The following is a 72,089-nucleotide window of genomic DNA, read 5'->3' on the forward strand; positions in this document are numbered from 1 at the left end:
TAGCTTATGCAAAAAACAGAGATTTCGCATTTTTAGGAAATTATAGATATCGCATCCAAGAATCTGCATTGCATAAGAAGATATGTGATCAAATTTCTTTTTAGAAAAAACAAACCGGGCAACATTGTTAAAGGCCAGCTGCAATTTGTTGAGTGACATTGAGTCCAGGTTACCGTATATTAGTTCACCATAAGAGACTTGAGGTATTATTAAAGCTTTGACCAGTTTCATCTTAGCGTCTCGTGGTAACAAATAGGCAGTTCTGTATAAATTACGCAAGGTATTATATATCTTCCTCACCACAAGGTTGATATGGTCAACACAAGTCAGTTTAGAGTTGATTTTATAACCTAAATTAGTTACCACATTATGAAAAATAATTTTATCTCCATTGAGAATAATATCAGGAAAGTTGTTTACATCATTTGATGTATTTGCTAACGTAATCGCCTTAGATTTAGCTGCATTGAGAGATAGTTTATTTAGGTTAGCCCAGTTTGCTATTCGTCTTAAGTCTTCATTCAGTCTAGCAAATAAGTCTTCGGAAAGACCGATAGGTCGAGACATGTATAATTGGGTATCGTCTGCATATAAATGTATGGAGGCATTGTGGCAACAAGTAACTATGTCATTGATGAAGAGTGTAAACAATAATGGTCCTAGGATCGATCCCTGTGGAACACCAGACTAGAGACTTGGTTATCGCATTGAACCTGTTGAAATCGCTCGAGGAGATAACTTCGCATTAACTTGATTGCAAAAGGGCTGAAATTATAGCTGGCTTCGAGCTTGAAAAGAAGTATTTTGAAATCAACCGTATCAAACGCTTTGGAGAAATCCAGTAGTACTAACACAGTAAGTTCATTATTGTCATAGGCTGGACGTATATCTTCAAGAATCTTTAACACGAATGACGCACAGCTGTGCCCTCTTCTGAATCCCGACTGGACGTCCGATAGCAAGTTATTCGTAGTTATATGTTCAGTTATTTGCATTGCCAATAACTTCTCATATACCTTCGATAAAGAAGGCAACAGACTTATCGGTCTAAACTCATTGCAGGAGCTCGGAGACTTAGTTTTGGGGACCGGGACAACATTGGCTATTTTCCATTGACTAGGAAAACTACTGCTAGTTACAGAAAAATTGAAAATGTGAGTAAGCGGAGAGATAACAACAGGAAGGATCAGTTTGATAAATCGTATGCTAATTCCATCGATTCCTACAGCATTCGACTTAATAGCAAATATAGCGTTTAACACTTCAGCCTCTGTAACCACTGAGAAATCGAAGCGATTGATATTTGGTGTACTGCCTACACTGAAAGACATATTATCGATACTATCATTAGTATTACCATCAGAACTACTGCCCAAAAAATGTTGGTTCATTTCATTTGGATCAAAATTACATTGAATTTTACTGTTATTAGATATTCCCAACGAGCGAAGATTTTGCCAAAGCCTTTTAGGGGGCATATTATTATTAAATTTTGTGTTTAGGTATGCTATCTTGGCATTTCGAATGCACAGGGTAGCTTGGTTACGCAAAAGGCGGTAAACTTCCCAGTGGTTTTTACTCTGAGATATCTTCCATTCCCTGTATGCTCTATCCCGTTTTTTTATAAGATTTAAAAATTCTCTTGTAAACCATGGTTTCCTATTACTTCGAACTCTAATGGTTTTAAGAGGTACAAATCTACTGAAGAGGTAGTGGACACAATTATTAAAATATTTCAACTTTTCATCTAACTGAGAAAATGAAAAACATCCACTCCAGTCTAGACGAGAGGCCTCTTCATTTAATGTTTCTATCACTATGCCATTGAAATCCCTGTACGTCAATTCTATGTCGTGCTCTATTGCATTAAATTTTAAACCATAGGATAGGAAAATCATTTCATGGTCAGAGATACCCTCCATAGGAATTTGGTCAACATGGTTTACAAACTTAGTATTGTTAACGCATATAAGATCTAGCATGCTAGGTTTACTATTTGGCGCAAAGCGTGTCGCGAACTGGTTAACAATGTTCAAGTCATAAGCCTGAAAATTACCAAGAATGCTTCTACTACGGGAATCGTTAATAAGAAGATCAACATTAAGATCTCCGCAGATGACAACATGTTGGTATTTAACTGTAAATTCAGAAATTTTCTTAAATAAATTTTCCAAATCGTTAGTCCTACTCGGGTTATAAATACACGCTACGAAGCAGTTTGTTCGTGAGTCACCTATTTCAAAGAAAATATATTCAACCACACTTGCGTCATCTGAACAATAAACTATCTTTGGGTTTAAAACCTCTCTGCAATAAATTGCAACTCCACCACCACGAATATTGCCTTTTCTGTCATTTCGCAGTAATGCATAGTCATTAATCGCGTATGACCGATCATCAACACTGCATCTAAACCAAGTCTCAGTGATGCAAATTAAATCAATATTTTGCTCAGCAAATACATAAGAAAGATAATCTAATTTTTCAACCGTAAGACTACGTGTATTTAGGTGACATTGAAATTTGACTCAGTATGAATCTTACATGCCCACTGTCAGCACAATCATTGGTCAATTTATCCATAATCAAAATAAACAAGCTGGATGATTTTAAGTAAGCTGTAAAAATCAATTAGAAATATTGAGAACATAAAGAGTAAAATTAGGGAAATAAACACCATAAAAAAGAAGTAATAAAGATTGAGAATAAACAAAAAATCAATAATGAGTAAGTCATGTTTATCATATGTTTATGGTTGAGTACTTTTCTATGTGCTGACTGCTGCAATTTTATCAGCGCTCTCTCTGTCATTAATTTTCTGCGCTTCGCTTTGTCGACTAGCGCGGACATACACACATCCACAAATTGAGAAAACAGCAGTGATTCGCTTCTGTTTTTTCAGTTGCAATGCATACTGTAATATCTCGCGGTTATTCTTCGTTAGGCACTCATGGACAAATATTTTGCCATTTCCACTATGCCCAATATCACTGAGTGTCAATGGCCTTTTGTTTGTTTTACAAAAATTCGCAATTGCTCTTAAAAGCAAAGAGCGTTCGGTAGGCGAATTGAGCTTTATTATTATGGGTGAGTTGCCATTTTTGCTCGTTTTAATTCGAAAAACATCACGTATTGTTGGCGCGCTTATTTGAACCGTGCGACATATGCTCTGAAATACTCCAGACAAATCCTCATTTGGCGTTTGGGGGACCCCACTTAACAATAAATCAGACAGCACCGCATTATTTTGGCATTCACTGAGCTGGCTTTTTAAAGAAATTACATCTGATCTAAGCTGTCTACATTCACTTTCAGCCAACTCAACCCTTTTTTCCATTTTGCTATAATTGATTTTTAAATTTGCTATCTCCGCTACCAACTCACCAACTCTCTGCAAAACTCGCTCCTCTGACTCTTTTAGATGTTCCACGATGCTCTCTTTCCACAGAATCATTTTTGCCTCTAGGCGCGAAATCTCACTCGAAATTGGCGGTGGACTCTCAATTGTTGAAGATTTAGCAAACGTTGGAGTGAGAAGTGGGGAAGATGCCGCCGCTGTTTGCCGAGTAGTTTTAGTCTTTGGTCTTTGAGCCATATTGTGAATTTATATTAAATTTATTTACGTATTTCAAAAGCAAGCAAAATATGACAAAAACGGATTCCACAAACTGGTTGCAAATGGTTTAACTAAGAACTTCCGCGTAATTTAAATAATTAAAATGACGTATATCTGTTTCTAAACGTATTTTATTGCAGCGAAGTAAGAACACGTCTACTCTCTTAGCATTTGTTATTTTTCCTTTCCTTTATCATAAACAAAAAATGAATATAAGCAGAAAGTTAGCTAATGAGTAGTGAGCGTCGCTCAAGTGATATCAGCTGCAGCCTGCAGGTGAACTCTTTGGTAAACAGTGGGATATGCTCTTATCTATTATTGTTGTTGTTGTTGATCAGCTGCCTAAAGGCAGAGGCAATACCAATTGTATCCGATTTGAAGTTTATGCGTTTGTCGCTGGGTGTATTTTGGATGTGTAGCATCTCTAATATATAGCGTTTGTTGTAATTCCTCTCTTGCTGTAGAATTTCTACATTTTCTAAATCGGGAGAGTGTCCAGTTTCTCTGCAATGATGTGTTAGCGCCGTTTTGACATCATTAGGGTTGTTGCGATTTTTAATATTCGTTTTATGCCCGGAAATCCTCGTTTTTAGTTTCGATTTCGTAGTCCACACATATACTTTGTCGCATACGTGGGCCCCGTCACCATTACATAGAATTTTATATATCAAGTCCGATTTCTCGTATTTATCTATTCTACTCTTGGTATTACTGAAAATTTGTCGCAACGTATTATTGTAGGTAAAGGCTAAATTACATTTCTCTTTGTCATAAATATTTGAATATTTTATTCTGTTAGACAAGCCTGACACATATGTAGTCGATTTATATATTTTATTGTTTTCGACATTTTTCCTCGTAGTGGGTTTCTTATAATAATCTCTTATAGTTTTTTATTTTCCGTGTTGGAAATTCATTATTTTCTAGAATATTTATTATTATTTTAATGTTTTCCTTATGATAAACTTCATCGCTGATCGAGAGAACTCTGTTGATAAAATTTCTGGCCGTATTGACTATTGTAGATTTGTCATGTTTAGAATTAAAGTTAACTAATCTACCTGACGCGGTAGGTTTTTTATACCAATCAAAAGATAATTGGTTATTCTTTTTTATAATAAGAGTATCGAGAACGGTAGTTTTCCACCCTTCTCCACCTCAAATGTAAATTTAATACTCCTGTTATATCCATTTAGAAAATTTAGCAATTCTTCCACCGTATCAGTTTTCACAATTGCGAAAAGGTTATCGACGTATTTGGTAAGCAAACGTGGCTTATAAGGGGAGTATTCTTCAAATTTCTCCAGTAATTCTTCCATTACAATGTCTGCTATGACGGGGAATGCTGGGGAACCCATGGGCATACCGCAAATTTGCTCATAAATTTTATTGTTTAATTTAAAATATCTATTATCTCTAATGCAAACGAACTACTTCTAGAAAAAGTTCTTTTGTGAGTGTGGTGTGGTTCTTTATCTGGTTCCACTTGGATGCTATAATTTCTAAGGCATGATCTACGGGAATACTGGGAAAAAGTGAGATGACATCAAATGACACGAGACTCTCATCATCATATATGTATGTATCGTTTATTTTGTTTTTAAATTCAATCGAGTCTTTTACGTTATATTTGGACGATTTGGTTATGTTTGTGAGAATATTAACCACATACTTGCATAAATTGTACGAAGGGGAGTTGACAGACGAACAAATAGGTCTCAATGGGATATTTGCTTTATGAATTTTGGGCAGGCCATATAATCTAGGCGCATTTGACGTTTGGCTTATTAGTTTGTATTTCTCTTTTAAATCTATAACTTTGTTTTTAAACAATTTTTCTACAATCTCTTTCTTTTTGTCTTGTATTTATTAGTGGACTCTCTTTTCAATACCGGGTATGCCGAAATGTCATTTACCAAAAGTTGTAACTTCTTTTCATAGTCCGACTTATCCACGGTAACATTACCCTTAAATGCATTCAGAACCAATAAGTCTTTGTTGTTTTTTAGAAAAGTTTTGGCCGAGTGTAGGGTATCTAATAGAAATTTGTCGCGCGCGCAATTTTTGGTTTTCTTAAGATGATCCCGTATTAGTATTGTTAGATTGTTCCTTTCAATCTCTTGCTGCTCTTTATCTTTGATAGTTTGAATGCAGTCTTCTCCGTCTGCTATCACCTTGAATAATGGGAACCCACTATTTGTTATTGGCAAAGATTATTTTGGACCTAAAGAGAGGAGCCACTGAATATCTGTAGGGATCTCGGTTTTCGTAGTATTATGAAACCAATGGGGTATATTTTTAATGTTAAGAGATTGCCTATGTATGGTTTTGAGTTTCTCAAATTTTTGTGTGTGTGTTTTCATAACTGTTGTTGTAAGGTTGTTAATTAGGAGTTTCTCACATTTAAAAAGCGCGGTAGAATCGTCTGCATCAAGAGTTTGGTTTATTTTGTTAGTTAATGTGCTTCCTCTCTTTTTGTTTCTTATGTTCATATTTAATTTTTATGATGAGGTTTAAGAGTTTACATTCCACCGTTTCTATAAATTTTGTGAGAGCCTTATTGATGTTGTTCGGCAAATGCTTGTTGTTGGTGTTACAGTTTAGTACGTACGAAATATTTTTGGTGGCGTTGTTTATGAATTTGGGTGTTATGCCACTTTTTCTGCAACTTACCAGAAACTTAATCATATTTTTTTGTACTACCGACTGTTTTCTTTATTTATTGTCATTTTATTTATTTATTGTCATTAGGCCCTGAAGAAGACCAAAATAAAAGGTCGAAACGTTGGCGAGAAAATAAAAAAGCCGTTTTTCTGATTTATTGGACTGTAAACCCGAAACCAAAAAACAAATTTACAGAAACTTAATCGACTGTGTCAACTTAGCCAGCTGTTTTGTGCTTTGTTGGTCCTTCTTGATCCCCATACCATACTTGCTTTTCATATGTCTGTAGGTGTTTTTGTTGGTGCGGTTTGCTCACCGTTCCATAATTATTTTTGTCGTTTACGGTCTTTGGATTATAATTTTTTAAATATAAACGAGCTCTAGGCCAAATATTTGTATATTCTTAATAAAACATAATACGTGAATTTTTAATATACAATTATATTATTTAATTTGTCGATATTTCGACTTCAGTCTGAAGTCATCATCAGGACTAGGTACGAAAAGAACAAACATACATATTAAAATCATAAAAATACACATTTGCACAAATACAGAACTTACAGAACTGCCGATTTAGAAAATGTAGAAATTCTACAGCAAGAGAGGAATTACAACAAACGCTATATATTAGAGATGCTACACATCCAAAATACACCCAGCGACAAACGCATAAACTTCAAATCGGATACAATTGGTATTGCCTCTGCCTTTAGGCAGCTGATCAACAACAATAATAGATAAGAGCATCTCCCACTGTTTACCAAAGAGTTCACCTGCAGGCTGCAGCTGATATCACTTGAGCGGCGCTCACTACTCATTAGCTAACTTTCTGCTTATATTCATTTTTTGTTATGTCGCACAGTCCAGGTAAATCCGCCATCTATTCGCACTGCCTTTCGTATTCGAAAAAGCAATAACGGTAGCTCACCTTTAATAATCAAATTAAATTCACCCAATGACCGCTCTTTGCTTTTAAGAGCAATAGCTAACTTCTGCAAAAACAACAGAAGATCATTAGCTCTTAGCGATATTGAATGCAATGGAAATGGAAAAATATTTGTGCATGAGTGCCTTACAAAGCGTAACCGTGAAGTATTGCAGCATGCTCTACAATTAAAAAAACAGAAACGGCTCACTTCTGTTTTCTCACTGCGTGGAGATGTGTATGTACGTACTCGTCAACACAGTGATGCTGTAAAAATTAGTGATAAAGAGAGCGCTGAACGAATTGCAGGAAACAACGTACCGACAAATGAAGCGAACAATACACAAACACCCTAGCATAATGCTTTGCTTAGTTTTAATGCTTAATATATTATTTTATACTGGCACTATTGTTTCTCTTCCCATTTCACACTCTATACTCTTTTTCACTTCCACGTTTAAAACTTTCATCTGCTGCTCTGTTGATATCGTCTTGCTTGTTTATTTTGATTATGTATGAAGTGAATAACGATTGTACTGACAGTGGGCAGGTAAGGTGTATCTTGAGTCAAATATGTAAAAGACATCCAACATTCAATGTGTGTCATTTAAATACTCGCAGTCTTACGGTTCATAAATTAGACTACCTTTCATATGTATTTGCTGATCTAAACATTGACTTAATTTGTATTACCGAAACGTGGTTCAAATCTGGCGTTGAAGACCATTCTTATTCATTAGATAAATATGTATTGCTGAGAAATGACAGGAAAAATAACATCCGTGGTGGTGGAGTTGCTATATACTGCAAACAATTTTTGAATCCAAAAGTAATTTATCGCTCAGACCATACCAGTGAGGTAGAAAGTATATTTATTGAAATAGGCGATGCTCGGACTAAGTGTTTTGTGGCTTGTGTATTCAACCCCAATAGGTTAAATGACTTAACATGCTTATTTATTAAACTCTCGGAATATGCAATAAATTATGAACATGTCATCATCTGCGGTGACTTTAATATTGATATCCTTAATAATGATTCCCGCAGTAAAAACATTTTAAGTAACTTTCAGGCAAATGATCTGTGCATTGTGAACACATTCGCGACCCGTTTTTCTCCAAATAGCAAGGCAAGTTTACTCGATTTAATATGTGTTAACGATGCCAATAACATAAATCATATTGACCAATTCCCCATGGATGTTATTTCTGACTACGAAATGTTATTTTTATCGTATGATCTGAAATTCAACGTAAAAGAGCCCGACTTTGAATTGACCTATAGGAACTATAATGCTGTAAACCTAGATAAGCTAAGTAATGAGGCTGCTTTTCTTGACTGGAATGAATGCTTTTCCTTCTCTAAGTTAGACGAAAAGTTGGAATATTTTAATAGCCTTGTCAATCACCTTTTTAATAGATATGTTCCTCTAAAACCCGTTAAAATCCAAGGTCATAAAAAACCATGGTTCTCAAATGAAATTCTGAAGCTTTTAAGAAAACGTGAGAAAGCTTACAGAGAATGGAAGCAATTTCCATATGAAAACAAATGGGAAAAGCCTATCGTCTTTTGCGCAATCAAGCTACCTTATGTATCCGGAATGCTAAGGTGGCATATTTGAATAATAAATTTAATGCAAATTTGCCTCCAAAAATGCTATGGAAGAATCTTCGTACTGTTGGAGTAGCCAAAAAAGATAATATTCAATGCAAATTTGACCCTAATGTCATGAACTCACACTTCCTGAATGGTAATATAAGCGATAACAGTGTAAATTATAATGATGATCATAACACCAGTTATGAACACAGTAAGATGGGTAGTATAGGCAGAAGAACAAATATTGATGTTGATGTTTTTGACTTCTCAGTTGTAACCGAAAGTGATGTCTTGGATGCTATATTTGGCGTTAAGTCTAACGCCGTTGGAGTTGATGGCATCAGTATACGATTTAAACTTATACTTCCATTTGTTATAGCTTCACTAACACATATTTTTAACTTTTCAATTATGTCCGGTGGGTTTCCAAGTCAATGGAAAATAGCTAATGTTATCCCTATTCCTAAAGTTAAGTCTCCATGTTCTTCCAAAGAATTTAGACCAATTAGCCTGTTGCCAGCCTTGCCTAAGGTTTATGAGAAGCTATTAGCTAAGCAGATAATTGATTATATATATAAGAATGACTTACTATCTGAGGACCAGGCGGGATTCAGGAGAGGACATGGTTGCGCTACTGCCATGCTTAAGATTCTTAAAGACATACGCCCTGCCTATGACCGTAATGAGCTTACAGTACTTGTATTTTAGATTTCTCACGAGCTTTTGACACAGTTGACTTCAGAATACTTCTTCATAAGCTGGAAATAAACTATAACTTCAGCTCTTATGCTATAAAGCTAATCCAAAACTACCTCACAGCTCGATTTCAGCAAGTTCAATGCGGTGATAATGTCTCAAACTTAAAGCTTATAACATCTGGTGTCCCACAAAGATCTATTTTGGGTCCAATATTGTTTACACTTTTTATTAACGACATAGTTCCTTGTTGCCAAAATGCCAAAATACATCTCTACGCGGACGACACACAAATATACTTATCACGCCCTATTGGGCTTACCGAAGACTTGTTCGTCAGGCTGAATGAAGACTTATCACGCATAGGAAATTGGGCTCACAGAAATAAGTTATGTATGACTGCAACGAAATCTAAGGCGTTAGCAATATCAAGCGCAACATGTGACTTGAACAGCCTTCCTGAAGTTATACTTAATGAAGACAAAATATTATTCCATGACGTGGTCACCAATTTAGGCTTCAGAATTAACTCTAAATTAACTTGTGTGGACCATGTTAACCTTATGGTCGGTAAAATATATAATACCCTTCGAAATTTGTACAGAACTGCCTATTTACTACGTGAAACAAAAATGAAGCTGGTAAAATCTCTTATAATTCCTCAAATTTCTTATGGGGAACTTATATACGGTAATCTTGATTCGCAGCTTGCTTTAAACAATGCTGCCCGTTTCGTTTTTTCTAAAAAGAAATTTGATCATATCTCTTCATATGCCGTACAAATTCTCGGAAGTAATGTTAATAACTTCTTAAAACTTAGAAATCTATGCTTCTTGCATAAGCTACTTCATTCCAAAAATCCCTCTTACTTATTTGAAAAACTAAATTTGTGTCAGTCCACTCGGACCCTAATTCTATTGGTCCCTAAGTTTAAATTTACAACATCCTCAAAACTGTTCTTTGTCAGTACAATCTGTCTATGGAACTCACTTCCCTCCAAAACAAAAACTATTAAAAAATCAGGATGTTTCAAACTAGCAGCATTTTCTTTTCTTAACTCTTAAGTTACTCTAAATCTTTAAAGTTTTAAGTGAATGTTTGATAATATATACTATTGAAAATTTGTATGTATTTAACTTTTCTGTTTTTATATATGCTTTGTTATATCTTTAGATGAACAAGTAAATTTCTTTTTGTAACATTTAGGTATGTATAATTACTTAATCGGATTGATGTACTGCCTAAAAGACGTAAGTCTTCCTGGTACAAACACTTAATAAATAAATAAATAAATAAAATAAATAAATAAATAACGGCTTTGTATTATTAACATTTTATTTTTATTTGCTTTGCACTGTTCGTAAACTTATATTTTTGTTACACTAGTCGACATATTGCATTCAACAATGTAAGTTCTGTACTTGTGCAAATGTGTACTTTTATGAATTTAATATGTATGTTTGTTCTTTTCGTACCTAGTCCTGATGATGACTTCAGACTGAAGTCGAAATATCGACAAATTAAATAATATAATTGTATATTAAAAATTCACGTATTGTGTTTTATTAATAATATACAAATATTTGGCCTAGAGCTTGTCTATATTTAAAACATTTTGTTTTTTGAATATTATGACTCTGGAATTCGTATGTCTGATTTCTTCCAATCGGAATTAAAACACATTTTATTGGGTTTAATTCATTTGAAGCAAAATCCACCGCATAAAACTTTTTAGAATCAAACATAATGTTTTAAATTAAATATGGCAGTCCGGTTATTTATAACTATTTTGACAACTTCAAACCAATCACAGATAAGTTAACAATCAAAAGTACGAAAGTATCAACCCTGAAAACGAAAATTTGAATGCAACTGAATGAAAAGGTGATTGCAGTCAACAAATTTTGCAATCACTCATCAGTGGGAGTGCTCTCGATGCACTCACAATCAAGCTGAATGCTCTTCTTACAGTCATGCAATCACTAACGGAATTTTTGAATGGAAAACATGAAATCGCATTCAAACTTGGGGCACGATCACAGAACGTGCTCGATCGTTTCCTCATCCAACCCGCACTTCCTATATCTTCTATCACTGACCAAGCCTAATTTAAAGGCATGTGACGCCAGAAGGCAGTGTCCAGTCAGAATACCCGTCATGAGTCTACAGTCCTCTCTTTTTAATGATAGAAGCAACATTGTTAGTCTAAGGTTGTAAGACCTACACATAATCTTCGACACTTTACAGCCCCGCGCTTGAACCCACGCATTTTCCGCTTGTTCAATCATCTGCACCTCTCGCCTTCGCTTAATTTCGCCCAGTCTAATTGGGACGTCTACAGAGCAAGCTTCAAGGGATGCGCCCTTTTTAGCTAGTTCGTCCGCTTTATCATTCCCATCTATTCCCTTATGCCCTGAGACCCAATATAGATGTATGCTTCTCCCTGTCCCAATTATCTCCAGAGACTGCTTACACTCTAACACGCATTTAGATGCTGTGCTATGTGAGATTATTGCCTTAATTGCTGCTTGACTGTCAATATAAAATTTAACACGGTTGCAGCTTAAGCGTTTCTCTTCCAGGGTTTCTACTGCTTTGGTTACGGCTAATATTTGCGCTTGGAAAACGCTACAGTAATCCGGCAGCCTGTAGGATCTGCTTATTTCCGGATCAGCACAGTATACCGCAGACCCTATTCCTTCCACTACTTTGGAACCATCTGTGTACACATGTATCGCCTCTTCCTCCATTTGCGCACCCTTGCGCCAACTGTCCACCTCTATTGTGGCCTTAAGATCTCCCTCGAAACGCAGATAGGGAATCAGGTAGTCTGTTCGTCTTGTGATTGATGACGCTATACTACTATGGCCATATGGTCGGCGCTCAAGCTGCCCGAGGCACCAAGCCTGGTTGCAGTTGTTAATGCTATGTTCTTTGCTACCAGGTCTACAGGTGGAATGTGCAGAATGGCATACAGTGCAGCCGTCGGGGTTGTTTTCAGGGCTCCCGTAATGTTAAGCATCGATAGTTTGTATACCCCCTTGTTTTTTGTGTGGTTTCCTCCAAACAAGAACTCCATAGTATAGAATACGGCTTACAATCGCTGTAAAAACCCAATGTGAAAGAGAGGGCGATAAGCCCCACATACACCCCAGCTTTCTTTTACATGCATAGAGTGCCGTTGAGACCTTCTTGACCCCCTCCTCCGCGTTGAGCTTCCATGACAGCCTACTGCCTAGGATGATTCCTAGATATTTTGTACAAGGTTTCTCCTGTAAGGCCACCCCTCCTAACGTAGGCCTGGTCCAATTTGGGACCTTATACTCTTTGTGAACAAGACCATATCCGTCTTCTCTGCATTGACTTTCAACCCGACATTAGATGCCCAGGTATGAATATCTTTGCCAGAGTGATTGAAAAAACAAGTAAGGAAGGTTAAGTTCGGGTGTAACCGAACATTACATACTCAGTTGAGAGCTATGGTGACAACACAAGGGAAAATAACCATGTAGGAAAATGAAACGAGGGAAACCCTGGAATGTGTATCAAATGAAAGGCATTAAAGAGTATTTTATGAGGGAGTGGGCCATAGTTCTATAGGTGGACGCCATTTAGGGATATAGCCATAAAGGTGGATCAGGGTTGACTCTAGAATGCATTTGTACGATATGGGTATCAAATGAAAGGTGTTAATGAGTATTTTAAAAGGGAGTAATCCTTAGTTCCATAGGTGGACGCCGTTTCGAGATATCGCCACAAAGGTGGACCAGGGGTGACCCTAGAATTTGTTTGTACAATATGGGCATCAAACGTATGGTGTTAATGAGTATTTTAAAAGGGAGTGAGCCTTAGTTCTATAGGTGGATGCCTTTTCGAGATATCGCCATAAAGGTTGACCAGGGGTGACTCTAGAACGCGTTTGTACGATATGGGTATCAAATGAAAGGTGTTAATGAGTATTTTAAAAGGGAGTAATCGTTAGTTCCATAGGTGGACGCCGTTTCGAGATATCGCCATAAAGGTGGACCAGGGGTGACCCTAGAATTTGTTTGTACAATATGGGTATCAAAAGAAAGCTGTTAATGAGTATTTTAAAAGGGAGTAATCCTTAGTTCCATAGGTGGACGCCGTTTCGAGATATCGCCATAAAGGTGGACCAGGGGTGACCCTAGAATTTGTTTGTACAATATGGGCATCAAACGAAAGGTGATAATGAGTATTTTAAAAGGGAGTGGGCCTTAGTTCTATAGGTGGACGGCGTTTCGAAATATCGCCATAAAGGTTGACCAGGGGTGACTCTAGAACGAGTTTGTACGATATGGGTATCAAATGAAAGGTGTTAATGAGTATTTTAAAAGGGAGTAATTCTTAGTTCCATAGGTGGACGCCGTTTCGAGATATCGCCATAAAGGTGGACCAGGGGTGACCCTAGAATTTGTTTGTACAATATGGGTATCAAATGAAAGGTGTTAAGGAGTATCAAAAGAAAGGTGTTAATGAGTATTTTAAAAGGGAGTAATCCTTAGTTCCATAGGTGGACGCATTTTCGAGATATCGCCATAAAGGTGGACCAGGGGTGACCCTAGAATTTGTTTGTACAATATGGGTATCAAAAGAAAGGTGTTAATGAGTATTTTAAAAGGGAGTAATCCTTAGTTCCATAGGTGGACACCGTTTCGAGATATCGCCATAAAGGTGGGCCAGGTGTGACTCTAGAATTCGTTTGTGCAATATGGGTATCAAACCAAAGGAGTTAATGAGTATTTTAAAAGGGAGTGGGCCTTAGTTCTATAGGTGGACGACTTTTCGAGGTATCGCAATAAAGATGGACCAGGGGTGACTCTAGACTTTGTTTGTACGATATGGGTATCAAATGAAAGGTGTTAATGAGTCATTTGAAAACGGAGTGGGCCTTCGTTTTATAGAGTTCGCCTTTTCGAGATATCGCCATAAAGGTGGACCAGGGGTGATTTTAGAATATGTTTGTACGATATGGGTATCAAATGAAAGGCGTTATTGAGTATTTTAAAAGGGCGTGGGGCTTAGTCTTATTGGTGGACGCCTTTTCGAGATGTCGCCATAAAGGTGGACCAGGGGTGACTCTAGAATGAGTTTGTACGATATTGGTATCAAATTAAAGGTATTAATGAGAGTTTTAAAAGGGAGTGGTGTGAAGGCGTTTTCCAGATATCGACCAAAATGTGGACCAGGGTGACCCAGAACATCATCTGTTGGATACCGCTAATTTATTTATATATGTAATACCTGCTAAGATTTTAAGGGTTTTTTATTTCGCCCTGCAGAACTTTTTCATTTTCTTCTACTTAATATGGTAAGTGTCACTACCATTTTATAAAGTTTTTTCTAAAGTTATATTTCGCGTCAATAAAACAATCCAATTACCTTACCATGTTTCATCCCTTTTTTCGTATTTGGTATAGAATTATGGCATTTTTTCTTTTTTCGTAATTTTCGATATCGAAAAAGTGGGCGTGGTCATAATCGGTTTCGTTCATTTTTCATACCAAGATAAAGTGAGTTCAAGTAAGCACGTGAACTGAGTTCATTAAAGATATGTCGATTTTTGCTCAAGTTATCGTGTTAACGGCCATGCGGAAGGACAGACGGACGACTGTGTATAAAAACTGGGCGTGGCATCAACCGATAAGGATTGGTTAATTTTTGTTCGACTTATGGCGTTAAAAGTATCCTAGACAAATTAAATGAAAAAGGGCGGAGTCACGCCCATTTTGAAATTTTCTTTTATTTTTGTATTTTGTTGCACCATATCATTACTGGAGTTGAATGTTGACATAATTTACTTATATACTGTAAAGATATTATCATCAATCAGATCAAAACTGTTCTTTGTCAGTACAATCTGTCTATGGAACTCACTTCCCTCCAAAACAAAAACTATTAAAAAATCAGGATGTTTCAAACTAGCAGCATTTTCTTTTCTTAACTCTTAAGTTACTCTAAATCTTTAAAGTTTTAAGTGAATGTTTGATAATATATACTATTGAAAATTTGTATGTATTTAACTTTTCTGTTTTTATATATGCTTTGTTATATCTTTAGATGAACAAGTAAATTTCTTTTTGTAACATTTAGGTATGTATAATTACTTAATCGGATTGATGTACTGCCTAAAATACGTAAGTCTTCGTGGTACAAACACTTAATAAATAAATAAATAAATAAAATAAATAAATAAATAACGGCTTTGTATTATTAACATTTTATTGTTATTTGCTTTGCACTGTTCGTAAACTTATATTTTTGTTACACTAGTCGACATATTGCATTCAACAATGTAAGTTCTGTACTTGTGCAAATGTGTACTTTTATGATTTTAATATGTATGTTTGTTCTTTTCGTACCTAGTCCTGATGATGACTTCAGACTGAAGTCGAAATATCGACAAATTAAATAATATAATTGTATATTAAAAATTCACGTATTGTGTTTTATTAATAATATACAAATATTTGGCCTAGAGCTTGTCTATATTTAAAACATTTTGTTTTTTGAATATTATGACTCTGGAATTCTTGTCTCTGATTTCTTCCAATCGGAATTAAAACACATTTTATTGGGTTTAATTTATTTGAAGCAAAATCCACCGCATAAAACTTTTTAGAATCAAACATAATGTTTTAAATTAAATATGGCAGTCCGGTTATTTATAACTATTTTGACAACTTCAAACCAATCACAGATAAGTTAACAATCAAAAGTACGAAAGTATCAACCCTGAAAACGAAAATTTGAATGCAACTGAATGAAAAGGTGATTGCAGTCAACAAATTTTGCAATCACTCATCAGTGGGAGTGCTCTCGATGCACTCACAATCAAGCTGAATGCTCTTCTTACAGTCATGCAATCACTAACGGAATTTTTGAATGGAAAACATGAAATCGCATTCAAACTTGGGGCACGATCACAGAACGTGCTCGATCGTTTCCTCATCCAACCCGCACTTCCTATATCTTCTATCACTGACCAAGCCTAATTTAAAGGCATGTGACGCCAGAAGGCAGTGTCCAGTCAGAATACCCGTCATGAGTCTACAGTCCTCTCTTTTTAATGATAGAAGCAACATTGTTAGTCTAAGGTTGTAAGACCTACACATAATCTTCGACACTTTACAGCCCCGCGCTTGAACCCACGCATTTTCCGCTTGTTCAATCATCTGCACCTCTCGCCTTCGCTTAATCTCGCCCAGTCTAATTGGGACGTCTACAGAGCAAGCTTCAAGGGATGCGCCCTTTTTAGCTAGTTCGTCCGCTTTATCATTCCCATCTATTCCCTTATGCCCTGAGACCCAATATAGATGTATGCTTCTCCCTGTCCCAATTATCTCCAGAGACTGCTTACACTCTAACACGCATTTAGATGCTGTGCTATGTGAGATTATTGCCTTAATTGCTGCTTGACTGTCAATATAAAATTTAACACGGTTGCAGCTTAAGCGTTTCTCTTCCAGGGTTTCTACTGCTTTGGTTACGGCTAATATTTGCGCTTGGAAAACGCTACAGTAATCCGGCAGCCTGTAGGATCTGCTTATTTCCGGATCAGCACAGTATACCGCAGACCCTATTCCTTCCACTACTTTGGAACCATCTGTGTACACATGTATCGCCTCGTCCTCCATTTGCGCACCCTTGCGCCAACTGTCCACCTCTATTGTGGCCTTAAGATCTCCCTCGAAACGCAGATAGGGAATCAGGTAGTCTGTTCGTCTTGTGATTGATGACGCTATACTACTATGGCCATATGGTCGGCGCTCAAGCTGCCCGAGGCACCAAGCCTGGTTGCAGTTGTTAATGCTATGTTCTTTGCTACCAGGTCTACAGGTGGAATGTGCAGAATGGCATACAGTGCAGCCGTCGGGGTTGTTTTCAGGGCTCCCGTAATGTTAAGCATCGATAGTTTGTATACCCCCTTGTTTTTTGTGTGGTTTCCTCCAAACAAGAACTCCATAGTATAGAATACGGCTTACAATCGCTGTAAAAACCCAATGTGAAAGAGAGGGCGATAAGCCCCACATACACCCCAGCTTTCTTTTACATGCATAGAGTGCCGTTGAGACCTTCTTGACCCCCTCCTCCGCGTTGAGCTTCCATGACAGCCTACTGCCTAGGATGATTCCTAGATATTTTGTACAAGGTTTCTCCTGTAAGGCCACCCCTCCTAACGTAGGCCTGGTCCAATTTGGGACCTTATACTCTTTGTGAACAAGACCATATCCGTCTTCTCTGCATTGACTTTCAACCCGACATTAGATGCCCAGGTATGAATATCTTTGCCAGAGTGATTGAAAAAACAAGTAAGGAAGGTTAAGTTCGGGTGTAACCGAACATTACATACTCAGTTGAGAGCTATGGTGACAACACAAGGGAAAATAACCATGTAGGAAAATGAAACGAGGGAAACCCTGGAATGTGTATCAAATGAAAGGCATTAAAGAGTATTTTATGAGGGAGTGGGCCATAGTTCTATAGGTGGACGCCATTTAGGGATATAGCCATAAAGGTGGATCAGGGTTGACTCTAGAATGCATTTGTACGATATGGGTATCAAATGAAAGGTGTTAATGAGTATTTTAAAAGGGAGTAATCCTTAGTTCCATAGGTGGACGCCGTTTCGAGATATCGCCACAAAGGTGGACCAGGGGTGACCCTAGAATTTGTTTGTACAATATGGGCATCAAAGGTATGGTGTTAATGAGTATTTTAAAAGGGAGTGAGCCTTAGTTCTATAGGTGGATGCCTTTTCGAGATATCGCCATAAAGGTTGACCAGGGGTGACTCTAGAACGCGTTTGTACGATATGGGTATCAAATGAAAGGTGTTAATGAGTATTTTAAAAGGGAGTAATCGTTAGTTCCATAGGTGGACGCCGTTTCGAGATATCGCCATAAAGGTGGACCAGGGGTGACCCTAGAATTTGTTTGTACAATATGGGTATCAAAAGAAAGCTGTTAATGAGTATTTTAAAAGGGAGTAATCCTTAGTTCCATAGGTGGACGCCGTTTCGAGATATCGCCATAAAGGTGGACCAGGGGTGACCCTAGAATTTGTTTGTACAATATGGGCATCAAACGAAAGGTGATAATGAGTATTTTAAAAGGGAGTGGGCCTTAGTTCTATAGGTGGACGGCGTTTCGAAATATCGCCATAAAGGTTGACCAGGGGTGACTCTAGAACGAGTTTGTACGATATGGGTATCAAATGAAAGGTGTTAATGAGTATTTTAAAAGGGAGTAATTCTTAGTTCCATAGGTGGACGCCGTTTCGAGCTATCACCATAAAGGTGGACCAGGGGTAACCCTAGAATTTGTTTGTACAATATGGGTATCAAATGAAAGGTGTTAAGGAGTATCAAAAGAAAGGTGTTAATGAGTATTTTAAAAGGGAGTAATCCTTAGTTCCATAGGTGGACGCATTTTCGAGATATCGCCATAAAGGTGGACCAGGGGTGACCCTAGAATTTGTTTGTACAATATGGGTATCAAAAGAAAGGTGTTAATGAGTATTTTAAAAGGGAGTAATCCTTAGTTCCATAGGTGGACACCGTTTCGAGATATCGCCATAAAGGTGGGCCAGGTGTGACTCTAGAATTCGTTTGTGCAATATGGGTATCAAACCAAAGGAGTTAATGAGTATTTTAAAAGGGAGTGGGCCTTAGTTCTATAGGTGGACGACTTTTCGAGGTATCGCAATAAAGATGGACCAGGGGTGACTCTAGACTTTGTTTGTACGATATGGGTATCAAATGAAAGGTGTTAATGAGTCATTTGAAAACGGAGTGGGCCTTCGTTTTATAGAGTTCGCCTTTTCGAGATATCGCCATAAAGGTGGACCAGGGGTGATTTTAGAATATGTTTGTACGATATGGGTATCAAATGAAAGGCGTTATTGAGTATTTTAAAAGGGCGTGGGGCTTAGTCTTATTGGTGGACGCCTTTTCGAAATGTCGCCATAAAGGTGGACCAGGGGTGACTCTAGAATGAGTTTGTACGATATTGGTATCAAATTATACCGCTAATTTATTTATATATGTAATACCTGCTAAGATTTTAAGGGTTTTTTATTTCGCCCTGCAGAACTTTTTCATTTTCTTCTACTTAATATGGTAAGTGTCACTACCATTTTATAAAGTTTTTTCTAAAGTTATATTTCGCGTCAATAAAACAATCCAATTACCTTACCATGTTTCATCCCTTTTTTCGTATTTGGTATAGAATTATGGCATTTTTTCTTTTTTCGTAATTTTCGATATCGAAAAAGTGGGCGTGGTCATAGTCGGTTTCGTTCATTTTTCATACCAAGATAAAGTGAGTTCAAGTAAGCACGTGAACTGAGTTCATTAAAGATATGTCGATTTTTGCTCAAGTTATCGTGTTAACGGCCATGCGGAAGGACAGACGGACGACTGTGTATAAAAACTGGGCGTGGCATCAACCGATAAGGATTGGTTAATTTTTGTTCGACTTATGGCGTTAAAAGTATCCTAGACAAATTAAATGAAAAAGGGCGGAGTCACGCCCATTTTGAAATTTTCTTTTATTTTTGTATTTTGTTGCACCATATCATTACTGGAGTTGAATGTTGACATAATTTACTTGTATACTGTAAAGATATTAAATTTTTTGTTAAAATTTTACTTAAAAAAAATTTTTTTTTTAAAAGTGGGCGTGGTCCTTCTCCGATTTTGCTAATTTTTATTAAGCGTACATATAGTAATAGAAGTAACGTTTCTGCCAAATTTCATCATGATATCTTCAACGACTTCCAAATTACAGCTTGCAAAAGTTTTAAATTACCTTCTTTTAAAAGTGGGCGGTGCCACGCCCATTGTCCAAAATTTTACTAATTTTCTATTCTGCGTCATAAGTTCAACTCATCTACCAAGTTTCGTCGCTTTAGCTGTCTTTTGTAATGAATTATCGCACTTTTTCGGTTTTTCGAAATTTTCGATATCGAAAAAGTGGGGTGGTTATAGTCCGATATCGTTCATTTTAAATAGCGATCTGAGATGAGTGCTCAGGAACCTACATACCAAATTTCATCAAGATACATCAAAATTTACTCAAGTTATCGTGTTAACGGACGGACGGACATGGCTCAATCAAATTTTTTTTCGATCCTGATTATTTTGATATATGGAAGTCTATATCTATCTCGATTCCTTTATATATGTACAACCAACCGTTATCCAATCAAACTTAATATACTCTGTGAGCTCTGCTCAACTGAGTATAATTATATTATCTAATATAATTATTATTGCTCCATTGCGGGCAAGAAGCATTTCAAACAGATGACCCGCCTCAATGTTTTCCTTCCCTACCTCCGCAACCATTTCATTTACTACATCTATTATATTATTGATCTGTTCCTGAACGTTTTTTGTATTTGATATTTATTCGCGTCAATTAGTTCTTCTAATTTTACCGATGTCTTTTGAAAATCATCAAACTCCGGTGTTACCGCTATTACCTTTAGTGTCGTTCCCAGAAAATTTAAGCTATGCTTTTGTTGGTGTTGAATGCCTATTGTATTGCATTCAGCAATTGATGAATTTGGTTAAGGTCGGCCTCTAGTAGCTTTGGGGACGCTGGAAAAACTTGTAAAAATGTGCGTGATACCTCCACCAATTCCGAGTACCTTGTTAAGTTTATGACGTGTTTTAAGTGACCATAGACCTCCCACAGTATGACCTCGCCATCAGATGAGCCGTTTATTTTGAAAGTGGCATAAGTCATTTCCAACTCATGGTCTTAAATGCATTCTTATTTTTGAACGAATGCATATATTCATTCATTCATTCATTCATTTATTTAATGCACATATAAGACATGGTCTTTTACAGTGTCATATTTGAAATGTTTACTTAATACTAGTTCAAATTTATTACTTATTTATATATTTAATATTAGTTACTGACAGAGCAAGATTCAAAAAGTGAGATCAATTCAAAAAGTGAGATGAAGTAAGACAAAATCATAGATATTTTTCATAAGTTCATTAACAAAGGATCTGGTGTACAGCTAATTTGAAGCGCTTAGGATTTAGTTCTGACTTTACTTTATTAGGCAACGCATTCCACAATTGCACAGCTCTAACGAAAAACATTCTGGATGTCACCGAGTACTTAAAGTGCGGTATAATAAGGTTGCAAGTACGAGTTGACCACGCAAACAAAAGCTTCGAAAACAGACATTCTGGGGAACGCGAGTAAATAATTTTATGTATAAAAAATAGTAGACGGCGATCAAAGAACGAAGATAAACTACATTCAAGAATCGTTCTTGAGAAGCTGGAAATATGATCGTATTTCCTTTTAAGAAAAATATATCTGGCGCAATTATTAATTATAAGTTGATATTTCCTCATGGAACCTTTATCAAGGCAACCATATATCAGCTCATGGTACTATATTATTGGCAGTAATAGAGTTTTAACAAGTTTAAGCTTGGTATCTTCACTAATAAAATTGGCCGTTTTCCATAAATGTCTCAATATATAATATAACCTACTAATTGATGAATTTACATGATCAGCGCAAGTAAGATGCTTATTTAATATGAAGCCAAGCGTTTTAACAGTCTTCTCAAATTTTACAACATTCCCATTAAGTATTATTGGAGAAACGTTATCCAAATTATAAGAATAATGAGAAATGGCAATCGCCTGTGTTTTAGATGCATTAAGACAGAGCTTATTATTGTTAGACCATTGATTTATAGCTTTTAGGTCTTCATTTATTCGACAAACAAGATCCTCCACTAACCCCAGAGGTGCCGAGAGGTATACTTGCGCATCATCAGCATAAAGATGCATAGATACATTTTGACAACATTTCTCTATGTCATTTATATACAAGCTAAATAAAATTGGACCAAGAATATAGCCCTGAGGTACACCAGATTTCACCGGCAATGAGCTGGATTTACTATCTCTACACACTACCCTCTGATACCTGTTTGTCAAGTAGCTATTTATGAGCCTTGCAGCATCCCAACTGAAACCAAAGTATGTTTGAAGCTTATGAATAAGAATTTTGTGGCAGACAGTGTCAAAAGCCTTGGAGAAATCCAAGTGTGCAGGAATTGTCAGGTCACCGTTATCAAAGGAAGGCCGTATATCTTCCATTACCTTAAGCATAGCCGTTGAACCGCTATGACCCCTACGATAACCTGATTGGTTTTGTGAAAGCAGATTTTCTTTTGTCAGATAGTTCATAATTTGGCTCAATAAAAGTTTTTCAAAAATCTTTGATAGACACGGAAGAATACTGATAGGCCGAAAATCAGATGGTTGGGAGGCATTAACTTTTTTCGGAACAGGTACAATATTAGCTACTTTCCAAGCATCAGGAAAATTTAAGGAAGTTAGTGAAAAGTTTAGAATATGTGTAAAGGATGGTGGGATAGATGGTTGTACAATTATAAAATAATAATAAGAATTGCACCTTTTGGATATTGGACTCTAAAAAACTGGAGGCGAGGAGAGATGCAAACAAATTACCACTGAACCTAAACGACATGAAATGACTTATGCCACTTTCAAAATAATCGGCTCAGATATTGGAATGTAATTTGAGTGTGTATAATCGATCACCTCGGCATTTGCGAGTGTGGTAAAGAGGATCAGATTCAGAGAATATAGCGGGGCCAGCTTATTCTCCAATCTTTTATTTGATTTGACGAGAACACTGTCGCCTACCTTATAGGACCTTGGATACTTCTTTTTGTTATGCTGTTGAAGCATTTTTTCTTGAGCTACATTCAGCCTATTTGCTATCCCTTTCTTTTCTTTGCCTAATTCAGAGTGAAAAAGATTGAGTGGGGCTTCGTTTGTCACGGAATGGATTGTGGTGCTGGCAATAGGATGTTTCACCGGATGTCTATTATATTTTGCCAGTGAACAAATTTTACAGTTTAAAGCCACCTCCCTCGCAAACTTGCTAATTTTTGGAAAGAAATAGTAATTTAACATTTGCTTGACGTTCTCTTTAGAGGCTCTGTACGACCTATTATGTTCAGTTACTACAATTTCCCTTTGTTCATTAGGGTCCACTATATCAATTACAAACCTCTTTGCATACACAAACTTTGTAGTTGAAAATGCCTGTACTAGGTTAGTTGAAGATTAATTTAATTTATTTTATTTTATTTTATTTATTTATCAGTCTACAAATTAAACAATCATACAGACCAAATAAACAAACACTTTATTTAAAGATATAATGTACGATATAAATAACATATGGAATATTTTAAAATAATATATAAACAGTATTTAATTAAACGCTTGACAATTTCAAATTAAAAATTAGAAAGTAAGCGGAAGTTAAAACGTAGTAAATGAATTCTTGTAAGTATCTCAAAAAGACCTCACGCAGAGTACTCATGATGAAGCTGTTGCCCGGAAGGGCACACGAGAATTTATGAAATTGACAACAATAGAGCATATTAATAGTAGACAAAATTTAAACAGAATAAATTTGAGTACATACACATAAAAATAACGATCAAGTTTCAATAACTGGTATTTTATCTTTGAAATAGAGGGTTGAACAGTATTTTGGCGGTTTAGCGTTCTTTGCCTCATTTCAAGTTACAAATTTAATGTGGTTAAAAGTAATTTTTAATACTAAAAAACGAGTCACAAGCATCAAAATTTTTACAGTGTTTATTAAAATCATGGCATAAACTGCAAAGTGGTTCGTGCATTTCATAATTCGATCTGCATGTAGCTACAAAAATTGAAATAAAATGTCTAGATGGCCTAATTGGAATTGAATTGATTTCACCAAGCAAAAATGGACTATTTATTGACCCTCTTATTAGTTTTACAATAAATAAGACGCCAAGCATCTCCCTGCGACTCTGTAACGCGGGTAACTGTAATAGTTTTAACCGGTTGCAGTAGGGGGGAAGATTTTTTGAGGGATCCCATGGTAACGATTTTAAAGCAAAAAGCAACAATTTTTTCTGGACGGATTATAGCTTGTAAGAATGAACCTGATAACGCGGATTCCAAATTATAGAAGCGTATTCCAAAATAGGCCTGACCAACGATATAAAGAGAGTTTTTGTAACGTATGGGTCATTGAATTCTTTAGACCAACGTTTAACGAAAGCCAATGTACCTTTAGCCCTATTCACACAAGATTCAATATGAAATTTAAAATCAAGTTTTGGGTCCATTGTAACGCCTAAATCAATAATGTTATTGACTTGCTTGATGAAATAATCGCCAATAGCATAATCATGGGATTGGAAGGACTTCCTTGTAAAACACATGAACTTACACTTCGGCAGGTTTAGTCACCTTGTCACTAACACACTACATTACACCGATCAACTAGATAATTCAGATCAGCCTGAAGAAATGCCCTATCCACGGGTAAGCGGATAGGCTTTATAAGTTTGACATCATCAGCGTACACCAACGGCTTGCAGTGCTTCAAAACACTTGGAAGGTCGTTAATGAACAGCAGGAACAAAACTGGGCCAAGGTGGCTGCCTTGTGGAACCCCAGAAGATACGTTTATCAACCGAGACCAGAAATTATTGAATATAACTGTTTGTTTTCTTTCCTTTAAATAAGAAGAAACCCAAGAGAGGAACAATACAGGAAATCCTAACCGATCAAGTTTGAATAAAAGAATGGAATGAGAAACTTTATCGAAGGCCTTACTAAAATAAGTATAAATAACATCAACTTCACAATTAGCCTTAAAACTGTTGGATACAAAGGTTGTAAACTCAAGCAAGTTAGACACCGTTGCAAAAGCCATGTTGTGAAAAGTCAACTAATGGAGATACTCTAAAAGCAAGTCGTTTTGTGATAAGCGATTCAAGTAGCTTGGGAATAGTGTTGAGCTTAGCTGTTCCTCTATAATTTATAACACACGTTCTACTTCCATTTTTATGCAGTGCTATTATGAATGATTCTTTCCACTTCTTGGGAAATATCCCTTGCTTCAGGGAGGCATTGAACAAACAAGCTAGAGATCGATATTGAGCACAAGATTTCAGCACAACTGACGGAATTTGATCCGGACCACCAGAGTAAGAAATTTTTAGACTTTCCAGGTGCGTTAAAACATCATCAGTACGTATAAATGGGACTACCTGGGAATTCGGGGGAGACAATTTGAAAGGATAATTCAATGGCGGGTAATCAGAGGTATTTGAATAATTAGATTCGAAGAAATCCGCGAACATATTTGCAATTTATTTAAGTTACATATGGGCAAGAATCGGTAGTTCGCAATGAATTGCATTCACCACATCTGCGTTCACCGCATCCCGAAGCAAGTCAAATAGATTATGCCTATCAAAAATATTAAAAATATGTCTGGTTTTCTTCCCAAATATTATAAGAATTCGTTTGAAGAATATTCAGCTTCCTCAATTATAATTTGGTTCCTGTAACAATTCACCGGTTTATCATTGGTGTCAATTGTGTAGGTCAAAGATTCCTCGCTTTGCACAGTTGCACAATCCGATGTTACATCTTCCTCCAATATATTTATTGGCTGTCGCGACAAAGCATCTGCCACATAGTTTTCCTTTCCTGGTTTATAGTGTAAATTTGCGTTATGTTTGTCCATGAAAGCTTTCCAACGCTTACTATTTGCGTTATTGTGCAAGTAATTCCGTTTCGTTAACAGCTCCCCATCTTTAAGAATTCTCAAAATTATCGTTATGGGTTTCCCCTCTTGGGAGAGCACTGCTCCCAACCCATATGCCGATACATCCGTCGTTAAATCAAACCCCTTTTCAAAATTTGGATATTGCAAAATTACGTCCTCTGATAATAAAATTTCCCTTAACTTTTTGAAGCCATTTATTGGCTTTTCATTAAACTGGATCTGGATTTTTTTGACTGAGATGCTTTAACTTTACCATTTTCTCCTTTGAGCAGCTCTGTTAAGGGTCTAGCAATTGTAGCAAAATCCCTTATAAAACACGTGTAAAGCTGGCTAGTCCAAGAAAAGATCTAGCCTCAAACAGATTGGTTGGTTGTTTGTAATTCTTAATTGCCTCGATCTTTTCTGGGCACGTTTTTATACCCCTTGCTGAAACAAAAAAGGTCTAAATACTCAACTTCTGTTTTAAAAAATTTCGATTTTTCGATCGAAACCCTCGTTTGCGTCACAAAGAGCCTGCAGCACCCACTGAATATCATGAACGTGCTGCTCTTTCGATTTTGAAAAAATTATGACGTCGTCCACGTAGACATGGCAGGTCTTGCCAATTTTTTCCCTAAGCTCGTCATCAATGGCTCGCTGAAAGACGCTTGGTGCATTTGGCATGGCATTCGACAAAATTCTTATTTGCCATTATTTACCGCGAATGCAATTTTTTCCCTGTCACTCTCTTTTAGTTCTATTTGGTGAAACCTTGATATAAGATCAAGGGTCGTGAAAAATTGCGCTTTCCCAATATTTGACAATATTGTCATTACGTCAGGAATGGGATACTTGTCATCTATTGTTTTGGATTTAAGCTTACGGAAATCTAAGACAATACGTTTTTTTTTTATTTCCCTTCTCGTCAGTGCCCTTTTTGTCAACTACCCATACCGGGTTAATGTATGGAGACCTAGATGGCCTAATTATGCCATCCCTTAAAAGTTGTTTTATTTCGTTATTTACAAAGTCTGCCATCCCCGTTGGATGGGGGTATAATTTTGAGTAGACCGGATCTTGGTCTGTAGTTCGAATCGTAGTGACGATATTTGTATTATAAGGCAGTTTTTTCTTTGGGTCCGCAAATTCTTCTTTTTGGCTTTTAATCATTTTAATAAATGTTTCCCTTACTTCTTCTGGATTTTCCTCTTTTAGAATTTTAACATTAACATCCCCACATTCCAAGAGTAAATTTTTTCTGTACCCAAATCATAATTTATTAATTTCTTCTCAAGTTTGTTTTTGCTTTAACCTTTGTTAAAAGGTCAAGTCCTATAATGTCCTCAAAAGATGACAAGAATGAAATAATCGGAATCGATACCGAAAACATTTATCTTACATTTTTCACTTCAGTGGATTAATTTTACCAAAAACGGAGAACACCGGTACGATGCCTTGCAGTTCTTCTAATTTTTATATAGTTTTTCGCTGTACCTACCTGTGTCTACTAATAGATTAATATGCCTATTTTCTATACGTATGGTTCTACTGATCCATGGGAAAGATGACCTTTCCCTAAAAAATTCACTTGTTCCTGTTCTTCAATTCAATTCAATCTTCCTTGTATATGTAGTCGACTATATAATTTACTCTTTGAAGCTTGGGACCGGTATTTCGGTCAGAACCTGCAGGCCTTTTAGGGTGTGATTGGTACTGTCTAGCGCTATGGAAAGTATTGTTCTTATACTGCTGTTCATTCCAAGTGGCACCAGGTTTCCCTACGCCAATTTGTGATTTGTCGCTAAAGAAAATCTTTATCCACATTTATTGAAAAATTAGAATAACTAACAAATTATTTTAGAAGTATTTAAAATTTTTCTTGAACAAAAGTTTATAGGAATATAAATCCGGTTTAGTTGTAATAATAATACCAATGTTGGGTTTTTTATGTATATCCGTTCGCATTCAGTGCTCTTTTCTCAATCAATCTTCTTTCTTTTTTTTTGTGTCTACATCATTGCCATATTTTCACATTTTTTTTTTTTAACATCTTTCTTATAATAAGTTACCGATGTTTTCCTACAGAGGGCTGCATCAGCTAAGCAAGGATCAAAGCGAGCACCTGATTGGCTGATCGCCAGATTCTTGCCTAAAAGACAGCGCTGCCATACTTATATTTTTCACATTACACCTTCTGCTCGTGCAACCGATCTGACTGTACCTTCATTTCTGATGGATTACAGCTTCGGCCAATCTGACACTATAATCGACCACGATTATTAAGTCACTTATTTATTTACTTATTATTCTATTTCTAACTATAAGCTAAATTGTTCTTACTTAATATAAACACAATATACTTGAAATACATGGAGTGCCGCCTAAACGGGAGTTGAGTGGCATTCAGATGCATCGGCAGACCACATTCTAATGCGCGATGCTTCTATAATACCATCATAGGGTAACTGGGTTAACTGGCAATTTTTTATGTCTCTTATTACGTATCGGTCATGTGGTAATACCTTATGAATTACGTATGGGCCTCTATATTTTGGTATAAACTTTTTATTAGAACCGGCCGATGTATCTACATTACGTATGACAACAAAGTCACCGACACTGTATGTCTCTGGAGGCTTGGAGCGATTGGAAAAGTATTTTGAGTTATATTCTTGTGACTTTTCTATAGCAGCTAAGGCAGACGGACGGGTAGCCTCAAGGCCACAAGGCGCACTGTAATGGTTTTCATCCTCTAGGTGTTCTGTCAATTCATCAATTATCGCTCCTCTCTGTTCCACACCGAACAGCAACATACTTGGTGCGTAACCAGTGGTGGAGTGTATGGTATTATTAAGACCGTATTCTACTTGACCTAACTTGGCTGACCAGTTGGCATGGTTAAACGGCTCGGAGATTTTACTCAACATGGCCTTGATTATTCTATTCACCCTTTCTACCTGTCCGTTTGCTTGTGGGGAAGCCGTGGCTACTTTCACGTGACATATGTTGTTTTTTAACAAATACGCGTCTAATTCGAGAGAAGTGAAACAAGAGCCGCGGTCAGATATCAGCCTCTTGGGTCTGCTGTAATAACTGAAGTATTTGTCTAGGGAAGCTATGACTTCTTTCGTACTCGTTGAATTTACTGGATACAAACGAACGAACTTCGACATGTATGGTGTCGAATCGTATCGGTATTTTAGCAATGCTATGCATATTTCGCTTGTTCACGCGGGCTGGGGCTGAGTACATGATGCATTTAATGCAATTTCGAACAAAGTTTTCTACTTTATCTTTCATCTTGGGTAGCCAATAGTGTTTCTTTAGTTGATCGCACGTCTTATCGACGCCTAAGTGACCAATTTTCTCATGAAACAGTCTAATAGTGTTATTCTCCATCTCATTCGGGACGTACAACTGTAGCCTCCCCTCCCCCTCTTTCCTAAAGACGAGACCGTCTACTAATTCAAAGTTCAGCGGACCTGTCTCTAGCTTTTCTCGTAATTGTTTTATGTTATCGTCGCGGTATTGTGTCGCTTGGATGTGAAAATCTGCTTCGTCAGCATCCGCGGCGAAGACAATTTCGCCAAGTTTTGTTATTCCCGCAGGCTTCTTGTCGATAGTAGCGACGATTGATTCGGATTCATCGGCAGTTCCGGCTTCAGGGCAGCGGCTAAGCGCATCAACGTGTCCCATGTTAACTCCACATCTGTGTTGAACTGTATAGTTATAATTTTCAAGCTCTAGAGCCCATCTGGCTATCCGCGGGTTAAGTTGTTTTTTACTTAAAGTCATCGTAAGGGAGTTGCAATCGGTGACTATCTTGAACGGTATTCCTTCTAAATAAACTCTAAACCGGCGTAGAGCGTATATGATGGACAGGGTTTCCAGTTCGAAGCTGTGGTATCTTGCTTCCGCGGGTGAGGTGGCTTTTGAAAAGTACATAATCGGGTGCAAACGACAGTCCGTTTGTCTTTGAAGTATGACCGAACCGAAACCTGCTGAACTTGCATCGCAGTGCAACTCAGTTTGTTTCTTCGGATCGTATATTGCAAGCACTGGGGCGGACGACAGTTTTATTTTAAGTTCCTTAAAGGCTCGTAAACAGTCTTCTGACAGTTCGAATTTAACGCCATTTCGTGTCAGTTTTTGTAATGGTCCAGCTATTTTAGCAAAATTCGGAATAAACCTTCTGAAGTATGAGAAGAGGCCTAAGCAGGTCTTAAGTTCTTTACAATTTTTCGGGAGCCTATATTTTTTGATTGCTTCTATGTGCGCATCGCTGGGGCGAATGCCATCCGAACTGACTGAATAGCCTAAATATTCGAGAGTATTAAACCCGAACATACATTTATTTAGCCTAAGTTCTAAATTCGTTTCCTTCATTCTTCTAAGTACTTTGCCGAGGATCTTAACGTGGGTTTGGAATTCTACCGTGGCTACAATTAAATCATCCATATATATCATTATCGATCCATCGTCAACCAAATCTTTGAAAATGTTGTGGACATATCGCTGGAATACAGCGGGGGCGTTTTTTAACCCAAACGGCATACGCATATATTCAAATTGACCGTAAGGCGTTACAAAAGATGTATATTTAATGGAATCTGGGGCCATTTTAACATGGAAGAACCCGTTTTTTAGGTCTAGTGTTCAGAAAAATTTTTTTCCGCCTAGATAGTCGAGGCAGTCTTCGATCAAGGGGAGCGGGAAATTGCCCCGAACTGTTAATTTATTCAGCGGTCGGTAATCAACACATTTACGAATTTCGCCATTCTTTTTGTTTACTAATACAACCGCAGAGGCATATGGTGAATCGCTTGGCCTAATGATACTCTTTTCCAATAATTCATCCGTTATCTTTCTAAGTTCAGCTTTTTCATAATGAGAAAGTCGCCTTGGCAACGCATGGAATGGTTTATACTCAACTAACCTTATTTTCATCTCGTAATCATACGGTTTAGATTCGATATTTCTTGGCCTCAAATAGTTATCTTCTAAGGCCTTTCTCAATACATCAGTACTATTTTCTTCTAATTCTTGATTTATATTAATTTCAGATATGCAGGCGGCCTGTTTATTAAAAATATTCTCACTAAAATTTTGATCAAGTGGGCATAACCCATCGCTGCAAGCCTCATGAGACACTACGTTTATTTCTTCGAGCTCAACATCTTCTACCCGTATACTGCTATTTGGTACAGAGATTTGTAATTCTGAATGCCTCTTTTCACCCTTAAGACTAGGTATATTATTCAAGTTAAGCGCACAGAAATAAGAAGTGTTATCTGGCATATCATTATTTTCTTGTTTTGTATGTTTAATTGTCGCATCACCTAATAAGCATAAGCAAATATGAAATCTTTTTAAAAAATCTCTGCCTAAAATTTGAGGAATCTCCATAGTGTCATCAGGCACCACATTTAAAACAAATTCATCTATTATATTTTTAAATTTTATTTCGCATTTAATTTTTCCAAAAATCATTAATTTGTTATTTCCCAATCCTCGATATTTTGACTGCTTGGCGACTCCGCTCACATCAAATGGCACGGCGGACTTGCGAACAAAGTTAGTTGGACTGCCAGTATCAAAGAGAGACAAACAATCCATAAATCTTTTGCACTTAACTTGTTTTGTTACATAGGCGACACTTACCATATTCATAGATCCTAACATTCGGTAGCAACGTTCTTCATCCCCATCTTCAGTGTCGGTCCCTACTCCAGCAACGGTTTTCTTCAAGTTTAGTACCTTTTTTGAGTTAGTACAACTGCGGTGGTCATGGCCCATCTTCCAGCAACGGAAACAACTTCCCACCGGCCTTTTTTCGTATGGACATTTGCTCTGAAAGTGTCCCATATGGGTGCAATTGAAGCAGCGTAATTCTGCTGCATCAGTTTCATCGTTCTTTGGCGTATTTGATTTTGATGGTTTCGGTTTTTGAACGTTGTCGTATATAGATGGGAAAGATGAGCGACGACGCTCGTATAGGTCAAGCGATTGTTTGAATTCTTTCATCGTCCTTGCGTTTATTAGGATATATATTTCCAGGGACCTGTCTTGGAGGCCATCAACTATAAAGTTGATCAGTTCAAATTCGTCAACATAGTCACAACGAGCAGCGATGTTTTCCATTTCCAACACATATCGGCGAATGCTGCTTTTTTTTATCCCATTTATGAGTGGCCAACGTTTAGTATACTTCGTGACGGCTCACCACCCGACCAAATTCTCTAACCAAAAGCGATTTTAAATCCTCGTAATTTAGAACGTCTCTATACAGTAAAAGTTTAGCGTCACCGCAAAGAGAATTGCACTAGCAAGTGTACTTAAAAATGTCGTCTGCATTTACCATCTGCATGACTCTATCAAAATTGCGAAGAAAGTCGTGCACGCTATATGCTTTATTTTCACCGTCAAATTTTGTGATGGTATGTTCGATGTCCCGAAAAGTTAAACGATTTGGGATTTGTAGCCTACCGTTACCAATGGGGGTGTCGTTTCGTGCGTTTTGGAATTCACGTTTTAAGTCCGCAACGGATTATTCCAACGTCAGGATTTCTTTTTCCTTTCTTAGGATTTCTATCCTTTTGTTCAGTTCATCTTTTATATGTTGTGGACTGTTAAGCATTTCCCCGTATAATATGCCTGCAGCTTCTTCAGTGAACTCGGTTGTGGTATTGGCCATAGTGGCAGCGGTGGTGATGGCGTCGGTATTGGCAATGACAGCGGCGGCGGTGATGGCGTCGGTAGTGGCAGTGGCAGCGGTGGTAGTAATGGCGGCGGTTTCAGCGTCGGGAATGGCGATGACAGCGGCGGTGGTGATGGCGTCTGTAGTGACAGGGACATCGGTGACAGCGGCATCGGTTACGGCAGCATCAGCAGTGCCAGAAGCACCAGAAATAATAACATCATTGGTAATGTTTTGGTTATCCGCGGCAAATGAATCATTTGTATTAATAGCTGAAGGAACGCGTACTGCCAAATTGGTGGAAGGGATTTGGCCAGTCCCAACCACGTTTTTTAACAATTTCCGCAACTGCGTTGTTGTAGCTGTTTGTGGAAATTCCACCCCAGCATCAGCCAAGATATTGGCCATTTCCTCACGAATGTTCATTTTTCAATTGTTTTTGTGGTACGTAAGTTCTTTTTTTCACACCTGAGCTATAATTCCGGTTTAGTTGTAATAATAATACCAAGGTTGGGGTTTTTATGTATATCCATTCGCATTCAGTGCTCTATTCTCAATCAATCTTCTTTCTTTTTTTTTTGTGTCTACATCATTGCCATATTTTCACATTTTTTTTTTTTTTAATATCTTTCTTATAATACGTTACCGATGTTTTCCTACAGAGGGCTGCGTCAGCTAAGCAAGAATCAAAGCGAGCACCTGATTGGCTGATCGCCAGATTCTTGCCTAAAAGACAGCGCTGCCATACTTATATTTTTCACATTACACCTTCTGCTCGTGCAACCGATCCGACTGTGAGATGGCGTTGGCTGCAATCCATCCAGTGACTATTAGGGCTGGCACACAATTATTACTAACAACGAGTGTCAGTACCTTCATTTCTGATGGATTACACGATAAAGCAAAAAATATTCGAATTTAAAAAGTACAAAATTAACAAGTAAAATTTAAGAATAATATAAACCCTACAGTTGCAGCTTTGATTCCGATGGATCAACATCAATAGGAATGACTTGCTCTTGTCTATTATTCCTATCTGCAATTGCTCTGTATTTTCTGTATTCAAAATGGGAATTTTTTTGTTGGGACTGCATCTTTTTATCCGAGTTGATGCCTTTTTTTGGTTTACTTTGGTCTTCTATAGATGTGGCGTAATTGGTAGCGAACAAGTATCGTTCCCTATTGGACTCTAACTCAGTCGTATGCATTATGAGTAGACTGCATATTTTGCTAATAGAAAATGTTTGAATTCAAAATCAAAACAAGACAGCCTACAAAATTTTTGAGATTGTAGCAGCATAATTAAATTTAGGTACATTTGATTATTGAATACAAAAACAAAACCATTCGAACAGCAAAATACCGATAATCTGATGTTTGTGAGTGTACCTGGCCTGTAGTAGCAATATAGGAGTATTACCAAAGATAATAAATATAATAAGAGACGTCACTCGTTACTTTGTAGCCATTTGCTCGATGTTTTCTATGAGGTACCCAGCAAAAATCGAGTGACTAAAAATGGCGCCCAACAACAAAATATCCCACATTGTTCCACAATTGTTGGTATTAGAGGTTTACGCCGATCACTTTATCGGCGGCGGCCGCGTAGGCTCTATTATATACCGGCGGCGGCGGCGTGGACGGCGCGCCGGCGTACGCCGGTGGTCTTACTTTAAAAAAGATTGATTTTTCTATTTAAAAAAATTAGGAAAGGTTTTGTTTGTATGTATTTAAGGAAATCAACGTGTTGGTCATTTCGGAAAGATCCGGTGTTTTTGCCTCCAGATCTCGCAGACCGTTGAAAATTTTTCAGGAGTAGCGGAGGGATTGTCCCTCGTTCGCATACCCCAGCGAAGCTGCGAACCTAACCTCGGTCTTTGGAATTGGTACTGCTGCGTCTGCTGAAAAGAAATAGAGATACATAAAATAGTTACACTTTTGTCTGTATATCTCGTGCAAAGTGTAGCTTCAAGGGATAACTCCTAATAATCGTCGCAAACACAATTTCTTTAAATCATTTGTGGCTCCTTGGCGGTCACGCACAAAGACGACCTACGTTTGCTAATAATGGTCTATTAATACTCATGCCTCTCGTGGCACAGGGCGCCTCCAGTTTTTCGGCTGTTTGTAAGAGCTCAATTCCCGATGTGAGAACAGAAGCAATCCCGAACACCAGGCGCTACCACGCCTCCTGACCCGCACACCATATGCCAGCACAGAAGCTATAGGACTGCGGCCAAGGATGCCGCCCTCGAAATCATAAGCAGTCTCAGTGGATATCATTGCGTAATGGGTGAGCTCATTATGGATGACCGCGTAGCTTTAGTTTTCAGACTAGTTCGACTCTCCAATACGTTAGGGTAGTAGCACACACGGTCATTAGTTCGACTGTCTTGGGAAAGCTTTTGCTTCACCACTTTGAATGTTCTTGCGAAGGACAAAGCCTCACCTGGTAAATATATGTGTCCACGTATTCACATTTGTAAAAGGACCCGTAACGTGTAGGTGATATTTAAACTTGGTTGATAGGCTATAATCAATGTGATTCACTCCAAGGGACTAGTTTTGGATAGGGCCGCCAACTTTAGGAAATGTCAAAGCGGAAGACTTGGGTGTTGAAGGATGAAGTGTGTAAATCAAAACTAACATTTCCAACGCTATTGTATAGTTTCGCAAATAAACAAAAGATGTTTGAATGTAAGCCCAAGTGATTTTTCAAAACCTTCTCATGCGTACATATATCCTCAACTTAAGTATGAGGTAAAAATCATTTCAAAGGAGTGTTTATGCCCCTAGAAACTAAAAGATTTCGCATCACTGATTTGGCTTATTCTTTCAGCTAATCGCAATATAAATTTTTTAAAAAATCGGCACCTTTTTTGGGTATTTGTTTTTTTTTAACAACAGCGAACTGAGCGATTACAAGCGATAAAAGCGACGAAAATTTGCAACCAAAATATTTTGATTCAGTTGAGCGAAATTTGCGAAACAATATGGATGTTTTTATAGAAAAGGTACGTGACAAGCCGTGTTTGTGGAATTTCCGTCATGCAGATTACTACAATCGCGATTGGATGCACTTGATATGTTTTTGCCTTATGTATACTTTTTAAATATTTTTTTTTGTAACAGATAGCTATTTTCTAATAATAAAACTTTACGAGTTAATGTACACATGTTGCTTTCTCTACACTGCCACAACGTGAATAAAAAGATGTTGAGTTATATTGTTGAGCATTCCATCGCTTGCGATTTCGCTCTACTATAAACACTCAATCGCCAGCGATAACGCTAGCGAAAATGTAACAAGCGATGGAGCGTTTCTCGACGCATCGCGCGATGCGATTACGCTCGATCATAAACTTAGCCTTAGTTTTTTATAACTGGCAGTGCTGCGCATCCGTTGATACCACTTTCGACCATATCCGACCAATTTTCGACATGAGCAATAAATGGCCTAAACAGTCTTAAACGAATAGAAAATATAGTAACGCACCGGACGCCGCCGCCGCCGTGCCGATATTTTTGACATTCGGCGGCGGCGTGCGAAAAACGACCAAAATCGGCGGCGGCGTTTATCTCTAGTTAGTATGACAGAATGAGATGGCCTAATTTAAATGTCAGATCCATTTATGCTTCCCTTTTCTTACATGCAATGTACCCTCAAATACGTCACAAAAATTTTCTGTGAATCCGCCATTTGTTGTTTTCAGAACCACAAGCGCAGCAACAGCAGAGTAATAAAAATTGATTTACAAATAATTTCGGATGTATGTAATAAAAACTAAATTTAAATTAAGTGTTGTGTGCGCTACGGTATTTGCATTTTATATTAATAAAACATTTATATCTACCACAAAGGAACCAAAATCAAGTAAGTTTTAATGCGATATGGGAAAAGCCATTCTCTAGGAAATCAAACATCGTTTTCCCATATCGCTACACATCCATTCATTCATTTTCATTACTGGTGCTACAAAATCTGCATCGTTCAATCTGTTATATTGTAGGATTTGCTTTAATATAATTTGAATTAATAAAAAACTATTATTTACAGGATATCGAAAATTTGTCCCCATTATCGCCAGAGGTAATTTCGCGTCAGGCAACAATCAATATTTGCAGGATTGGACCCGGTAAGTCCACTGTTGTGAAATCTAATTCCAGAGTTCAAACGAAAAGCCATTTTTTTATTCAATGCCACGACAGCAGCAGCAACAACCTATCTGCCAATGCCACAACAGTCGGGCTATCCACCACAACCTGGTCCACCTGGTTGCCCTCCACAACCTCAACATCCAGGCTATCCTCTACAACAACCAAGTGCACCAGGTGGTTACATGGGTCAAATGATGCCACCAACACAACCTGGACAGGCGCCAATGCCCAGTCAGCCACCCATGCCGGGTCAACCCCCAATACCCGGACGTCATGGTTATAATGTACGCTAATACAACTAATATATTTCAAATATTACTGATGATTATTTTTGTATTATTTTCTTTAGCAACCACCTGCACTTGGTACTGGTATATATTAACAGCCGCAACAGTAGCCCAACGCCATTTAGATCCCGATCAGATGCCTAATCCGATAAGCGTTATCGTTGAAAATCAAAATAGCGCTGGTGGTGCTTTTATTACTAATGAACAGGGTTTATTACCACCATTGGTGACCACAAAATATGTGATACAAGGCCAGGGTAACTCCTCGCCACGTTACGTTAGGTATTGATATTCGAAATTAATTCTTTGTTTGGCAATTACATTGATCTTTCTCGTTTGCAGCCCCTTTTTTATTGCATACCTGCAACAGCTGATTTATTAAAAACAACAGCTTTGTCCTTTACACTTACCATCTCACCAATGGCATGCACGGTTGAGGGTGAATATGAGCCACCCATTGTAAATTTTGGTGAAATGGGTCCAATTAGATGTAATCGTTGCAAGGATAATAGGCAATTTGTAGATGCTGGTCGTCGTTTCCAATGTCTAATGTGTAAACAACAGATGGTAAAAAAACTTTTTCACTTTTACTTGTGTTCATTGATCCATATTTTTTCTCAACAGTGCCAACTGAACATTTCCAACATTTGGGCCACACCGGACAGCGTGTCGATAAATATGAACGTCCTCAACTTGTATTGGGTACATGAGTTTTTGTGTACCGATAGCACACAGTATGGACAAACATATTGTTGATTCCAGTGGTAGGGCCACAATTTCAAATGATGGGGCAACCATTATGAAACTATTGGATATTGTGCATCCAGCCGTAAAACTCTAGTCGACATCGCCAAATCTCAAAATGCTGAGGTAAGTTTTTTGTTATATTGGAATGTGTAGAATAAAAATGTTTCTCTTATCAGGTCGGCGATGGCACCACTTCAGTAGTACTTTAAGCATGTGAAATCTTAAAATAAGTTAAGCCATATGTTGAGGAAGGCGTGCATGCACGTATCATCATTAAAGCTATACGCAAAGCATTACAATTATGCATGACCAAAATATGACATGGCTGAACATGTCGAAGCGCCAATCAAAGGAACAACAACGTCCTTTATTGGAAAAATGCGCTGCCACAGCAATGTCCTCCAAATTTATTCATCAACAAAAAGATTTCTTTTCTAAAATGGTTGTGGACGCTATACTTTTCTTTGGTGGATCCAACGTCATACAAAAAATATAAAATCACAATTTTAAATATAGAATTGGAATTCAAGGCTGAGCGTGACAATGCTGAAGTAATTGATAATGTTCAAGAATATCAGAAAATTGTTGATGCTGAATGGCGTATTCTGTACAATAAACTAGCCAAAGACGACGCCAATGTTGTGTTATCCAAACTACCAATTGGTGATGTTGGTACACGGTATTTTGCAGATCGTGAAATGTTCTGTTAGTGTACCAGAAGAAGATTTTGAAACGTACAATGAAAGCTTGTGGTGGTGCTGTTATGACTACAGCTAATAATATTAATTCAAGTGTCTTGGGTCAATGTTATTACTTTGAAGAACGTCAAGTTGGTGGTGAACATTTCAACATTTTCCAAGATTTGATAGTGGGTATGACATTAATTTTATTTTTATAGTTTATAACTATTTAAAGGTTGCGTTAATGCTAGAACATGTACATTGATTTTACGTGGCACTGCTGAACAATTTTTGGAAGAAACTGAGCTTCGTTACATGATGGTACAATGATTGTGCAGCGTACAATTAAACATGATTCTATTGTTGCTGGTAAGTCAAAATACAACTTGAAAAAATGTCTAATCTTAAAATGTTAAGTAATATTGTGAAAAGATTGTGTCTAACTACGGAAGAAAAACCTATAAAATTTGTGTCAGTGAAATGATAATTATTGCTTTTGGTTGTTATTTTTGATGCATCGTCTTCGAGTGCTTTCTGTTGTTGTTGTAGCAGTGCTTCGCCCCATCCAATAGGTCTGACCAATCACAAATTGTCATCAATGTCCTCCAACGGGAGTCCGAGGAAACTTGCTGTTTCAACAGGGGAGGACCATAAAGAGAGGGGTGTTAGAGGAGTTGATTCCACATTACAATTGGTTGGTGTCATGTGGGGCACATTGCAAGCAGGAACATTTTGTGTCGGGGTTGATTCTGGATAGGTAAGAGTTTAACCTGTTACAGTATCCAGATCGAAGTTGGACTAGAGTGACTCGCGTTTCCCTAGGGAGCGTGCGTTCCTGTACTGCAATTTTAGTGTATTGTTCTTTGAGTACTGAATTCACGGCGCAATTCCTGACATAGAGGTCCGACGCCTGTTTATGGAGTTCACCAAGGACCTGCTTATGTTTTTTGGCTTCATACGGCTGTGTTCTCAGGTGCCGTATTTCCTCATAGTGCTTACGGGGGTGACTCCTTAAGACCCTGGGCGGTGTTGGCTCATCAATCAGATGTCTGTTGGGATGCCCAGCTTCCTGAGTATTCAACAGAAACTGTTCAGTTAGCATTTCATTTCTTTCACTTATTGGGATTATTCTCGCCTCATTATGTAGATCGTGTTCTGGGGACATAAGGAGGCAACCCGTGGCGGTTCTGAGGACAGTATTTTGGCAGGCCTGTAGCTTCTTCCAGTGGGTAATCCTTATGCTTGGCAACCATATGGTGTAGGAAACAATAGTGAATCCTTCTGGTGGTGAAGATAGCTATTGATATGTACAATTTAAACAGAAGTAGCGATATGACACCGGTTTGAATGTGAGTTTTTTTTGAAGTTATTGCAAAAAGCGTTCAGGATTTTTAATATCTTACGAGGTACCTTTGTAAATGTTTCTGAGAATGAAGAATGAGACCTATTCAAACTCAATTTTCACCAGGACAATGCCGCTGAGACTTTGCTATACTTTGACATACAATACTTTACCCCTTTTTGGAACAACTATCATTTTTGATTTTATTAAATTTTAAAAAGGTTTCTTCCTCTACAGTTCAGCATATCTTTTGCCAACACAGGTTGGCGATGTGTTTGCGCAGGACCGTGTCTTCGCTACTTTATAATGAATGTCAATTCCCATCACTGGATATTGCGGCGCGCGATTTACCAACAAGACGATGCCTCGACACCTTTGAGTATTCTTGATCTGAAAATTAATATGCAACGAATTTGTACAACAAACGAACAACACACACTGAAATAATTTTGGTTAAAAATTATCTAAGAATCTAATAATTCTAAGTTTTTTCCTACGTTACTAATCTAAGCTTTTTATGCTCTAATTAAAATAATATTCAACAATCTCGTAAAGTTTGCCAAGAATTTTAAAGCAATTTAATTGCAACGAATTTGTCAATAATTTTTAATCAAAATTTATAAACTAGATGTATAACAAAAAAGTATTTTGAATATAAATATTTGTGAGGAACTTAACTGAAATAATTCTAAGTTTTTTCCTACGTTACTATTCTAAGCTTTTTATGCTCTAATTAAAATAATATTCAACAATCTCGTAAAATTTGCAAATACTTTTAAAGCAATTTAATTGCAACGAATTTGTCAATATTTTTTAACCAAAATTTATAAAAGAGATGTATAACAAAAAAATATTTTGAATATAAGTAATTGCTGATGAATTTAACTGACAGTACCAATACCATCAACTAAATGGTCCCTATAAATATTGTAATCACATAATTCAAAACAAAAAATGACTATGACTACCTACGTTTATTATTGCAAAATCACGAAGAAAGAAAATTGCATGAAGTACCCTCAATCTAAAATGATTCCACTGAATGCATATATCGCATTTTAAACTAAAAAATGTGAAAACTTAAAAAAAATTAAATCGATCGTTTAGCCTGGGTTTGTTAAGAATTTTGTTATTGTTGTATAAATCAACATTCAACACAAAGCTTCTCTGATTATGAGTTGCAATACTTTTTAGTTTAGGTTGCGATATGTAAAATTACATATTTTTGTACACAGTTTTAAAATGTAAAGGAAAAAAATTTATATTTGTCTATTAATGAAATTATTAAAAAGATATTGTTATACTAATGATATAGAGAAGCGCCAACACGAATGGAAGTGGTTTCAAACCTCTGGTAGGCAATTCACCACTTTAACTGTCAGAAAAAATGTTAAATTGTTCATTTTATGTAGAAATATTTTGAAAGTTGCAATTGAAGTTCTGAAAGCTCGGGAATTTCAATTGAAGTTCAAAACCTTACAATTGAAGTTCACAATTTTCAACAGAAGTTCAGTAAATTATAATTGAAGCTCAGGAATTTCAACTGCAGTTCAGCAAATTACAACTGAAGTTCAGAAAATTACAATTTAAGTTCAATTATAATTTTCTGAACTACAAACAGAAATTCTGAACTTCAATTTTAATTTTCTGAACTACAAATAGAAATTCTGAGCTTGAATTTAAATTTTCTGAACTTGAATTGAAATTTTTGAACTTCAATTGTAACTTTCGAACCTCAATTGCAGCTTTCTGAACTAAAATAAAAAAGGTATAGTATTAAAATTGGCGAATTACAAGTCAACTTACTCAAATTGTGAATTGCCTACTCGCGATTTGATGGTTTACTGCAACGAATAGTTCTGTTAGTTCTTCTCTTTTGTTTTCTATATCATTAATTAATTTATTTAAGTTTCCCTTAACTTTGTATGCATACAATCGCATACAATAAAATTTGTATTTATGGCTCACCAACAAGACTGAAAAACTATTCCTTCCTTAAGACTTATAGTTAATAATTTGCAACTATTATAAATAATCTAATATATTATAAAAATGTTGAATAAAAGAAATGTTAATAGATTTGAATTAAAGAAATGTTTTATTTATATAGCAGTATAATCCAAGTAAAAAACGGTCATAATACTAGTGAAGAGGCGGTCATATTAATGTAAAAATACTCGTAAGGTTACAGGTATATAACTTAAAATATGACTGCCATACCGTGAATGTAAGAACAGTACAGAACTATAGTTTGTTTACATTTCGATAACCTAATACCACATATGTGTGAGCAGTTTGGGCAATCACATAAATAGGTACGACGGAATGGACTGGTCACAAAAGGGCCCGACGCCCGGTACAAATGCTACTTAACGATTTACGTGTACACGACACATATATTAGTCATTTTACTGGTCAATTCACGGGTACATTTTTGCTGGGTACCCAGCAAAAATTTAGTGACCAAAGATGGCGACCAACAACAAAATATCCCACATTGTTCCACAATTGTTAGTATGGCAGAATGAGATGACCTAATTGAAATGCCCGATACATATATGCTTGCCTTTTCTTACATGCTATGTACCCTCAAATACGTCACACAAATTTTCTGCGAATCCGCCATTTATTATTTTCAGCTTGAAACGCAGCAGCAGAGTAATAAAAATTTATTTGCAAATAATTTCGGATATAATAAAAACTAAATTTAAATTAAATGTTGTGTGCGCTACGGTATTTGCATTTATATTTTCCACAAAGGAACCAAAATCAAGTGAGTTTTAATGGATGTAGGTTATTGCATTTTTGGTAGCATCTGCGTACAGTGAATAATTCAATTCGTGCATGCAATTTCTTTTGTGATTGTGGAAAAGATGTTGTGGAGAAAATGTTTCAATTTATGTTGTCTTTTAATGCATTTTTATTGAAAAGCCAAGAAAAATAGTCGCTCAGCATCAGGAGGGGTAATTGTTTTTGTATATAAATGAACATTGCGGAAAATGTGACTATCGCTGCTTTGATGAAGGTGGTCGTTGCGAATATTTTTCCCTATGGTAATAGTCTAGTTGAGGGTCGACTTCTAATACGCTACCAAAAATAACGTGAGAGGTGTCAGAAGACGCGTATTAATTTAGAGAACAATAATCCGGCGGAAAGTAAAAATTTTATCTCTGTCCGGAGATATTTGCAGTTGAAGTTGGTGATTTTCATGTTGTTGTTGTTGTGTTCGTGCCCACAAAAAAAATTGTGCATCACCGTGGCGGTAGCCACGCTTATACCACACACCCGGACTTGGCATGGCGTAGCACAGGGTTATTTTTTAGCTGCCGAAGGCCGCCAACGCAGAAAGGTGTTTTGCGCAAAAATACTATGGATTCCGACCTCCGTTACGGAGTCCCCCTGTGGGTTAGGGGTTAGAATATGCCCACGGTAAGTATACCGGTCGTAAAAGGCGACCATAATACCATGGGTACCCAATCCATGAGTAAGGTGTTTTACTCGAAAGGTAGCAGGGTGGACGCGGGTATCACCCTGTGGGACCCTAGGCAAGGTCTTTATAAAAACTGCTACCGCGGGAGCAGGAGAAGCCAGTGTGATCTAGTGCACTGCATCGAACGATGCTTTGTACTCAGGTCTCACCTCCTGTCCTGGGATGGCCCCCTTGTGGGAGCATCGCGGTGGCTGTGGTTTCAAATAGAGTTCACTTATGACACACGCTCTGAGTAGACTTGTTTTCCCTTGGGGACCTAAGACCCAAGGGAATTCGGTCTCATGCTTGCCACGGCAATCCCAATTTCATTGAGAAACTGACCCTGAGGGGCAGATGATAGGTTGGTCACATCCCTTAATTTGTGACAACCGGAGATGCCGGTTAAATAAGCTGCAAAAAGATGACGAAAGATGGTGAAGGAACGCATGTCTATCGTCAACCGAAAACAATCGATAATTGTACGAGTGGGCCGGTGCTCATCTCGTCTTTTGAGATGTTTGAGGCTGCTTTAGACTGCGTAAGCGAATAGGAGGCGTTCGCTGTGTGGATGGCCACATCCTATATGTGGCAAGATTTGACGTTGTCAAATCACTACAGTGTGGCGGACTGCAATGCAAGGATTTTGCTGGGGCAGGTACTCGGTCACTTACAGGTCTGTGAGCGGAAAAGGTTGGACACATCCCTTAATTGTGGTAGGAGTTTATTTGGAGGCATATCGGAGCATAATTGTTGCGTAATTGAGTGGAAATTGGAGCGAAATTAGTAGCAAAAATGGAAGCCAATAGTAGACAATATGACACACAATGTCTGTCAACGTAGTGTGGCCTCAAGCGATATCGAGGGGCATTGTTGAGGCGGGCACTCGGCACTCACAGGTCTGTGAGCGGAAAAGGTTGGTCACATCCCTTGATTTTAATTGTGATGGAGTTTTAAGACGGAGCATAATTTGATGCCAAGCTCACTCTGTTTGTCAACGTAGTGCGGCCCTTTAAGCAATATCCAAGCAAAACCAATGTATTTATACACCGTTGTAACACTGCAGGACAGAAAAGGTTGGTCACATTCCTCAATTGCGACAAAAACACAATATCTCAATCTGGTTAACTTATTAATCAGATATCGAGATATCAAAAACAATGAAAGAGGGATTCTGAGGCAAGCACGGAACTCGCGGTGGAGTTGCCGTGCAACCGGGTGCCATTACCCGAAAATGGAAGAGGAGGATGGATAGTCCTCCTCGGCCAAACCAAGGCTGGTTGACTTGAACACCCCAGCTCACCGATTGGTACCAACTTGTTGGGCCGAAGATCAACGGACATTGATCTGTGTTTTACACCGGAGGTAAGTCTTCACGACAGGGACTCCTGTAAGCACGCACTGTCTCCGTTACGGAGGTACCCGTGGGTCAATCAAGGTGGTGATTGCAATATTTCTAAGAATTCCAAAATAGGAATTAAGTTTAAAGGAACTTTACCACCAAAAAGTCCCATCGTGATTTCGTCGACCACATTTCACATGTTGATCCTATCGACGGGGTAGTTTTCATCGATCCCGAAAAAAGATCGCAAGGTGTTTGGACAAGTACTTGCCGCTTTCAGATATGGACGTGAGGATTTGGACGTGCTTGGTCTGACATTTCGTAAAGACTTGTATTTAGCGCATGAGCAAATATATCCGCCACAACAAACTGAACGTTTGAATTTCCTCCTTATTGTCCAGTTTCTGTGTCACTACAACCCGCGCCTGGCGATACGGGTAAATCTTGTGGCGTTAACTATGAGTTAAAAGCCTTTGTTGGTAAGTATAATTAACAGTAATCAATTTAATCAACATTGTAAAAAAAATAATGCACAAGTATATTAAAAAAAAATACTATTTGGAGCCTGAGAATCAGATTCACTTAGGTAAATCATAAAAGTGGTATTCGTGTAAAATTTTCAGTTGTTTCCATTGTTTCAAATATATAATTCGTTTAAATCATAGGGTAATACTTTACTTTAGCTCACAACTGCTAAAACTCGTGCAAAATTATTGGGAGGGGTGTCAAAAGACGTGCTTTTGGGCCCAGGATCACAAATCATGTGGTTGTTGTAATTTTGATGATTTTGTTGAACCCACAAGAAAAGCTGGGCAAGTGTTTTGCGCAGATATAGTTTTGGTCTCCAAACCGGAGTTGGACCCACCCAGGAAAGGTGCGCAAAATTACTTTGGATCCCACCCCCGGTTTCGGAACTGCCCAGGGCCATTTTTCGGTTTTGGAAATATCTTTTGACAGAAACTAATTATTTAATTTCCGCTTTCGGATTCGTGGTCCTGGGTTCATAACGCGTTTTTGACACCTCGCAATATTTTTGGACGAGTTTTAGCAGTTGTGAGCTAAAGTAAAGAATTACCATAGCTTCTCCAAACCCAATTGTCAACCTCAGCTATCCGTGGCGAGTCCTGTTTCATAAACAGCAGAGGCTCTGCGACCCCGAACTCCTCATGGATCTAGGGGGTGGGATGGCCTAGAAGGTCGCATGTGGCCATAACAAATCGTTCCCGAGATGGGCGGTCCTGGTACCGGAACGTACCGGATATGCATCCGGCAAAGGATCATCAACATCGATAACTTTCCCCAAGGCCTTCGGGGAGTGTTCTTATCGCTACAACAACAACAATACATCTATTTGAGATCGTTAATTTCTTTTGTCAAATATCTTTATTACTCTGCTTTTGTTGTTGTTGTTGTTGTTGTTGTTGCCTGCTAAATATTCATATTTATAACAGGATTGGCCTCGCGTAGGTGAGTTGCGGAAGCTTTGAATGGGTTGCCAACGCAATTTATAGCTTCTCCAACCTAATTGTCAACCTCACCTACCGTGGCAGAATTGGCAGAAGTCATGGCTCAACATAAAGTTATGCGTGACTCAAAAGTTCTGATTAAGAAAACGCACAAAATAGTATGCCGTATCAGCGGAGAAACGGAAAATGATACTCACACCGAGCTCTCTATCGTTATGCCACTAACATCGTTGGATTCAGTTTATGACATTGAGAAAAAGTTGGACTCAGATGATTATCAAGAATCAATGGTATTTTTGAATATTTTTAATTGTATTTCATAACTTAAATTGGTGGTTTTCATTTAGAAATCATATATCTTTATGGTGAAAGATGCATCATCAGACATTATTGGAGTAATGAGAAAACCTTTCTCTGACAACGTTCTTTTCAATTTTAACTGGGACGGAGTACATGGCAAACGATCTTTATCTAAACTGAAACTCTTGAACAGCGTACTTTTTGGTAGTGTATTTTAAATTGTTTTAAAATGTCATTATTTTCATTGTACATTCCTATTAATTTAGACGTTTTCAAACTGCAAGGCAGGATCGACTTCGAAGACAGCATGAGACGGTGTTTAACGCTGAGCCACAACCGGCATAAACAAAGGCGGTATCTGACCAATAAATCCAGCTCTGCAACCGCATAAACCTACATACAACAAACGAACAAGACACACTGAAATAATCTTGATTAAAAACTATACACCGTGGTGTGATGGTAGCGTGCTCCGCCTATCACACCGTATGCCCTGGGTTCAACTCCCGGGCAAAGCAACATCAAAATTTTAGAAATAAGATTTTTCAATTAGAAGAAAATTTTTCTAAGCGGGGTCGCCCCTCGGCAGTGTCTGGCAAGCGCTCCGATTGTATTTCTGCCATGAAAAGCTCTCAGTGAAAACTCCTCTGCCTTGCAGATGCCGTTCGGAGTCGGCATAAAACATGTAGGTCCCGTCCGGCCAATTTGTAGGGAAAAATCAAGAGGAGCACGACGCAAATTGGAAGAGAAGCTCGGCCTTAGATCTCTTCGGAGGTTATCGCGCCTTACATTTATTTTTTTTTATTTTTTTAAAAACTATATAAGAACCTAATAATTCTAAGTTTTTTCCTACGTTCCTATTCTAAGGTTTTTATGCCTAATTAAAATAATATTCAACAATCACACAAAGTTTGCAAAGAATTTTAAAGCAATTTAACTGCAACGAATTTGTTAATAATTTTTAACCAAAAATTTATAAACTAGATGTATAAGATATAAGTATTTTGAACATAAATATTTGTGATGAACTTAACTGAAATAATTCTTAGTTTTTCCCTACGTTACTAATCTAAGCTTTTTATGCTCTAATTAAAATAATATTCAACAATCGCACAAAGTTTGCAAATATTTTTAAAGCAATTTAAATGCAATGTATAACAAAAAAGTATTTTGAATATAAATATTTGTGATGAACTTACCTGGGGGCCTACTATGTATTGCGATGCGAAAGGCAGTGCGATGCGAAAATAAATTGCGATGCGAAAGGTAATTGGAACTCTGTAGCGCTATCGCATCGCTAACAATGTGGCTTTTTCTTTTTCGTTAATTTTTTGCTTGAGTATGCATCACTGACCAAACTCAAAGAAAGAGAACAAAAGAAACAAGGCGATTACAATTTCGGCAAACGATTAATTTTTGTTGAACAAATTAAAAAAAGGATTCTGTAGCATTATGGAACGATTTAAATGAAGAAAGGATTGATTTAAATGAAGAAATCCTCCCAGTTCAGAAATTGAACTGGAAGAAGTGAACGTGATAAATACAGAATACGTGGAAAATCATAGAATGGGAAATATTGCTAGTTGTATCAGAGAACAAATAAAAATGACATGATTTCAAATAGAAATGCTTCATAAAAAAGTGGTTTCGATTTAATTGTTATTTATTTATGTATTTTAAGTCCACTAGGATTACAAATTGTTGCTTTTGTGTTTGTTTTGTTTTTTTGAGTTGTCCTATATATTTTTAAATGAATATAAAGATATCAATTTATAAAATCATCAATTAATACTTACATATTTGAACAATGCGAACATTGTAAATTTTACCAAGTAGCGCAACTAACAGCTGATCGGTGAAAATTCGCACATTCACACGCACAGTTCTCGACTCAGTTTCAAAACAAAACTTTAGATTATTTAATTCAAATTTTAATGTGAGATAATCCTTACAAATTTATGTATACAGAATATATATGGCGTTTTTGTTGTTATTAAAACAATAGTTTTATTTATATTAAAGCTTTTATAATTTTTTTTTTAACTTTGAAAAATCTCCGAACACCATTCCTTCATTATATGACATTCGACTGCCTAGTCTACTGCCTTCCACTCTATTCGCAACATAACCTCTACTTAAGCTGCCAAACTATATAGTAAACAATGAATGCGAATGCCTATTACTTGTAGCAAGAAAAATGCGAAAATGAATGCTGTTTGACATTCGCTTTCGCTTTACAGAGTGCCGGCAATGCGAAAAGGGAGAAAAATTGCGAATGGGCAAAATGTGAATGCGAAAGTCAAAATATACATGCGAATGTCAAGATACAGAGTACCGATTTTGCGATTTCGCGTATTTTTTCTTTCGCATCGCAATACAGAGTAGGCCCCCTGAAATAATTCTAAGTTTTTTCCTACGTTACTAATCTAAGCTTTTTATGCTCTAATTAAAATAATATTCAACAATCGCACAGAGTTTGCAAAGATTTTTAAAGCAATCTAATTGCAACGAATTTGTCAATAATTTTTAACCAAAATTTATAAAATATATGTATAACAAAAAAATATTTTGAATATAAATAATTGCTGATGAATTTAACTGACAGTACCAATACCATCAACTAAATAGTCCTTATAAATATTGTAATCACATAATTCAAAACAAAAAATTACTATGAGTACCTACGTTTATTATTGCAAAATCACGAAGAAAGAAAATTGCATGAAGTACATTCAATCTAAAATTATTCCACTGAATGCATATATCGCATTTTAAACTAAAAAATGTGAAAACTTAAAAAAATTTCAGATCGGTATTTAAGTGTAAATCGATCCATGAAACCATCGTGAAATAATTTTTTTTTTGGTAGTTAACGTTATCGTTTAGCTTGGTTTTGTTACCAATTATGTTATTTTCGTGGTATAAATCAACATTCAACACAAAGTTACTCTGATTATGAGTTGAAATACTTTAAGGGTTAGGTTGCGATATGTTAAATTAGATATTTTTGTACACATTTCTAAAATGTAAAGGAAAAAAATGTATATGTGTGTATTAATTAAATTATTCAAAATATATTGTTATATTAATGATATAGAGAAGCGCCAACACGAATGCAAGTGGTTTCAAACCACTGGTAGGCAATTCACCACTTTGACTGTCAGAAAAAATTTGAAATTGTTTATTTTATGTAAAAAAAATTTGAAAGTTGCAATTGAAGTTCTGAAAGCTGGGAATTTCAATTGAAGTTCGAAAAATTACAATTGAAGTTCACAATTTTCAATAGAAGTTCAGTAAATTATAATTGAAGCTCAGGAATTTCAACTGCAGTTCAGCAAATTACAACTGAAGTTCAGAAAATTACAATTAAATTCAATTATAATTTTCTGAACTACAAACAGAAATTCTGAACTTCAATTTTAATTTTCTGAACTCAAATAGAAATTATGAGCTTGAATTTAAATTTTCTGAACTTGAATTGAAATTTTTGAACTTCAATTGTAACTTTCGAACCTCAATTGCAGCTTTCTGAACTAAAATAAAAAAGGTATAGCATTAAAATTGGCGAATTACAAGTCAACTTACCCAAATTGTAAATTGCCTACTCGCGATTTGATGGTTTACTGCAACCAATAGTTCTGTTAGTTCTCTCTTTTGTTTTCTATATCATTAATTAATTTATTTAAGTTTCCCTTAACTTTGTATGCATACAATCGCATACAATAATATTTGTATTTATGGCTCACCAACAAGACTGAAAAACTATTCCTTCCTTAAGACTTATAGTTAAAAATTTACAACTATTATAAATAATCTAATATATTATAAAAATATTGAATAAAAGAAATGTTAATAGATTTGAATTAAAGAAATGTTTTATTTATATAGCAGTATAATCCAAGTAAAAAGACGGTCATAATACTAGTCAAAAGGCGGTCATATAAACGTAAAAATACTGTAAAAATACTCGTCAAGTTACAGGTATATAACTTAAAATATGACTACCATAACGTGAATGTAAGAACAGTACAGCACTATAGTTTGTTTACATTTCGATAACCTAAAACCGTATATGTGTGAGCAGTATGGACAATCACATAAATAGGTACGACGGAATGGACTGGTCACGAAAGTTACCGCTGCCCTGTACAAATGCTACTTAACGATTTACGTGTTCCATCGACACAGCTTTTGGTAATTTTCCTAAGCAATTTACGGGCACATTTTTGCTGGGTAGTACCCTGCAAAAACGCTCCACGTCATTTTACTAGTCATTTTACGGTCATTGTGACTTTCTGCAGCGGTTATATTCATAGTCATTTTTGCATGGGTGGATTAGGTTTTGTGACCAAATTTTCCGTTTCGTTCCTATTAATGTGATAGTGCATTCCGCTCCCACCTATAGGATGTGAGCATAGTACTGTGCTGCTCACACACGTCACAATGCTCGTCAAATGGCGGTCATTTTTCCGTCATTTCACTCTACATTTTCGAGTCATTTGACAATCAATTGTACTGCGGTTTTACCATTTATATAACCGCCATATAACGTGAATTTTACCTGCAGATTTACTCTACCTGGAACAGCCATATGAATAAAATATGAACCAAAAAAATTGAATTTTCAATATTTATTATTTTCAATATTATTATATATGTACATGAAATTGGAACTTATATTAATCCAGTTCATATAAAACAGAAGAACTTTAATAATAAATAAACTCGCTTAATTGGTTTTTGTTTTCCAATTGAAATCTCTTCTAAGCGAGCAAAAAAATAATATTAAGCTTTAGAAAAAACTCCAATTATTTGAATGATCTACAACTTAAAGCTTAGTATAAATTCAGATCAAAAATATTCAAAGGTGTCGTGGAATCCGATTGCTCTCGTAATTGAAGAACTTAAAAATGTACGACTATTAATTGAGTCAGACTTATTATTATTCTAAATCTAATCATTCAAGCAATAATTCTGCAACCCTTAGCAGGAGTATTGATTGGTTTCAAATCTAATTCCGACAGCAATCGTATAACGACATCCCTTATTATATATGCACATGAAATTGTAACTTAAATTAATACAGTTCATATAAAGAAAAGTAGGTATTTTAATAACAAATAAACTCGCTTAATTGGTTTTCGTTTTCCAATTGAAATCTTTTCCAAGCGAACAGAAAATAATTTTAAGCTTTAGAAAAAACTGCAATTATTTGAATCAATTTAAATCTACAACTTAAAGCTAATTAGAAATTCAGATTAGATTTACTCTTTTTTTTCAGATCAAGAATATTCAAAGGTGTCGTGGAATCCGATTGCTGTCGTAATTGATGAACTTAAAAATGTGCGACTAGTAATTGAGTCAGACTTATTATTGTTCTAAATCTAATCATTCAAGCAATAATTCTGCAACCCATAGCAGGAGTATTGATTGGTTTCAAATCTAATTCCGACAGCAATCGTATCACATCTCTTATTATATATGTACGTGATATTGCAACTTAAATTAATACAATTGATATAAAGAAAAGTAAGTACTTTAATAATAACATAAACTCTCTTAATTGGTTTTTGTTTTCCAATTGAAATATTTTCTAAGCGAGCAGAAAATAATTTTAAGCTTTAGAAAAAACTCCAATTATTTGAATAATCTACAACTTAAAGCTTAGTAGAAATTCAGATTAGGTTTACTCTTTTTTCAGATCAATAATATTCAAAGGTGTCGTGGAATCCGATTGCTGTCATAATTGATGAACTTAAAAATGTACGACTAGTAATTAAGTCAGACTTATTATTGTTCTAAATCTAATTATTCAAACAATAATTCTACAACCCATAGCAGGAGTACTGATTGGTTTCAAATCTAATTCCGACAGCAATCGTATCACATCCCTTATTATATATGTACGTGATATTGCAACTTAAATTAATACTGTTGATATAAAGAAAAGTAAATACTTTAATAATAAATCAACTCTCTTAATTGATTTTTGTTTTCCAATTGAAATCATTTCCTGTGCATGCACATCGCTAACCTGTGTTGGCAAAAGATATGATTATACTGTCTTCGATAGATAGTCGGACGAGCCGCTACTCGGCGAAGTAGAGATGACCGTTGTGTCGGTGGCAGCTGTTACAACAGCAGTTTCTAACTTTACACCATCCGTACGGTGTGATGAAAGCTTCACTGATTTTTGCTGTTTGTAACGCTTTAGCTGTAATGCAAATATATAGATGGGTTAAAGTGGTTTTCGTATGTTATTCAACAACTCACCCTATACCAGCATCACAGCCTCCTCATCGATTTTGAATATGTGTACTGTTTCAGTATTCAGACCCAGTTCGTTTGGTGCAATATTTTCGATTTGATGAATATGTATACTATCCGTTAGGCAGACAATTAGGTGCAATCGATTCATTCATATACTGTGGGTATTTGAGCCGTAGACGCAATGGCAGATATTTTGATTCTTTTTGAAGTGTAACATTTGTAAACATGTATGGTGCTGTCACCATCACCACTAGAGAGCTATTGAAGAAACGCTCGACCAAGATAATATGTGAGATTTACACGCATAGATTTCTTCCACCTTTTCACAGTTATTGATGGAGAAAATGCGAAAGCCATATTTACCATTCCATACCGAAATAGAACTGTAGAGGAAGAAACATTTTATAAAATTTAATAAAATCAAAAAATGATAGTTGTGCTAAAATGGGGTAACGTATTGTATGTTAAAGTATAGCGAAGTCTCAGCGGCTTTGTCCTGGTGAAAATTGAGTTTGAATAGGTTTTATTCTTCATTCTTAGAAACACGTACGAAGGTACCTGGTAAGATATTAAAAATCCTCAACGCTTTTTTTGCTATAACTTAAAAAACTCATATTCAAACTTCTGCTTAACTTCTACATATCAATAGCTACCTTTACCACCAGGAGTCACTATTGCTTCTACGCCTATGCTATTGTTTCCTACATCGATGAGCTTTGTAATAAAATAAACAGCTATCTCCCCAATCTCTCCAGTTTTGTCGCCTCGCGAAACCTGATATTGTCACCAACCAAATCATCGGTGACCTTATTTAAAACATGACCGCGCCAAATGTCGACCATATGGCATTACCCTACCGACTGTCTTACACCCTAAAATTTTGGGTGTGACTTTCGATCAGGATCTACATCTTGGAGAGCATGCACTAGCAATTGTAACGAAAATCGTCGTTGGTGTGAGGTCTTAGCCGATCTCCAGATCTGTAGAAAAGGAGCTTATTAGCTTAATGCTTAAGATGATGCGGGAATAACCAAGTAAGCTCCTTCCAACCTTTGATTCGGGGATGGTATAATGGTATGAAGATGATAGCGTGCGACAACATCGCGAGCTTGCGATGGCTGGTGGAAGTGGTTCCAAACCTCCAAAGGCAGGGCACGAACGCTCGTTTTGAGATGGTGGATAAAGCGCAAATTCCCAAGGTAACAAAAGTTAAGGTATGGATACCATGCGTGATGAAGTCGGAGGATACACTGCGACTTTTGCAGAATCAGAATCCGAACATACCGACACAGGATGCGAAGGTCCTTACTGTATCTCGGCCTACGGACGATGGTTAGTTATACATCTTCCAAATAAACAAGCAGGCGGAGGATATATTGTACGCGCAGCTTGGAAAAATGTCCTTAGGTACACGCAAAATGAATATGCGACTCAGGAAAAGAAGTCGCGGGTATTAAAGTCCTAACACGGTGGACGTCGAAAAGGACCTCAAAAGCCTAAGTGAAAAAAGACAGGTGGAGGTAGCCCACGTCACCCCGAATGTGTTAGAAGGGGACCAACAGCCAGATGGTGCTGTGAGTCGCACAGAGGAACACCCGGCACAACAGGTACAAGAGGCTGAAGGGGGCTTCGAACACTCTAAACCAAAAGGGCTAGAGGAGGACGACGACGTCACGATGAAGGTGCTGGAGGGGGACAAGCAGCCCATTGGTACTGCGAGTCATACAGATAAACCTCCAACACAGTAAAGTGGCGTCGAGCGAACTCCTCCTCCTAACGCGCTGATCCAGGAGGCGTGGTTTCCATCGGGAGGAAAGGGTTCTGGACTTAGCGCGCGCGGATTTGGCGTTTACTATGCGCAAACGGAAGGACGGGTGCGAGCTGTAGTAATGGTAAGGAAACAGCAGCATTCATATATGCTGCCTAATTACACTACTGAGGACCTCGTAGTGGTGGTGAAATCGCCGGGCTCAGATGGTACATGTCCGGCCATGCTACGAGTTTCAAGTAGGGCGGTCGTGGGATGGCTTAAAATAATATTCGATGGGTGCATAAACTGAATCATGTACCGCACTCTTGGAGAACTGCTCGTGTAGCTTTCCTACCAAAGGCGGGGAAGATCGGTCACGTGTATCCCAAAGATTATAGACCCATAATTTCTGCTCAAAACCTTTGAGAGGCTGATAGATGTGTACATAAAGTCCAACGTGGATGAAAAGCTGCTCTCCACAACACAACAGGCGTACACCAAAGGCAAGTCAGCAGACACCGCATTGCATAGGGTGGTAATAAGCATAGACAAAGCCCTGGAATATAAGGAATATGCTCTAGAAGTCTTCTTAAGCATTGCCGGGGCTTTCTAAATGGGCGATTATTATCTTAATTACGTTAAAGTACATCCAGCCTTACCCAGATGGATCGACTGCATGTTAAACTGCAGTAAGATTACATCGCAATGGGGATTGTTCGCGGCCACGAAATTAGTGGACAGGGGCACTCCGGGTGCTATCACCTCTGCTGTGGACGCTGGTCATTAGCCAACTGCTTAGGGGATTCTACGAGGGACCAGAAAAACTTACGGTTTACGCAAATGACGTTGCATATGGTCTTGTTTACAAAGAGGTACAAGGTCCCTAATTGGACCAGGCCTAAGTTAGGAGGGCGACCCTACGGGGAAACCTTGCACAAAATATCTAGGAATGATCCTAGACAGTAAGCTGTCATGGAAGCTCAACGTGGAGGAGAGGGTGAGGAAGGCTTAAACGGCACTTTATGCATGTAAAAGAATGCAAAAGAACCGGCATATACGATCAGAAGGAACTCGATGACGATGCCTCAAAATAACAACCAAAGGCAATAATTATCATTTCACTGACACAAATTTTATAGTTTTTTCTTCCGGAGTTGGACACAATCTTTTCATAATTTTACTTAACAATTTAAGATTAGAAATTTTTTTCAATTTGTATTTTGACTTACCAGTAACAACAGAATCATGTTTAATTGTACGCCGCACAATCATTATAGCATCATGTAACGAAGCTCAGTTTCTTTCAAAAATTGTTCGGCACCGCCACGTAAAATCAATGTATATGTTCTAGCATTAACGCAACCTTTAAATAATTATAAACTATAAAAATGAAGTTAATGTCAAACCCACTATCAAACCTTGGAAAATGTTGAAATGTTCACCACCAACTTGACGTTCTTCAAAGTAATCACATTGACCCAAAACACTTGAATTAATATCATTAGATGTAGTCATAACAGCTCCACCACAAGCTTTCATTGTACGTTTCAAATCTTCTTCTGGTACACTAACAGAACATTTCACGATCTGCAAAATACTGTGTACCAACATCACCAATTGGTAGTTTAGAAAACACAACATTGGCACCTTACTTACCTATTTTATTGTACAGGAGACGCCATTCAGCATTAACAATTTTCTGATACTCTTGGACATTGGAGGACATTGCTGTGGCAGAGCATTTTTCCAATAAAGCACTTTGTTGTTCCTTTGATTGGCGCTTCCACATGTACAGCCATGTCATATTTTGGTCATGCATAATTATAATGCTTTACGTATAGCTTTAATGATGATACGTGCATGCACGCCTTCCTCAACATATGGTTTAACTTGTTTTAAGATTTCACCTGCTTAAAGTACTACTGAAGTGGTGCCATCGCCGACCTGATAAGAGAAACATTTTTATTCTACACATTCTAATATAACAAAAAACTTACCTCAGCATTTTGAAATTTGGCGATGTCTACTAGAGTTTTACGGCTGGATTCACAATATCCAATAGTTTCATAATGGTTGCCCCATCATTTGAAATTGTGGCCTTACCACTGGAATCAACAATATGCTTGTCCATACTACGTGAACCCAATTGAATGCGAGGCATTGATGTGGTTATGAGTTGAGGTTTACCATGAGAGCTATCGGTACCCAAGCACTTTTTACACAAATACTCATGTACCCAATACAAGTTTAGGACGTTCATATTTATCGACACGCTGTCCGGTATGGCCCAAATGTTGGAAATATGCAGTTGGCACTGTTGAGAAAAAATATGGATCAATGAACACAAGTAAAAGTGAAAGTTTTTTTTTACCATCTCTTGTTACTTTACACATTAGACATTGGAAACGACGACCAGCATCTACAAGTTGCTATTGAGCCTTGCAACGATTAGATCTAATTGCACCCAATTCACCAAAATTTACAATGGGTGGCTCATATTCACCCTCAACCGTTCGTGCCATTGGTGAGGCGGTAAGTGTAATGGACAAAGCTGTTGTTTTTAATAAATCAGCTGTTGCATGTATGCAATACAAAGACGACCTGCAAAGAAGAAAGATCAATGTAATTGCCAAACAAAACATTAATTTCGATTATCGATACCTAACGTAACGTGGCGAGGAGTTACCCTGATCTTCTACCACATATTTTGTGGTCACCAATGGTGGTAATAAACCCTGTTCATTAGTAATAAAAGCACCACCAGCGCTATTTTGATTTTCAATGATAACGCTTATCGGATTTGGCATCTGATCGGGATCTAAACGGCGTTGGGCTTGATCATACTGTTGCGGCTGTTGATATTTACCAGTAACAGGTGCAGGTGGTTGCTAAATAAAATAACACAAAAACAATCATCAGCAAATTTGTAAATTATTAGTTGTATTAGCATACATTATAACCAGGACGTCCGGACGTGTCCGGGTATTGGGGGTTGACACGGCTTGGGTAGTTGACTGAGCATTGGCGTCTGTCCAGGTTGTGTTGGTGGCATCATAAAAGCCATCAATAACAAGTGCCAAGAATATATCCGCGGAATACCTGCCGACCAAAATGATTCAAGGGGTTGTGATTGCCAACCTCACCTACCCGTGGCGAATCCTGTACCTAACAATTTGGTGTGAACAATTGGTGCCAGTTAACCCTCTGAAATAATCGGCGCAATTGTACGCCATTGTGTTGGCATTAATTAGACAAAATGCAAAAACTTTTCTTCCTCCTCGCGTGACCATTCTGTCTTCTTTAAGCTAGGATCAAGCCATTCGTACCAGCGTGCCTTACATTGCTTGGCAGATTTGCGATACAGCAGTGATACAATACGTGACCACTGGTTTTTGCCATATTTCATTACAGCTACTTTGAGGATTTCATCCTGAAAGTTATCAATTTAGTTAATAAACGGCCAAGAGTAACCAGTCGCGTCAAATGCTTACCTCAGTGTTTCTCCACACACCACCTTTTATCATTATTCGCGGCATGGTGCTATATAATTGTGAATTCTTTCGATGAGCACAAAAATCAAATCAAAAATTTTTGTCGAAATAAACAGCAAAAATCATTGTATATTAAAGACTTTGGGAAAATTTTAGAATAGCACCCCGAGTTCGGGGTAAAACTTGGTATCAAATGAAAGAGGGAGTTCTCCCGATCACAAATATATATATTTTAAAGTGCGCAAACTTATAATTTAAAAGTTATTTGTTGTTAAAGTTTGCAAATTTAACAAATTTCTATAGAACTTTAAATTACAATTTACACATCTTTCAAAACCTTAATCCACATACATATCTATATAAATTGGCAACGATAAACTTAAATTGCATTTTAGTATATTTCACATTTCATTTTTGCATTGTTTTCACTTATTATAAATGTTTTTATTAAATCAATCGCGCTTTTGTAGCAACATGCACATATATATATATATACTAGTGTTGGGAACTATCGAATGAAAACTATCGAGTTATTCGATAGTTCACTAATTTTCATTCATTCGATAGTCATTTCAAATTCGTTCATTACTATTTTTTCGAATTACTAGTTTTAGGTATGAATGATTCGTTCACTACTATTTTTTCGAGTTACTAGTTTTAGGTATGAATGATTCGTTCACTACTATTTTTTCGAGTTACTAGTTTTAGTTATGAATGATTCGTTCACTACTATTTTTTCGAGTTACTAGTTTTAGTTATGATTGATTCGTTCATTACTATTTTTTCGAATTACTAGTTTTAGGTATGAATGATTCGTTCATTACTATTTTATCGAACTACTAGTTTTTGGTATGAATGATTCGCTCGTTACTATTTTATTTATTTATTTATTTATTTATTTATTTATTTAAAGTCGACGCAAACACAAAGCGGTCGACTAATTATTGTAATAGACAGATATATATGTAAAATACAGAGCCATTCTTAAAATTAAAAAATTCAAAAAAGGTACATAGAAAATTTGTATGTTATAAACATTTGACATCGCATTGTATAAGAAAAAATAAAATTAAAATATCAGGCTAAACATAAGAGTATAGCAGTATGTAAAGCAGCAAACGAACATTCAAAGCCAATGCAGTTATACAAATCATTGTACCGCGAGCACCAATGGCGCAGGGGACTGTTTCTAGCAAAATTTTGCCGGCATAGAGGTAAATGAAAAGGCACAAAATGCCTGGACGCCCTAGCAGGAACCGCAAAATTTAGTTGACTGATTAGGTCAGGGGAGTCAATCACACCAATGATGAGCTTGTGAATGAACATAACGCCAAGTAATACTCTACGATTCTCTAGAGATGGCAAATTAATTAGAAGAAGTCTATTCCTGTATGGTGGAAGATGAGTACTTGATTCCCAGTTGAGACCTCGTAATGCAAAAATTAAAAACCGTCTCTGGACCGACTCAATCCGATCAACATGGATTTGATAGATCGGAGACCAGACACATGAACAGTACTCGAGAATAGGACGTACCAGCGAGGTATAAAGGATCTTTGTGGAATAAGCGAATCGTTCGTTCTATTTTAATTTTTGCTGTGCATATATCAGTGTTAAAAAGATATTAAAATAAATTTAGCATACGTCAACCTAATCGACAAACGTTTTAAGCGTGGTAATTATTAAATATTTTTAACTGAGGAAGTGATTTTAGCCATTTCATTTGTGTAGATATTCATAATGCGGCCTGGATTGAAGAGATCTTCCGTTTGGGAGTTTTTACCAAAAATGGCAAAGAAGTTAAATGCCATATATGCAAAAAAAAATTTTAAATTTTCTGGCAACACATCAAATTTAAATGACCATCTACGCCGTAAGCATCCGTCTTCCTCAGAACCATGGTGGAATAACCAGGTGAAGTAAGCCGTCAATTGTCTCGCTCTAAATCAATGATGACATGATACGAAACATTCATTCTCTCTCAATTCGTTTCCAGGAATGGGTCTTAAAGTTCATTCAATTGTAAACATTGGTTCATTCGATTGTAAACAAACTTCATTCGTTTCCAAGAATGGGTCTTGAAGATCAGAGTTGCGTAAACCGCGCAAAAAAAATTCCAAGAATATCGGTGCGTTTTCATTATTTTTCATTTCAAGTGTATTCAACTACATAAGCGGATCAAAAATTTGTAAAAAAGGTACAAGAAATAACAAAATTAAATGAGCTGTTATATTAACGCACGAAAAGAGATAAGTACATTTTATCTTAGCTATCAAAAAATTAAATTTCACGTGTTGTCACGGAAAAATTTTTAACGGGGAAAATAAGCTTTTTTTTGTATTTGTGATCCTGAAAAAATTCGAGTTTTTTGATATCCCATTTGACAATCTTGAGTAAGTTTTCGGTGAAAATCATAAATTAAACCTTTACCATGTAAAATACCCCAAAGTTATTCCGAAATGCCCAAATTTGATTTTGAGGATGATGGCATCTATGGTCAATGTTATAAAAAATGCACATTTTCACGCGCTCTCAGAGAGCGAGAAGTTTCATATCATGTCATCATTGCTCTAAATTCTTCTTTGTTCTATCATTCGGCTATCTGAAAATTTTTCACCAATGTTGTCCCCGAAAAATGTGGTTTTTTTTTGCATTTTTCAGGAGTGAAATATGGTAGTTTTAGTCCTTTTTTCATCTAAACCAGTAGGTGAATATCGATGGACCTTTACCGGATTTAATTACAGAGATTCATATTTGGGTATCTTTGGTGTGGGCTTCCATAAGTAAGGTCGTGCTTAACTATTGCGTTTATATTATTGATGTTTCCATCATATAAGTATGTTTAATTTGTTCCAAAAAAATTTGAAACCGGTCTTTGTTAAAACAAACTATTTGAATTCGCGTCATATCCAACAAGGATTTTCGCCTGTGCAGCGCTACTGAAGACTTTCGAAAAATGTGCAAGAACAACAAAACTATCGTATTACACCTTATTTATGTAAACACTTCGCTAAAACAATGGATTTCTAAATACAATTACGAAAAATTGTTACTCACTATGTTTGTTTTGGCCTAAAAATTAGACCACTATGATAAGAAGAATGTTGCTGTTATGGATTGTAAATTAGAATATATGAATCCGGCTCGCTTGGATTAGCACCTTCTGGTTCTAGGCCGACTCCTATTATATCCCCTGACATATTTTAGTAAATAATAACTTGGGACCATTAGTAATACATCATGAATTAACTGTCAAGAGCTTATGGGAGATCTTCTGATCAAGTTTGTATAATATATTAAAAGGTCATATGTTTTACTTCCAACTCTCAATGTCAAATGAACAGAGCAGATGGAAAGAACAATGGATTTTTAGAGATCGAAACACATTTAAAAGTATTACGATCACTTCCAAGTGTGACTGTTAAACTTTTCATCAAACCCGAAACCCATTTAAGTGCGCAAAGTTCCTACAGTTCAACTATATAATGGATAACACCTCTCCCACTTATGTCCGGTTTTTCGATAAAAGCTTCAACTGAAGTTGAAGTTGAGGTCAGTTTACTTTAGACGCATTCTTGAATTTTACTACTCATCGCAGTTTAAGTTTTTAATTTTATTCGATGCCTAAAGTAATATAAGTTCGCACTGGTCTTGTGTATCCCTTTTGTATTGGCATTAGGTTGCACTGATATGCTGAAAAAGAAACAGTCTGTAATGGCTTTCGTAGCAAGGCATTTGTTTTTCTACTCCTACTTTTCCAAAGTGGATAAACATTTTACCCTCTTCTGACCGTTGAAAATACATCCCTACCGTTTCAGATAGCGTACACCTTCTATCTCTTTTTATTTACTTCACCTGGTGATTCCACCATGCTCAGAACATAGTAATCTAACTTCAGGAGAAATAGCGCCAGTAATTGCAGAAGAGGAACGTAGTTCCACTTCTCTTTCGTCAACTACTGCAGGGAGTGCAGCGCGCAGTTCGTTAACACTACCTACCGAAGACATTTCCAATAGTGGATGTTTGAGAAGGACTGTTCAAACAAAATTTTTTTTACCAGCACACGTTCTGAGCTCTCAGAGCAAGAAAAAAATAATATTGATGAATCTCTTTTAAAGATGATTACAAACGACTTACAGCCACTTTCCATCGTTGACAATGTAGGATTTGTAGAATATACAAAAAAGCTTCAGCCATTATATTCCTTGCCAAACAGAAAAGTTTTATCAAATACAATGCTACCTTTTAAATACAATGAAGTAAGAAAGAAACTGCATTACTTGCTCAACATTGTAACACATATTTCAGTTACAACTGATATGTGGACTTCTGATAGTCAAAAATCTTTTTTGTCAGTTACTAGTCATTTCGTTCGGGATAACAAAATGATTTCTGCAGTTTTATCAACAAAGGAAATCTTAGGAAATCATACCTCCCAAAATATAGCTACAGAATTGAAGTTAATATTTGATGAGTGGTCCGTTTTTGACAAAATAGTTACTGTAGTAAGTGATAACGGGGCTAATATTAAAAAGGCTATAAATGAAATGCTACAGAAGCACCACCACCCATGTGTAGCGCACACATTAAATTTATGTGTAATTGATGCCATCAAAGCTGTTCCACAAGTTACTGTGCTCATAACCAAGTGTCGTGCCATAGTCACTTACTTTAACCATAGTTCTCAAGCGACGGAAAAATTAAAAAATATGCAAAAGCAAATGGGCGTTACTGAACTGAGGTTAAAACAAGATGTCCCTACCCGGTGGAATTCCACCCTTATAATGATGGAGCGCATATGCTTGGTAAAAGAACCACTCTCTGCCATAATAACTTCTTTACCAAATGCTCCTGATTTCCTCAATTCATCAGAATGGGAAACATTGTTGGACTACACTAATCTTTTCAAGCCCGTAGAGGCCATGACAACCGAATTGTCAGGAGAAAATTATCCCACGATGTCACTGGTAGTGCGCCCTGATCAGAGGTCTTCAATACGCAGTACGAAATCGCAAAATGAAAACTGTAGAGGGAGAAAGTTTGAAGAGCAGATTGTTAGAGGTAGTTTGGAGACGATTAGGGCAGTTGGAGTCTGACAAAATGTGCGCCAAATCAACATTCCTAGATCCTAGGTTTAAAAAAATTGCGTTCGGTAATGAAATTAATGCAAATAATACAACAAAATGGCTAGTGGAAGAAGTAACTTCCCTAATACGGCAACAAAACACAAGTGTTTCTACCAACACCCCAAGAGAAGCATCGGTCGATAACAGCGAAGTATATCTCTGGGACCTTCTCGATGTAAGAGTTGCTGAAGCAAAAACAGTTTGTCAAAACGCGCCCAATGTCAATGCAAATATTCAGTTGGAGCAATATCTAAGGCAAAATTTTGTTGATCGCTCAAATAATCCCCTAGACTATTGGAATCGTAGCCAGTCAACATTTCCGGAACTATGCTTTCGAAAAAATATTTATGTATACCCGCAACATCGGTTCCGTCAGAACGAGTTTTCTCGAAAGCAGGGCAAATAATTAACGACAGGAGAAACCGACTTAAAGGAGATAAACTAGACATGATAATATTTTTGAACAGCAATTTAAACATTGAAGGTATTTTTCATGTCAACTCGATGTACATACTTGTGTTATTTACTTTACAATCAATTTTTTTAGCGGTTTAATAACGCAATCAGTTGCCATCTCTGCGGCGAAAATTTAATATAGACCCTCATGCACTATCCGATTTTGGCTAGAACAACTATAGCGACTTTTAGTATTTAAGTGCTTGAAATATTTGTTTTATGTTTCTTTTATAAGTGAAATTTAATGTGCAATTTTTATATTAATTAAACGTGACCTGAATTTTGAAAAAAAAAAAACAGTAGCTTATATAAGTTAAGGCAATCAATAATGCCTCTGAAACAGATTTGAATAATACAGATAAAAATCCATCTTAAGTAACCCTCTTTCCTGTTGTTGTTGTTGTAGAGGCATAAAATCTCCCCACAGGTTTGGGGGAGACCAAAAAACTCAGTGGGTTGCGAACCAAGGTCATTTACATATCATTCATACGCTTTGCATAACATGTAACAAAGGCATTTAAATTGAATATTTTCATTATTTATTTGAAGCAAAATTTACACCATTTTAGTCATATTTAACGTTTTTGTTACGTTCCAATGTAGCGTGATCCAGATACGGATAGAAATTTAACATACAAATGCAACAACAAATTGATCCATATGGTTCACATTGTTGTCGCATTTGCATGTTAAATCTCTAGCCGTATCTGGATCACGTTTCATTGGAACACGACGTTTTTTGTCTTATATAGGTTTGTTCTTTAGCTACCCCGAGGGGTAACTAAAACAATCCAGAGATTGTTCTTTTGGCTTCTGGCAAGCTAAAGAACAAATCAAATGAATAAATGAATGAATGAAAAAATTCGTTCGATAGTTAAAATCATTCAGTAACTAACTATCGATATTTGAATTCATTCGATAGTCCCCAACACTAATATATACATGTATTTTATTGATGACATTACAAAGCTGTGCTGCCACATATATATACGTATACACATATAAAATTTGTATAGAAATTTGCAAACTTTAACACCAAATTACTTTTAAATTATAAGTTTGCGAGCTTTAAAATATATATATATATGTGATCTGGAGCACTCCCTGTTAATTTTAAATATTTCCGGAGATATTCCATTTAAAACTCTCAAAATTGAAAAAATTTTCGACCACCAAATGTTTTGCTGTCTCTGCTGAATTAGAAATGGCGAATTTTTTTGCACGCAAAAATTACGTATTTTGCTATCCCAATAAAAATAATAGGTGCGAGAGAGCACGATACATTGTGGGAAAGCTAAATTTGTCAACATGCTATTTCATTTGAAGAATTTTTCATTCCAAATCGTCACCCCTGTCAAAAATTCGTGTGTTTGTGTGCGTTTTTGGTCACACGATTTTTGCAGGGTAGCTGGTTTTTTTTGGGCGAGATGTGCATAAATGTCTTCTATACATTTTCATGAGGTATTTGTGTTTATTTTCCGACTGTATTTAATTAATTAATTAATTCTCTTTCGAAAATCTAGTCGAGGGGTCGACTGCTAATACGCTACCAAAAATATCGAGAGAGGTGTCAAAAGACGCGTATTAATCTCGAGAACAATAATCCGAAGGCGGAAAAGAAAAATTTTATCTCTATCCGGAGATATTTGCAGTTGAAGTTGACGTTTTCATGTTGTTGTTGTTGTGTCGTACCCACAAAAAAAATTGTGCATCACCGTGGCGGTAGCCACGGTTATACCACACACCTGGACTTGGCATGGCGTAGCCCAGGGTTATTTTTTATAAGCGCGGCCGAATGCCGCCAACGCAGAAAGGTGTTCTGCGCAAAAATACTATGGATCCCACCCCGGTTTCGAAGGTACCCGCGGGTCTTTTTTCGGTTTTTCGTTAATATCTTTTGAACGAGTTAAAATTTTTATTTTTCGCCTTCGGATGTCAAGACGCGTCGTTCGACACCTCTCACGATATTTTTGGTGGCGTATTAGCAGTCGACCCCTCAACTAGACTATTACTAAATCATTTTACAAAACGTACCAACACCGCATGGATAAATGGGAAACAATTTAAAAATGTCCCTCATAGAAAATATTTGGCTTAAATTTTTTATACTCTGCAAAAATTGTTGGATTACGTGTTCCATTTTCCTCATGTTGGAGTGCTCTAAGAATACTCCTTTGCAATGCATTTGCGGACCACCATCAGTCGATCATTGCTCGTTTTTTAACGACCGTGATCACCACACGATACCGATCGAACAGAGTTGCCAAAAGTAAAATATTGCATACAAATAACTGATAATACAATTTTTCTATGGCAGCTCTGATAAAATGCAACTGCGCACTAGTTTTATGTATACATACTATAGTATAGAGAAATATTAGTTTCATTATTCACGCAAATGCTAAATAACAAAAGAATATTCGAAGTATAAAATATAAAAGTTGTATTTCCCCTCTTCATTTACTTTCATTTTAATTTAAATTCACTCCGATAATTCTTTCCGACACAATTCCCCTTTAGTACTTTGGCATATAATCCTCTGTGGGTGCTCCATGAAGTGCTACAGTGAAAGTACTTTGGAAAGTACTCTCACGTATGTACTCTATGGAATACTCACAAACAAAGCGAGAGTGGGATCACCTACTCCTCTCCTAGGACATCGCAATATTAATTGGAGCACATTTTTTGTATGAATACAGATTAGTTTTGGAGCAGTCGTATACTCCCAAAGGAGTATTCCTTACATTATTTATAGAGTACTCGCGTTTTTTGAAGGGTAAAAGAGTATTCCTTACACTATTTATGGAGTACTCGCGTTTTTCGAAGGGTAGTGGCTCTTATTATATTTTTCCTCTTTGGTATTACATATATGGTGAAGGGGCACTACTTGTTAAGGTACGCGCACATTACCTGTGCGACATGTATCGGCAGCGGCGATTCACAGTGTCGCATATTTTAGAAAATCTCAGTAAGCAGCAATCCATCGTCACATAGCCTCAAAAGTTTGTGTTTATTATACTCAACTGAGCAGAGCTCACAGAGTATATTAATTTTGTTCGCATAACGGTAATCCGTAACGGAATAAACTAATCGAGATATATATAGACTTCTATATATCAAAATGATCTGGGCGAAAAAAGAAATTCATTTAGCCATGTTCGTCCGTCCGTCCGTCCGTCTGCCGTTAACACGATAACTTGAGTAAATTTTAAGGTATCTTGATGAAATTTGGTATGTAGGTTTCTGGGCACTCATCTCAGATCGCTATTTAAAATGAACGAAATCGGACTACAACCACGCCCACTTTTTCGATATCGAAAATTTCGAAAAACCCAAAAAGTGCGATAATTCATTACCAAAGACGGATAAAGCGATGAAACTTGGTAGGTGGGTTAACCCTATGACGAAAATAGAAAATTAGTAAAATATTGACAATGGGCGTGACACCGCCGACTTTTAAAAGAAGGTAATTTAAAAGTTTTGCAATCTGTAATTTGGTCGTTAAATATATCATGATGAAATTTGACAAGAACGTTGCTCCTATTACTATATGTGCGCTAAATAAAAATTAGAAAAATCGTATGACAAACACGCCAACTTTTTAAAAAAAGATTTAAAAGTCAAATTTTAACAAAAAATTGAATATCCTTACAGTATATAAGTAAATTATGTCAACATTCAACTCCAGTAATGATATGGTATATCAAAATACAAAAAAAAAGAAAATTTCAAAATGGGCATAGATTATATGACGATAACTGTTTTCTGTGAAAATAGGCGAAATCGGTTGAGGCCACGCCCAGCTTTTATACACAGTCGACCGCCTGTCTTTCCGCTCGGCCGCTAACAAGATAACTTGAGCAAAAATCGATATATCTTTACTAAACTTAATTCACATACTTATCTGAACTCACTTTATCCTGGTATACAAATTGGTAGAAATCCGACTATGACTACGCCCACTTTTTCGATATCGAAAATTACGAAAAATTAAAAAATACCATAATTCTATACCAAATATGAAAAAAAGGGAAGAAACATGGTAATTGGATTGATTTATTGACGCAAAATATAACTTTAGAAAAAACTTTGTAAAATGGGTGTGACACCTACCATATTAAGTAGAAGAAAATGAAAAAGTTCTGCAGGGCGAATCAATTATATATATAAATAAATTTCCGGTACCCGACAGATGATGTTCTGGGTCACCCTGGTCCACATTTTGGTCGATATCTCGAAAACGTCTTCACATATACAACTAATGGCCACTCCCTTTTAAAATACTCATTAACACCTTTCATTTGGTACCCATATCGTACAAACAAATTCTAGAGTCACCCCTGGTCCACCCTTGGGGCGATATCTCGAAAAGGGGTCCACCTATAGAACTGAGGCCCACTCCCTTTTAAAATACTCATTAACACCTTTCATTTGGGACCCATATCGTACAAACAAATTCTAGAGTCACACCTGGTCCACTTTTATGGCGATATCTCGAAAAGGCGTCCACCTATAGAACTGAGACCACTCCTTTTTAAAATACTCATTAACACCTTTCATTTGATTCCCATATCGTACAAACACATTCTTGAGTCACCCTGATCCACCTTTATGGCGATATCTCGAAAAGGCTTCCACCTATAAAACGAAGGCCAACTTCCTTTTAAATAATCATTAACACCATTCATTGGATTCCCATATCGTACAAACACATTCTAGAGTCGCCTCTGGTCCACCTTTATGGCGATATCTCGAAAATGCGTCCACCTATAGAACTAAGGCCCACTCCCTTTTAAAATACTCATTAACACCTTTCATTTGATACCCAAACCGTACAAACACATTCTAGAGTCACCCCTGGTCCATCTTTATGGCGATATCCCGAAATGGGGTCCACCTATAGGCCCACTTCCTCTTAAATAATCATTAACACCATTTATTGGATTCCCATATCTTACAAACACAATCTACAGTCGCCTCTGGTCCACCTTTATGGCGATATCTCGAAAAGGCGTCCACCTATAGAACTAAGGCCCACTCTCTTTTAAAATACTCATTAACACCTTTCAATTGATACCCATATCGTAGAAACACATTCTAGAGTCACCCCTGGTCCACCTTTATGGCGATATCCCGAAATGGCGTCCACCTATAGAACTATGGCTCACTCCCTTTTAAAATACTCTTTAATACCTTCCATTTGATACCCATGTCATACAAACACAATCCAGGGTTACCCTAGGTTCATTTTCCTACATGGTGATTTTCCCTTATTTTGTCTCCAAAGCTCTCAGCTGAGTATGTAATGTTCGGTTACACCCGAACTTAGCCTTCCTTACTTGTTTTTTTTTGCAAAGTGCTCAATATGGAAGCTATAATAGTTTCATTTTTATGCGAAGAAGAGGAAAGGAGAATAAGGGTCGCGGCTATGGCTCGATATAATGGCATTAGATGGATGGCATTCCACTCTGTAATTATCCCTGTCGACACCAATATTTAGCAGCAGGGAAGTAAATAGACCCCCACTGAATTGGAAGAAAGCGGTGAGGGAAGGTTGGTGTGCCTTGGTTCTCTCAATTGGCGCCAAAAAACTCATCCCAAATTAATTTACTATATTTGTATGTAGGGAGTCAAATAGGATATTCAATGTTTTTTATATTTATATATGTATATCCAATTGCAAAGTTTTATGTTATCTCTCCATTCCATTCGCCTAACACCAAAACGCAGATTTTGACAATCTGAACAAAGGTATGTTATTGCTGTAGAGATGAGGCAACCATATAGTTGAACCATGGGTTTACAATGCGATTGATATCATTGTTTGTAAGGCGTTTGTTTACCATATAGTTTCGCAGCTTAAATTGAGGTTATGTTGCGAATAGAGTGGAAGGGCGTAAAAGAAGGCAGTCGACTGGAGGATGCAGGTAGAGCTTAGGTGCATTGCATCAATATACATGGAATCTTTATATCAATAGCCGTGTTTTTTTTTACACGTATATACGTCTACGTTTGCGCAAAAAAAAACGCGTATCCTCCCTTAGATAATACTTAGGAGATCCATCTATCGGCAACTAGCTACAGAATATATTGTACAGAAAAGCGGAGACACAAACCCCTGATGTATGTCTGTGTATAGCCTATATAGAATCGGTTGCGCTGAACAGTGGACACACACCATTTGTAGAGGTAATACATAGAATTAGTGTAGAAGTGAAACATAAACATATATTTCTGTTGCATCTGAGTATAATGCGTATTGAAATTTAGGAGTACTGTACAATGTAGCAAATGTTTTAGTTCGACCGAGGCACTATTGAGTGCCGGATATCAGAAAAGTTCAACAATATTATTATTGTGGGTAGAGGCACCCTCGAGTGCCGAATACCAAATCTTCTTTATTTTAAAAACTTCAGTGTATTTATACTTTATAATTCTATCGTTTCTTATGCGCTACTTAGTTACTACATAAACATATGCATATTTACTCTAATTTTTACATTCTTACTAAGTCTAACAAAAGTCATGTAGCCAAGCGTACGCTTACCTACCAACCTAATAAAATCGCACTGCATTTTTTTAGCGCACGCAAACAACCGGCGTTTTTTGCCCAAACCCAAATAAGCATGCGTTGCGACAATGTAAAGCATGTGTGCAAACGTCAAATCTAAATGTCACGCAGAACAAAAATTGGAAATCGACTTAGGTTTTCACGAAGCAAATTCAATTTGGGTTGCTCTCATACAAGTTGTATGTGCATGAGACATTTTTGACAGAAAATGACTTGCGTGCGTTTATATTAGGTTGGCATGTTACACATTCGTACACACATTCATAAGCTGCTTCAATGCACTTGCTAAAAGCGTGTGAAAATGTTGGAGTAGAGGAATACGCGGTGTCAGAAAATTCTTAGTTACAGACTAAACAACTTAGACATCGCGCGTAATATGTGTGTAGATATGTATGCATTCACTTTGTATACATTACAGTACTAATTTTCTGCGCAGCAATTTCAGAAGCATAGATAAAGTTTAACGCTTGGCATTCCATAGAAACTTTAAGCGTAAACATATATAGATGTAAACAAAAAACACAGGTAATAGCCGTGTTTTTTAACACGCGTATATCCGTTTACGCTTAAACTTTATATGGTACAGCTAAGCGACAAACTTTAAATACACCTCCGAAATTGCTGCGCATAAATTTTGTCCTACTAAATTTCAATACGCATTATACTCAAATGTAACTGAAATATGTTTCTTTGTTTCACCCTCTACACTAATTCTATGTATTCTATGTGTGTCCACAATTCATCGCAACTGATTCAGCTATATGTTATACCATATGACCATCAGAGCGTTGTGTCTCCGCTTTTCGGTACACCCTGTTGCTGTACCTGTTGCTGTACAAAAAATTTGGTCACAAAACTTACCCATGTCCATGCAAATGTGACTATGAATATAACCTATGACTGTAAAATGACTAGTCAAATGACGTGGATTGACGCGAGCGTTTTTGCAGGGTAGTTGTTTAACCACAGCCACTAGATGGGTCTCCTAAGCATTATCTAAGCGAATACATATCTGTAAAGGAAGAAAAGAGAAGATGGTGGACTTCTAGTTTATTATTGGATTGACCGCTGAAGAATAAAGTATTAAGATAATTAATCCGGACGTTTCTGCTGTTTTATTAACCATCGAAGGTAGAAATTACATCTCAGGTGTTTTAACGAACCTCGCCTACTATTATAAACAACTATTTTGTAAAATGGATGCTCGAGAAGGCATTATTAAAGTTTTAACTGAAAATAATGTGGATTTTCCTCCTACTGCCAACATTATACAATTACGCAGATTACTGCAAAATATAATTTGCGTGGGAGATAATAGCTCCGCAAATACGATGAATATCACTCCGAACACAAATATATTGGAGAACATTCCGGACGAAATGACTGAGAAAACCGCTGCCGTTTCTATTGAGTCCTCTGCCGCCATTGCAGTTACCGCCGTTCATAATGCCGCCACTGCCGGTTTAACTGCCTCTACCACCGATGTTTTGGTTGAATTCAATTCAATACCTGCCGTTAACAATGTTTTTGCTGCCGCCATTGACGTCTATTCTGCCGCCGCTACCTTCTGCTCTGCCGCCACTGCCGTCACCGCCGTTCATATTGCCGCCACTGCCGTTCCAACTGTCTTTACTACCGATGTTTTGGTTGAATTTAATTCAACGCCTGCCGTTCACGATGTTTTTGCTGCCGCCCCTTCCGTCTATTCTGCTGCCGCTACCGTCTGCTCTGCCGCCACTGCCGTCACCGCCGTTCATACTGCCGTTCCAACTGCCCTTAC

The 72,089-nt window shown here is 37.0% G+C and overlaps 1 long non-coding RNA gene and 1 pseudogene across 3 annotated transcripts; one reads left to right on the plus strand and one right to left on the minus strand.

Moving 5' to 3' along the window:
* The first annotated feature begins 36,447 nt into the window (after window positions 1–36,447).
* LOC137240352 (T-complex protein 1 subunit eta-like) lies at window positions 36,448–42,140 on the plus strand (annotated as a pseudogene).
* A 9,121-nt stretch (window positions 42,141–51,261) lies between these two features.
* Window positions 51,262–58,636, minus strand: LOC137240359 (uncharacterized). Of its 3 annotated transcripts, none has more exons than XR_010949706.1 (10): window positions 58,157–58,636; window positions 57,618–58,095; window positions 57,327–57,553; window positions 57,037–57,237; window positions 56,663–56,979; window positions 56,322–56,609; window positions 56,084–56,262; window positions 55,895–56,028; window positions 52,919–53,298; window positions 51,262–52,859 (listed from the first exon to the last, which is right to left on the minus strand). It is a non-coding gene; the product is annotated as an uncharacterized lncRNA (long non-coding RNA). The 3 variants fall into 3 exon arrangements; XR_010949705.1 differs by having other exon boundaries at window positions 57,037–57,266; XR_010949707.1 differs by lacking the exons at window positions 57,327–57,553; window positions 57,618–58,095 and having other exon boundaries at window positions 57,037–57,266; window positions 58,157–58,634.
* Window positions 58,637–72,089: the final 13,453 nt, after the last annotated feature.

Source organism: Eurosta solidaginis, chromosome 2 (assembly GCF_040869045.1).
Source record: "Eurosta solidaginis isolate ZX-2024a chromosome 2, ASM4086904v1, whole genome shotgun sequence".
Lineage (NCBI taxonomy): Eukaryota > Metazoa > Arthropoda > Insecta > Diptera > Tephritidae > Eurosta > Eurosta solidaginis.